The sequence below is a fragment of the Mus caroli genome, unplaced genomic scaffold (genome assembly GCF_978045245.1).
Source record: "Mus caroli unplaced genomic scaffold, Mus_caroli_1 scaffold_7, whole genome shotgun sequence".
Classification (NCBI taxonomy): Eukaryota; Metazoa; Chordata; class Mammalia; order Rodentia; family Muridae; genus Mus; species Mus caroli.
In genome coordinates, this window is record NW_028227262.1 from 106,712,818 (window position 1) to 106,783,839 (window position 71,022).

General features: G+C 40.0%; 1 protein-coding gene across 4 annotated transcripts; it reads left to right on the forward strand.

Moving 5' to 3' along the window:
• Positions 1 to 11,617: 11,617 nt before the first annotated feature.
• Positions 11,618 to 56,399, forward strand: LOC110296288 (TRPM8 channel-associated factor 1). Of its 4 annotated transcripts, XM_029478648.2 has the most exons (10): positions 11,696 to 11,753; positions 12,070 to 12,178; positions 37,294 to 37,927; positions 44,374 to 45,368; positions 45,631 to 45,728; positions 46,252 to 46,465; positions 46,766 to 47,005; positions 48,852 to 49,189; positions 50,597 to 50,856; positions 53,946 to 56,399. In XM_029478648.2, exons 3-10 carry the CDS (start codon positions 37,308 to 37,310, stop codon positions 53,953 to 53,955), a joined length of 2,775 nt encoding a protein of 924 aa, XP_029334508.1. In that variant the 5' UTR covers positions 11,696 to 11,753; positions 12,070 to 12,178; positions 37,294 to 37,307; the 3' UTR covers positions 53,956 to 56,399. The 4 variants fall into 4 exon arrangements, with proteins under 4 accessions (XP_021020569.1, XP_021020571.1, XP_029334508.1 ...); XM_021164910.3 differs by lacking the exon at positions 12,070 to 12,178 and having other exon boundaries at positions 11,618 to 11,753; positions 53,946 to 56,398; XM_021164912.3 differs by lacking the exon at positions 12,070 to 12,178 and having other exon boundaries at positions 11,652 to 11,753; positions 50,597 to 50,882; positions 53,946 to 56,398.
• Positions 56,400 to 71,022: the final 14,623 nt, after the last annotated feature.

A 71,022-nucleotide genomic window follows, 5' to 3' on the forward strand; every position in this document is an offset into this window, starting at 1 on the left:
TGTAATTGAGGAAAATATGTAATAAAAAAAAAATTCACTGCCAAACAGCTGGCTCTAATAGCCAATAGTAGAATGAGCTAGTCAACAGCAAGAAAGCACATCTTATTTTCAAATGTAATAGAACAATCACCCAGATAGATTATCCCATGCTAGTCAGTTTTAATTATCAGTTTAGCTTGATATGAATCAGCTAGAACACTGAGACATACCACAAAGAGTATCTATGAGGGCATTTCCACAGAGCACTGGTTGAGAGTCAACAACCCACCCTGAGCTTGGACACGTTTCTCTTTTTTTTTTCCTTTTTTTTTTTTTTACAATAGGAAAATTAATAGATTATGTATATGTGTACAGGTAGTTAAATTTTGGCAACTAGTTTTTTTTTTCTGGAGGGATTTGTATTTCTTTTTCTTTTTTTATTGGATATTTTATTTATTTACATTTCAAATGTTATCTCCTTTCTTGGTCTCCTCTCTGGAAACCCCCTATCCCATGAACCCTCCCTTGTCTCTAGGAGGATGCTCCTCTACCCACCCACTCCCACCTTCCCACCCTGGCATTCCCCTATAATGGGGTATCGAACCTACTCAGGCCCAAGGGTCACTTCTCCCACTGATGTCCAACAAGGCAATCCTCTGCCACATATGTGGCTGGCATCATGGGTCTCTGCAGGTGTACTCTTCGGTTGGTGGTCCAGTCCCTCAGAACTCTGTGGGGTCTGGCCAGTTGACACTGTTGCTCCACCCATGGGGCTGCAAACCCCCTCAGCTCCTTCAGTCCCTTCTCCAACTCTTACATTGGGGACCCTTGTGCAGTCCAATGGTTGGCTGTGAAAATCCACCTTTGCATTTGTCAGGCTCTGGCAGAGCCTCTTAGGAGACAGCCAAATCAGGCTTCCATCAGCAAGTACTTCCTGACATCCACAATAGAGTCAGGGTTTGGCAACTGTATATATGGGGTGGATCCCCAGGTGGGGCAGTCTCTGGATGGCCTTTTCTTCAGTCTCTGCTCCACATGTTGTCTACATATTTCCTCCTGTATTTTGTTCCCCATTCTAAGAAGGACTGAAGCATGGGTTTGGGTACCTTGATGCCTTGAACTGGAGACTATTTATAAGAAAATCCCTCCACCTCAGCTCAGTAATGGACCAACTGCTGTGGCCTCCCTGTCTTCTCTGCTCTCATCTCCAATGGACCATGCAGATCTGCTCCTCCAACCTTCCTTCCCCTCACAGATCCCCTTATCCCAGGCCCCATCTACAGCAGGATTCCCTAGGAACCCATCGGCCACTCTGGCCAGGGAAGCAAGTAGGCTAACTGCATCTGCACCTCTCCCTTATCTCCTTCAAATCCAATACCCCATTCCTGCCCTGAGCTCTGTAGCAGACCAGCTGCTGTTGCCTCACCTTTCTCTCTAGAAGATTACACAGATCTTCTCTTCCAACCTCCCTTTCCACCCATCTCCAACTCCAGCAGGCATTCCCTGGGAACTCTCTGGCCAAACCTGTCCTAGAAGCAAATAGGTGAGCAAAATTTAAGATCTTTGCTTTCCTATTAAAAAAAAAAAGTCATTATGAATTTTCTAGGCAAATGAATTGAACTTGAGAATATCATCCTGAGTGAGGTAACCTGGTCCCAAATGGATAGTGGATATTAGCCATAAAATATACTTAACATGTTACATTCCACAGACCCAAAGAAGCTAAACAAGAAGGAAGGCCCAAGCAAGGAAGCCTGAGTTTCACTTTCGAAGGGGGAATAAACTAGTCATAAGAGATAGATGGAGGGAGGGAACTGAGAGGGAAGAGGGATGGGGAGGGAAATGGCAGGGTTCAGTATCAGGTGTGGTAAAGGACAAGAGAGATGACTAGGTTGCCATGAAAGTGAATTGAAATCTGCAACTGATGGGGATGAGAAGGTAGGGAGCATCTCCAAAATGAAACAGAGACCCAAGAATCAATGGGGATGAACTTAGCTATGACTCACTACATTGGGGATATAGAACCTGAAGAGACCACCTCCTTTAGCCAAACAGGAACACTAGTGGAGTGATAGAGATACCAACCTACCCACAAAACCTTCAACCCAAAATGTATCCTGTCTACAAGAAATGTAGGCTCTGGGGATAGAACAGAGACTGAAGGAATGGCCAATCAATAACTGGTCAAACTTGAGATCCATTCCATGGGCAAGGACCAATCCCTACCACTATCAATGATACTCTATTATGCTGAAGAGAGGAGCACGTTGTCCTCTGAGTGGTTCCTCCTACCACCTGACTCAGATAGAAATACCCACAGCCAAACATTGGATGCAGCTTGGTGATGAATGGAAAAACAGGAGAAAGGATTGCAGGCACCAAAGGGTATAGGAACTCCACAGGAAGGCCAACAGAGTCAACTAACTTAGACCCTTGTGGCTTTCAGAGTCTGAACCAGCAAGCAAAAAACATACAGGCTAGACCTAAGCCTCCCCATACATATGTAGCAGATGTTCAGCTTAGTCTTCATGTGGGTCATGAACTGGAAAAGGAGCTATACCAAAAAATGTTGCCTGTGTGTGTGATATATTCTGCTTTGTCTGGCCTCAGTGGGAGAGGAAGTGCCTAGTCTCACAGAGAGTTAAATTGCCAGGGTGGCAGGATCCCCACCTGCACAGAGGAGAAGGGGAAGATAGGAGAAGGATTGTGGGAAAGGGTGACAGTGAGGAGGACAGTGAGCAGGATGTAAAGTGAATAAGTTTAAAAAAAATAATTGATTTATAAAGAGGATATTTGCTTTCACTTCTTTCCTCCCAGTCCAATGTCCCAATCTCATCCTCAGCTCTGCAGCAGACAATATGTTGTGACCTCTTGAAGTAGAAGTTTCTGGATCTGTAATGAGATGTTGAGTCACATGGTGTTATGCCAAGACAAACTCATGTGCTGTTTTCCTGAGGCCAAGACCCACAGGAGGACACATGATATTTGGAGAAAGTATAAATAGGACTTATTGGATAGTGACTTTACACTTGCATATCTAGCTTTGAAATGCATTGTTGGTCTCTCGAGTCTTTGTCTTTGATGATATTCACTTTGTTGAGAGAGGCAGGGCAGAGAACTTCTCTTGTCCCTGCTGGTTCTGGTCCCTCCTGCTGACTCATGCTGATTCAGTGGAGGCCTGGCTATTTCTACAAGATCATGCCACCACTGCTGATTCATGTTTGATATTCTGACACTACTGAACTCAACTGCTGTTATCCTGACAAACGGTGATTGGAATAGCACCAAGGAACTACTTCTAAACATGTCCACAACCGTTTGTCTTATTTACCATCTTTGTTCCCCTACTGTTGAATGGTGGGCTGGCAGACGGCGGGGGGGGGGGGGGATTTCAGAACCCTCATTAAAGGTAGGTTTTTAAAAATTGAAGCCTATAGTCTCTCCCTTATCTGCCTCCATTCCCAGTGAACTAACCAAGTACTCATGGAACACTCTGCTTTCCTTTCTCCCCTGAACCTCCTCAACTACCTCTTATTCTAGTACATCCATATTCCTAAGTATCAACTTGTAACACCTAGAAGAAGATTGTACCCAAGACCTCAAATGACCACACCAAGCAGGTTCTTTAAAATGTTTCCTCTGAGATATCTCACAGCCCCTCAATTCTCTTGAGATCCAGTATGGGCAACAGAAACTGAGGAACAAAACACTCACCCAATAAAGACAAGAGCAGATATCAGCATATAGAGTTACAATATCCCCAAACTCAGATGCCTAGACACTAGTATAAAAACACAGTCACTAATAGTCAGAACAATATGTCTTGTAGAGGTGCACAGGCTCATCTAGTCTTTGTCAGATTTTTATGTCAGAATTTGTCTTGGAGATACACAGGAGCAAAAGTTCAGAATGAAATTTGCTTAGATTGGCACCAGAGGTAGCAGACAGTTCAGTTTCCAGATTCAGTAGATATTCTAGATCTGAATGTAACCAGGGAGGCAGGGGGGCTTCATTACATTATGAATTTCAAACCCAGAGTACTACAATGATGGCTCCACAGAATCAATAGTCCCAAAACAGTTTTGAAGGTTTATCAATCAACTCAGAGACTAATTCTCAGAGACTAGATAGGCTTCTCAGTACCTCTAAGAAATGTATTTTCTGCTCAGATTAGCCCATGTTTGCTTCTGTGGCTCATCACCAGGGATAATAAAGGATAATGATGAGTGACAGAAACATGGAGCATAAACCAGTGAGATTTTCCTTTAAATTTTTTTATGTTGAACTATCATAATAAAAGTTAAAAAGGAGAACTTTTGTTTTATTTATCTTTCATTTGTTCATCTGAACTGTATTTAACAGTGTGGCCCAAGCTATAACCACAAGGAAAAGGCCTTCAAATGATGATTTCAGAACAGCCCTTGAACACAGGCCTCAGGATGAGCATTTTGCTGATGCAGCTGCTGGTTTCCATCAGCCTTGCCCTAGAGATGATGACTCAGCCCAGATAAGGTGCACAAGGCCTCCCAGGCTGTCATCAGTGGCCTCTCTGGACAGCTTTCCAAGTCAGTCTTCTATCCCTAATCTAAGCACTCAGCATCCATTTAGATTTCATTTATGGTTGCCTGTTTTCTTTGGGAAACCCTTAGTACCACCCTATCTTTATAAATTTCCTCACCTTTTCCCCTTTGCTTCCATAGGGAAGTTTCCTTGTTTTGTAAAATTATATAATTCCTTAAAACACTAAAACACATGTTCAATTCCTTCCCAACCTAAAGGCTGGTGTGGTTTCTCTCTCTCTCTCTCTCTCTCTCTCTCTCTCTCTCTCTCTCTCTCTCTCTCTCTCTCTCTTTTTCTTTCTTTTTAATCACAAACTCTTAGATCTTGACAATAGAGGATGGAAGAAGGATTTGTAGAAGACCATCCAAGACCAGTGGGAACTGGAATAGCTGCTGGAGACTCTGCTGAGGCTGTTTTAAATACACAATGCCTTCTTGAGTCCTGTGGTAGAAAATTTTCTTTTCAGGCTCAAGACCTAGGTTTCAATCTCTGGTACCTATAAAACATAAAATCAAAATGAATGACAGCAACAAAAAAAAAAACATACTCTAATGAAAATCACTGTCATCCTTGGTTATCTATTGATAACTAGTTCCCAGACTAGATTACTAAACATGAGCAGGACAGCATAGCATAGATCACATGATCTATGTCTACTCATCCTCCATCATGAGCTTTGTGTCATCTCTAGAGTGCTTATAAGATGCAATGCCCATGCTAAGTAAGTTCAGGGAGCGATGGCAAGGAAGAAAGTCTGAAAATGTTTGTACAGATGTATTTTTTCCCAAATATTTTCAAGCCTCATGGGCTGAGATGTATGTTTGTAGAAGCTAATGGATACAGGAGGATGGCTCACAGCAAAGGACCAGAAGACAGCTCCTGAGCCACTGTGGAGAATGGCTCGATTATCTTTCATAATGTTGAATGATTAGGCTAATAAGCAAACAGGAAAAAATGCTATGTTAGCTTTACCTAACAAATCTAAAAAGAAAGATCCAAAATGATGGAAGTAATTCCCAGGAAATTAACTGCAAGCCAGAGCAAAGCTCACAGCAATGTAATGGATATCAAAAATATGCAGCACTGAAATCAATAAAAATCACAGTAACATGGGGCAGGATAATATGACCAATTTTATAGGGGAAAATAAAGAAGAAAATAACGAAGGTCTTAGAACTTACAGAATATCAGTACAGGTTTTGCCATAACCTACAAGACAAGAATTATTTTTTAAAGCATAACTTTGTTTAGCTTGTGTCCTGGAAAGTCACCACAAATTACTGTGCAGACATTAAAAGTAACATTTAAAAAGAGCTGGTAGTATCCTGGACATAGAATATTTTTGCTGTAATGTTTATAAAATTATGAAATTGAATATATAGTTTCTTTGTTTTATAGCCCCAATTAAACAATTTAATCACTATAAACCTTTATTCATAAAAATGCAAACAATAATATCTCCCTTATCTGACTATGAGAAAAAGTGGCACCTGTGTGAGTGCTCAATTCTTTGCAAGCTTTGTAAAAACTACTTGTTCCTATGATGCTCATCATGGAACATATACTATCCACATTTTAAAGGATTCATTTTTTAACTACTTAGAATGGGGACTTAGTCACTAATGTACGTCTAGTACCCAGAACAGTGTCTGGCATACAATGTTCAGACATTGTATTTATAGGGGTGTGTGTACTATAAGGAAATTCTCAAAGGACTCTTGTGATGGACCATTTCTAATGCACACAACCTTACTCACATAATACAATGACATAAAATGATACAGGTATGTGTACAGAGGAGCACACTCAAAAGCGGGGAAGCTCCAATCAGCTCTGCAAAGTATACTTACTCTGCTTCTTATTTGCAATATATGAGGCTACAGCCAGCATGGCTCTTTTGACAACTTCCTCTGAATCTCTATTTCAAAATTAAAAATCATGAATGTTTTTATATTACATCTTACTTGCTGTGTGTGCACACACATGTGCCACAGTGTCCATTCGAAGGTCAGAGGTCTTCTCCTTTCACCACATCCATCCCTGGAATTGAATCTGGTTGTCAGACTGTAGGCAAGCACCATTACCCTCTGAGCCATTTTGCCAACTCTAAAAGTCTTGAAAACTTTAAATTAAGGCACAGCTTATAGCTGTTTTTTTATTTTTTTAGAAAAAAATTAAAAATAAATATTTAACAATGTTGAGTAGCTTTCTTTTACAATGAAGATTTATTCTATTTTCATTTTAAATTCTTAGTGGAAAAAAAATGTAAGGAGTTCTGATTTTTATTTGTTCTTCAGTTTTTCTTTAACTTTTCAGCCAATCTTCTCAACAGGAAGAACACTGAGATAACCCTTGACCTTTAAAGGCATCCACTCTCCCCAGCTCCAGCTCCTGAAGTCAAACTCCTAATTTTCACTAAGGTCAGAGTAATTGCGCAGCATACCAAACCTCATGGATTGTTAGGAAAACAGCCTTGAAATTTTCTGATATAAATATCCTCTCTAAAAAACACTGCTCATCTTCCTTCTGCCTTTCCCACAATCTGTTTGCCCAAAATTTGAACCTCGTTGTAAGATCATATTTGCTTATTCCTGCCTACTTAGCCAAAAGGAAAGTTTTCTCCTTACTCCACCCATCTGAAGCTGAAGACAATGGTCTCTGTCACTCGATCTTAATATCCTTGCAACATCAGGTTTCATGATTAATAGTTCATATTCAAAGAAAGCAGCTCTTCTTTTGACACTGTGTTTATTTATTTTAGTGGGCAGTCTTGTGGATTACCCTGGTGCTGATTGTATTTTGATGCTAATTCTGCTTCCCCAAGAGGGGCTGCCTGGGACAAAGAGTGAATCACTTACTCATCACTTCATGTGACCCTTCTAATGAATACAGAAATCAATCTCTGGGAGAGTAGGCAGGACTTCCGGGTCAGTCAGAGAGGGACATCAGAAGAGGAGAGAAAGACAGTGCATGGAGGTGAAAATGTAGAGAGCAAAGGTCCCCAATTGAGGTGGTGGATCCATTTGGATCTGCTACTGGAGGATTTAACTTAGAATGGCTTATAAATTAGAATGTTAGTCGTTGTGCCCAGTGATTGTGTTGCTTTTTGATTCTAAACTAAGATTGTGTGGTGTTTTCCTTCACAACACTCGGCTGAGTTCCAGAGAAAATAAATGTGCGATGGCAGAGTACCCCAGCCAGCCACGGGAATTTGGAAATGTGGGGGTGGAAATGTGCAGGGACCCGCCATGGGAACTTAGTAAACTGGATGAAAAGATTTCAGAGCTCTGGGTCAGAGACTCTCCACGAGATAAGAACAAGGCCTGCTGGTTCCTTGCCAGAGATAGCGTGGATTGCATTTTTTAATATTTCACGCTATAGGCAGTATCCTGCTTTTCCTTTTCTGTGTGTACTTTATCTAATATTCACTTGTTGATCATTTTTGACAGACAGACAGACATAGAAGCTTCTAAACATGCATTAAAAAGTGTTTCCAGGGCTGGAGAGATGGCTCAGTGGTTAAGAGAACCGACTGCTCTTCCAAAAGTCCTAAGTTCAATTCCCAGCAACCACATGGTGGCTCACAACCATCTGTAAAGGGATCTGATGCCCTCTTCTGGTGTGTCTGGAGACAGCTACAGTGTACTCATAAATAAAATAAATCCTTAAAAAAAAAAAAGTGTTTCCAAGAGGAATCTTTGTCAGATTCAGTACCTCAGACAGAACTTAATATTTTGAAAAGGAATAATTTAAGGAAGCCAATAGAATGCTAAGCACTTTTATTAAAACAAACAAACAAACAAAAACACAGCACTGCTATGTGAATTCCCTTTACATTAAAAGTCCTGTAAACTTCCTGTAATCAGAAACACATCCACCCAGAGTAGCAATCTCTCCCACCTACCCCATCATGTCTCTGAAGATGCATCTCATCATATAACTCCTGTTCTGACAATGAAGAGGAAGCCTCACTTCTAGAATAATAAGTAATGATCCTTCACTGTGGATATGTAGAATCTTCAAAAATGTCAAGGCTATCAAAGCCAAGAAAAGACTGAAGACTGAAGATACAAGATCTTCAAATGTCTCATGCCCTTCAGTCATAAATGCCATTTTGGGGACAACTGGCCAACCTCAAATTGGATCTGAAAATTTGATATTGGTAATATAACAGTGGTAGGCATTTTGTTGGTCTGTATTACTTATGAAAAGGAATTTCCTTAATACTCAGAGGGGATTGGAACACCATTTAAACAAATCGATCTCAAATGCTTAGGTGCAAGTATTCTCTGCTCTTTTAACTGAGCTACAATTTGAATGATTTTTAACAGCAATGGTGGCTTCTATCAGGAACCGTTTCACATAATCCTTTGTCCTCTCTAATAAAATAGAGTTGATTTTCTCTGCATTCAAAAACATCTATTACTAGACTGAATCTCATAATCAATGCTTCACGAAGCAACGGCAGGCCATTGATTCTGTGTCTCCCTGGAACAGTCTGTCTTCTAGGTACATCACATTGTCATGTAATGGGGAGCAAGGGTCACTGTTCCTGCTCTTATGTGAGATTAGGGAGAAAGGCTGGCCTTTATTATCTTGTCTTTCTGGTTGAATTATTCACAAAGACAATAACATAGATGTCTTAGTCAGAGTTTCTATTCCTGCACAAACATCATGACCAAGAAGCAGTTGGGGAGCAAAGGGTTTACACTCTCATGCTGCTGTTCATCACCAAAGGAAGTCAGGATTGGAGATGTTCCATGGAGGGATGTTCTTTACTGGCTTGCCTCTCCTGGCTTGCTCAGCCTGCTCTCTTATAGAACCCAAGACTACCAGCCCAGAGATGGTCCCACCTACAAGGGGCCTTTCCTCCTTGATCACTAATTGAGAAAATGCCTTACAGTTGGATCTCATGGAGGCATTTCCCCAACTGAAGCTCCTTTCTCTGTGATAACTCCAGCTGTGTCAAGTTGACACAAAACTAGCCAGTACAATAGACAAGTCTTTTTTTTTTTTTTATTAAAATCCAATTTGGAAGCTTAAATATCCCAAAATTCCTAGAAAAGTTGCTCTTAAAGTTGATTTTAAATAACAGTTTTAATTGAAATATATATTCAATTTTCAAATTAATAGAAGTTCAAAAGAATTTGGTAGCTATGATTTCAAAGGAGAATCCTAAAATGAGGATGGAGGAGTCTTTCAGATTTTCATAGTTATACAATATAGAGTCACATATGTAGTCATGTGTGTATAGGTCCTGTGTGTGTGCATGTGTGTGTGCACACGCTTTTCCTTTGGAGACCTTCCAAGGGTTTTGCAATTCTGTGTCCCTTTCTCGACTCAAGTTACCACATTCCTGGGATTGCCCTTTACCCACAGAGGGGTGTATCATGCAGTGAAACAATGGAGATGGGATTACAAACCCAAATGCCTTCAAAGGTCAGACACTAATTTATATGGCCACCACAGTGAGAGCTGCAGGGGTCTAGTGTGTCTGTGGTTCAGAACTGAGTGAGAGGAGCTGTGGAGATAGGTGTTTGCAGGTTACCAACTGTTTTCCGTAGACCAGGGCCCCTTGCCACTGAGCTGGTGCTCACCTGCCAAGACAGTTGCATTGCTCTCTTGCCAAAGCCTCCTTCTCTCAAAGGAGACAACCAGCAGAATGCATGCCTGTAGGCCTCTCCGCCCATACACAGGTTACAACTGAAGCACACTGTGACAATATGTGAGAAAGGTCTCCTCAAATTCTCAGAGGCTGTCAGAAATATGCTGGGAGCCTGGTACTGGCTCCCCTCTTTTCTCTTTTGCTCCAGAACCCAGCACTGCTTGGCAAAGAACATGTAAGTAACATGTAAGTCGGAAGAAGGCTGAGCACACGGGCTAGAAGTCGATGGAGCTGTGCAAAGACCCCCAGAGAATGATTTGATGTTGAGTTAGGTACCAGTGAGCTGAGCTGAAGGTCAGTGATGAAGGGACCCACATTATGAAGAGGATATCCTAGTTACAACAGAGTGAAGTCAATCAATGTGACAGTACGATGCAATCACCCATGTCTGGAATTACCTGCCCCCTTTGCACGATCTTTGTCACATGTAGTCGTAGAGTCCTATTTTAACCCTGATAGAGACAGGTATCACAGAACAGGGCAAAACATCCTAACATACCTTCGGGAAAAGACACACGACCCCATAGAAACCATATATCATTCTAGAGCTTGTTAGGATGCAATGTTACAGGACCAAGAAGTTGTGATCCGGATGGAATTAGGCTTGCTAGTTACCTGACCCTGAGCTGAGAAGTCATTTGGATAGAACCACTGGAATGGATACCAGGCTCCCCTAAGGAACTGAGGGCATCAGAAAGCTGAGAAGATGCCATAGCAGAAGTATAGGCTGGAGTGATGAGGCCACTGCCTCTGCAGACAGGGCAAGTCCCTGAGCAGGCAAAGTCGGATCATTTGAGGCCTTCTCTGGAAGCAGGAGAAGGGAGGAAAGCAAATCCTCCCATTGATTTTCCTTACCATTCCTTCTAGTGGTAGCTTTACCCAGTGGAACCTGTGCCAGGCTTCTGATGTACAGAACTGTAAGCTGTCGGAAGGGTGTGGCTTAATTCACCTCCTTGTCTGGCAATTTGTTGTAGCAGCCACTATTCACTCATACTTCCTAGTTTATGAAACTAGGAAGATGCAGCAGCTTCAAACTCCAGATGTCTGGGATATAACAAAGTGTAGTCACACTCTCTTCTACCAACACTTGACTTTTTCATTAAATTTAATATAGGACCCATAGCTTTAATTCTTCTCTTAATATAATTGTGTATAATTTCTGATAAAGCTCTCTTGTTTTATCAATGCCTTATTTGTTCACAGTGTTAAGCTGTATGTATGTAGTATGTATGTATGTATGTATGTATGTATGTATGTATTTTAGAAATTGGCCAGCTGCACATCCAAGCCTTAGAGCAGAAATTGACATAAAGGAGAGCCTCTAAGGTCTGGGGGCAGAGAGCGAAGCACCGCCCACATCCCGTGTAGCCAATCAGTTCTCAGGACGGCCCATTGCTTGCTCCCCCCTTCTCTACCAGTGACTTTCCACGTCCCCCAGCCACTGGTCCACCGCCTATTCACTTGCAGGCCCGAAGCTTCTTCCCCTTGGGAAGCTTCCTCCGTTGCTGTTGTGCCTCCGAATCAGCACTTCAGGGAACAGCGACGCAGAGTGAGTCTGGCTCCGTGATAGGGTCTGCACCAGGAGAGGCCTGCGATGACAAAGGCCACTGCCAGAAGGGTGGGGTACTTCGCGGGAAAGGGGGCAGGAGGTGGCGAGTGCCTGGGGCTGCGTGGGGGGCTGGTGTGGGCAACACGGGCGTGCGGAGGTGGCTGATGCATTCCACATTGAGACCTTCCTCTCTGTCTCTTTCTGAGCTTTCCGCTGCTTTAGATATCTCCTTCAGTCTTCCTGCATTGTTATCCCTTCGCCAGCCAGGAACCCCCTCCCAGCCGTTCCCCATTTCCTTGTGGTTTGTGTTCAGCAGGGAGCCTTTGGGATTTGATCAAAGGAACCTCAGAGGTTGCGGAAGGAGACTCCACACAGAATTCTTTAAGGGCCACAGTCCCTGCTTAGCCTCCTTTACCCGCCCCCAGGTAAAAGTCCTCTCCATGTCCTTTAAGCACCCAAGGGCCTGGAGTATATTTGCTCTGAGAGGTGGGTGGGAGGATGTGGGCAGGGTGCTGCTGAAATGGGTGTGGGGCTTCTTGGAAGACGCAGGTCTGGACCGCCTTCGGCCTGCAGCAGCAGGGGCTTAGATTATCCAGTTGGCAGATACACAACCCCCCAGCAGGCCTCCTGGGTTGGCCCAACCTGAAATGAAGGGCAAAAATGGAAGAGGGGAAAAAAGGATCTTGTCAATTAGACAATCGTGGAAACGTGGAGGAAGAATCCCTTAAAGAGATGAACCAATGTCTCTTGTCTATGGGCTGACCCGCTAACCATTTGTCCATTCTCCAAAGGATTTGCGAAGTGATTGCGTTTCAGCTAGCTCTTCACTCTGTTTTGCGTTGCTTTAAAGACTTAAGAATAAAAAGAATGCGTATCATTCCAAAGTGGTCTAATCTACAAGATAGTGAAATAAACGCTTGACTGTCTTGTGGGTAAAAAAATAAGGCTTGAATACCATAATGGAGGATCTCATTTCTGCCCTTCCCTGCCTGAGACTTGGCATCCTTCGCGATTTTCCTTTCAACTACGCCGTTTTCATAGTTCTACTCTTATGTGTAAGACATACATGGGTTGCTTTATGATTTTGTCATGATATCATTCATGAATATTATCCCGTATATTCTTATAGCTCTAGGATTAATCCTTGCTTATACTTCTTTCATTTTTATTTCTAATTGGTTTAATACCCTATAGTTATTCTACCATTGACCATTTAGGTTTCTCACTTGGGGGAATGTATTCTTTTTTTTTAATGTGACAAGCTATCCCAACACATAACAGTATAAGATCAATAATAAACAACTACAAAGCCACTTCTAATATTTCTTTGCCACCTGCCAGTTTCTGTGGATCTAGACTGGAGTCTGGAGGTTCTCACGCTGTAGTAAAGGGGTATTGGCTCAGCCTGACTCAAGGCTCATTGGAGCTAACACAGGGCTGTTGTAAACTTGGGATCTCCCTGATTTGGGCCAGGCATGTCTTTCTCTGTAGTGGGGGCCTCATTACAAAGGCTTGCTGTGACATAATTTTTTGTTCCCTCTACCCCAACCCTAGAGTGAGGGTTTGCCAAAAGAGAGACAAGAACCAGAATACCTTTTTCTTCTCTAATCTCAAAAATGGCATCTATTTTTGTCACTTCTGTTCTTTAGAAGTGATTGACCCTCCCACCCCACCCTATATATATATACCCAAGGGATGGATTTCACATGAGAATGGACACCTGCAGACAAACATTAAAATGACTACCTACCATTGGCAACCACATAATGTCCTTTTAACACCCATGACTATGTGTGCAAGTGCTTTTTTAGAGTGTGCTTCCAAGAGTAGAAAAAATAGGTCATAGGATTCATATATATTCAGCTTTAATAGGTTATTTCCAAGTTCTTCCTCAAGTGCCAAACTATTTGGCACTCCCTCCAGCAAAGGGTCAGAAATCTTGATGTTCCACAGACCTGTCATAACAAATTCAGTTGTTTTTCTGTACCTAATTGACTCGTTGGAGTCTTTTCTTTGTACAATCCATGTTTCAGTCAATATCTAAGTCATTGTATGTGCTACAAATGTCTGCTTCCAGACTGCTCAGTGAAATTTTTACGTTTAAGTTACTGGAACTTTCTTTTATCATTTGTTCAGAATTGTATCTTCAAGAGAGAAAGGGGAGAAAAAAGAATTGTATATTCAAGGAGTGGGAGAGATGGCTCAGTGGATAAAGGCCCTTGCTGTGTAAATGGAAAGATCAAAGCTGGACTACCAAGCTCCCATAGAAAAGGTGGGAAAGTGTGGTAGCCACAAATAATACTAATATAAAGAGGAAGGGATTTCACCTCTCGCCCCACCCTCAAAGCAAGCTTATTAGCTAAATTATCAGATTCTCAACTTTAAGTCCAGAGAGAGACCCTGCCTCCGTAAATAAAATGAAAATAATTTCACTAATTGTTTCAGTGGCTATTGAAAGCATTGTGTAATTCATTGGGCTGAAATGGCTCAGCTTTTCATGGCAATACTCCCCTTGCTGAAAATTGGCAATTCAGCATTGAAAGGTAACACACAACTCCCTGTAACCGCCTGGCAACCACCTCTGGCCTCCACAAGTGGGAGCACACATACAAGACACATACACACACACACACACACACACACACACACCAAGGCACATACAGAGCACACAGTTGCATCCTTGGGATTCTAAAGTAACTTATTGTACTGGGTTCCAATGGTTTCCAATGGTTTTGCATTTGCCATTCAGGCTTAGTCCACATGAAAACGGATTACTTTGCTGTTTATTCCATGAAGATCATCACTTGTCCCCACATCACTGGTCTGCATGAATCAAGTTTTCCATATGTGTATAAATTTATTTAAAGCTCCCTACTCTCATTACTATACTTATCTTTATATATTAATTTCTGGTCAATCAAATTTGATATAATTAAAGAGCCATTTTATTTACCAGTAACTGCTTTCAAATTTGCCACATGAGCAATAATATCATCTAAAAATCATGACAACATGAACAATTATATCATCTAAAAATCATGACAACTTTGTTTCTTTCTTTATCTGCAAATCTTTAATCTTTTAATTTCTTTTTCCTTCCTTCCTGCTTTGGCAAGGCCCATCTGTACACTGCTTAGAAAGGTTTTATTATGTAGACTTTAAAAATAGCTTCTATCATGGTTATCAGGTAAATTCTTTATTTGGTGAGTAAGTTTGTCATAAGTGAATGTTTCATCAATTGTTTCTGTGGCTGTTGGAAGCATGATGTAATCCAAGGGGCTCAGAGAAGGCTCAAAAATTGAGAGTATATATACTCCTCCTTATCTAGGATTGGAGGTAGCTCACTACAGGCTGTAACTCCAGATCCAGGGGAGCCCACACCTTTCACCTCTGTGGAATTCTGCACTCACACGCATGCACGCAAACACATATACACAAAACAAAATAAAACAACCCTTTTAAAAACAAAAGGTTTCATGTAACTCTTTCTCTTCAAATATATTTTGGTGGCAAGCATAGAATTTAACTTCTAACAGTAAGCTAGCTGAAGTCTCTAGAATATCAGTGTATCTCTAGTGTGTATGTCATGGCATTTATTAATAGCACACTGAGACAAGCATTATTTACATTTATGTAAGCTAGTATTGGTCTATACTTATCGCTTTCTGTACTGTTCTGATCTGCCATTGGTATCATCTCAAAATAGCATGGGTAATGTTTTTTCTTTGGCTCTGTTAAAGAAAATCTGCACAATATTGCAATTATCTAATCCTTGAATAGTAAAACCTTCTGGAGTTGAAGTTCAGGGGATTTTAGGCTTGTTGGTTCAATTACTTAGTGAATGCTTTTCTTAAACTAGCTGTATGCTTTTGTTTGTAAATTAACCAAAATAAAGCAACTTCATTATTTAAAAATACAATTACAGGATTATTTAGGATCCATTATTTCTTATGGATCCAATTTTGATAAATTGTGCATATGTATTCAGTATTACTAAAATAAAATAAAACTCAGTATTACTAAAAACATTACCAAAATTCATTATTGGTTTAAATCTTTCCTTTTTGTACAACATAATCTTAATATTTTCAACTGTTAATATTCAACAAACAGAATTTTTAAGATATATTTTGTTGTTATGTCTCCCTTTTCATTTCTGATTTTGTTAATTAGGATACTGTCTCTGTGCCCTCTGGTTGGTTAGTCTGGCTAAGGGTTTATCTATCTTGTTGATTTTCTCAAAGAACCAGCTCCTAGTTTTATTGAGTCTTTGTATAGTTCCTTTTGTCTCTATTTTGTTGATTTCAGCCCTGAGATATTTCCTGCCATCTACCCTCTTGGGTATATTTGCTTCGTTTTGTTCTAGAACTTTCAGGTGTGTTGTCAAGCTGCTAGTGTAGCTCTCTCCAGTTCTTTTTGGATGCACTTAGAGCTATGAGTTTTCCTCATACCACTGCATTCATTATGTCCCATAAATTTTGGTATGATGTGTCTTCATTTTCAATAAATTCTAAAAACCCTTTAATTTCTTTATTTCTTCCTTGACCAAGTTATCATTGTTCAGCTTCCAAGTGTATGTGTGCTTTCTGTTGTTTTTGTTGGTATTTAAGACCAGTCTTAGTCCGTGATGATATGATAGTGTGCGTGGGATTATTTCAATCTTCTTGTATCTGATGAGGCCTGTTTTGTGACCAATTATATGGCCAGTTTTGGAGACAGTACCGTGAGGCGCTGAGAAGAAGGTATGTTCTTTTGTTTTAGGAGGAAATGTTCTATAGATATCTGTTAGATCCATTTGGTTCATAACTTCTGTTAGTTTCACTGTGTCTCTGTCTAGTTTCTGTTTCCATGAACTGTCCATTGCTGAGAATGCTGTGTTGAAGTCTTCCACTATTACTGTGTGAGGTGCAATGTGTGATTCGAGTTCTAGTAAAGTTTCTTTTATGAATGTGGGTGGCCTTGCATTTGGAGCATAGATGTTCAGAATTGAAAGTTCATCTTGATAGATTTTTCCTTTGGCCTGTAGGAAGTGTCCTTCCTTATCTTTCTTTTATAACTTTAGTGAAAAGTTGATTTTATTTGATATGAGAATGGCTACTCCAGCTTGTTTCTTGGGACCATTTGCTTAGAAAATTGTTTTCCAACTTCTTACTCTGAGGTAGTTTCTGTCTTTGTCACTGAGGTGCGTTTCCTGTATGCATCAAAAGGCTGGTTCCTGTTTAGGTAGCCAGTCTGTTAGACTATGTCTTTTTGGGGAAATTGAGTCCATTGATGTGAAGAGATATTAAGGAAAACTGATTGTTACTCCCTGTTATTTTTGTTGTTGAGTTGGAATTCTGTTCATGTGGCTATCTTCTTTTGGGTTTGTTGATAGATTACTTTCTTGCTTTTTCTAGGGTGTAGTTTCCCTCCTTGTGTTGGTGTTTTCCATCTGTTATCCATTGTAGGGCTGAATTTATGGAAAGATATTGTGTAAATTTTGTTTTGTTATGGAATATCTTGGTTTCTCCATCTATGGTAATTGAGAGTATTGCTGGGTATAGTAGCCTGGCCTGGTATTTATGTTCTCTTAGAGTCTATATGACATCTTCCCAGGATCTTCTAGCTTTCATAGTCTCTGATGAGAGGTCTGGTGTAATTCTATTAGATCTGCCTTTATATGTTACATGATCTTTTTCCTTTTTCTTTAATAAGACATTTTTTATTTACATTTCAAATGTTAGCCCCTTTCCTAGTTTCCTCTCAAAAAATCCCCTATACCCTCCCCCCTCCCGCTGTCCCCCAACCCACCCACTCCTGTTTCCTGGCCCTGGCATTCCCCTATACTGGGGCATAGAACCTTCTCAGGATCAAGGGCCTCTCCTCCCATTGATAACCAACTAGGCCATCCTCTGCTACATATACAGCTAGAGCCACAAGTTCCACCATGTGTTTTGTTTTTTTGTTTTTTTTTTTATTGGTGGTTTAGTTCCAAGGAGCTCTGAGGGTACGGGTTTTGTTCAGTTCCTTTGCCTGTTTGGCTATTTTTTCCTGTAATTCTTTAAGGCATTTTTATGTTTCCTCTTTAAGGACTTCTACCTGTTTACCTGTGTTCTACTGTATTTCTTTAAGGGAGTTATTTATGCCCTTCTTAAAGTCCTCTATGACTATCATGAGAAGTGATTTTAGATACGAATCTTCCTTTCCTGGTGTGATGGTATATATAGGACTTGCTATGGTGGGAGAACTGGGTTCTGATGGTGCCAAGTAGCCTTGGTTTCGGTTGCTTATGTTCTTAATGCTAGCCTCTTGCTCTCTGATTATCTCTAGTGCTACCTGCCCTCACTATATCTGACTGGAGGCTGTCCTTGCTGTGATCCTGGTTGTGTCAGAACCCCTCAGAGTTCAGCTGTTTCTGTGATCCTGTGATTCTGGGATCCTGTGATCCTGGGTGTGTCAGAGCTCCTGGGAGTCAAGCTGCCTCTGGGACCCTGAGTTCCTGGTATGACCAAGCTCCTGTGATCTTGTGGTCCTGGGCGTGTTAGGGCACCTAGGAATGGAGCTTCTTCTGGATGTTATGGGACTGGAAGTGGAGTTTGAGCCCAAAGTCTGCTCAGGGCAATAGCCCATACCAGAAGGAACCTGTGCCACTGGTAGGGTGGAGATGCTGGGTGCCTGGGTCCCACTGGTCCCAGTTACTCCCAGTGTTGGGGCAGATGTTGTGTCCTCCTTACCTCTGATCCTATGATCCTCAGTTTAAATCTTTCTATGTTCTATTGCGATGACCTTTTCTTTAGTAAAGTATTCCCACTTTCTTTTTCCTATAATTTTGCATACTTTATTGCCTCTTACACACACACACACACACACACACACACTTTTAATCTCATTAGTTTTTACTTATGTTAAAGCCCTAATTTTGTGTACTTATCTCATTAATTCTGAACTTTTCTCTCTAGGCTTTTAAAGTTTTAAGTTTCTGTTGCCACATTTTTAGCTATATCCCATAACCATTTTTGTAAGCAGTTCTTTAGAAATGTGTCTTGTGTGTGTGCATGCCATGTGTGCATGTTTATGTGAAAAAAAGTGCACATATATACATGCAGAAGTCAGAGGTCAACTCTTAGGCATCGCTTTACAATATCTGTTTGTCTTGGGTTTTGTGACAAGGCCACTCATTGGGACTTGCAACTCACCATTTGGGCTATTTTGGTTGGTCAGTCAGCTGCAGATACAAACCTGCCATTGTTTCCCAGGTCCTGGAATTAACAACACATGCTGCTATGTCCAGCTTTTTATCTTGATGATGTGATTCAAACTCAGGGCTTTATGCTTTCGTGGAAGAACTTTATCAACCGAGCCATCTCCTTAGTTCAGAAATGCATTTTTCAATTTCCAACTGATCATAAAAAAGCATCTTTTATCATCATGTAGTAAATGCAGCCCAACTCACAGTAGATTCTAGTAGGATACCAATTCCTTTGAGTTATTAAAATTAGGATTGAAACCAAATTTTCTTTGAGCTAGGAAGGAATGTATAGTGTTTAATTATGTGATGCCATATGTATACCTTTAAAATGTTTTATGTTCTAATCCTATGCATCCTCATCAAAATTTTATCTGTAAGAATTATTGCATACAGTACCTTATGCTAAAATTTCCCCTTATAAGGTAAATTTGCCATTTCTTATTGTAGGACAACAAAAATTTGCTTTGTATAAGATATTTTATTAGTTAATTTTGGTGAATTGGATGCAGGAATCCTGGAGAGCTATCAATCTTACTTTAAAAATCAAAATTTAAGCTGGGTGTGGTGTCACAGGTGGCAAAGGAAAGTCACTTTCTATGAATTCAAGGCTGGTTTGGTCTACATAGACAAGTTAAGACTACGTACAAAACAAAACAAAAAGCAATCAAGATCAAATCAAGGATCTTGTGCCTGATGCTTGCCTTATTTATTTGTCTTCTAAAGACAGATTTGTTTATTTCTAATAAAAAATTAGGTATAAATTACCTATGATAGAAGTTTACCTGGGTCAGCTGTACAGCTTAACAAATTTTATCTTTCTACATTAAAATTTCTTTTCAAAATTTCATACATGTATACTATGTACTTTGATCGTAACTAAAGCATTCCCCTCCCTCCAACTTCTTCTGCATGTTCTCTTTCCAACTTCATGTGTATGTTTATAAGTACACACACACATATATGTGTGCATATATGCATAAACATATGTACGCATATGTTGATGGACTTTTTCTTTTGTTTTTTTTTTTCTGTCCATCTCAAAGGAAACAGTTATGAATCTATCTTTTTAATAGACATAAATCCTCATTACTCTTAAACATACGTCTAATTCTTCCAAGTAGATAGTGACAAACAGTTTTTGCAGAATGACTATAGCTGTCTAGTGTCATAAGAAATGTGTGTAAGTCCCACCAATTGCAGATCTTTCTCACCAGTAGATATTGTACCACTGTCATGGTTAGCCTTCAAGGACTGATAGAAGTATCTATTGAAGGTTTAACATGTACTAAATGATGACTCATTACATTAAACAGTATTTTTTTTCATGGCCTTTTAGATTTCCTATTTTATAAAGTCTTCAGGTGTTTTGTTCTTTTGAGGGTAAGACATGGTTTTGTTGTATTTTGGATATACATATGAATTTTTCATTGTATTAATGAATTTGAAATATCTTCTTCCTTTTGCTTGCCTTTTACTTTGATAAACTTCTAATAAAAATAACTGTTTTACTTTACTTAATTTTAATTATATTTTTAAAAATTAACATACTTTGAGACAAAGTCTCACTTTGTAGCCCAGGTTGGCCCCAGATTCACAGCAAGGTTGCTTCTTCAGTCTTCCAGGTACTGGCCTTATTGGTGTGAGCCATAGCACCCAGCTAATAACCTTTAACTTTTATAGTTAAAGCTAAGCCCTTGGAATTAGTGCTGGAGTCCTGGTTAAGAAAACTCTAGTTCCATAAATCTGTCCTATGCTTAGTTGCTTCCTTACTGTATCGCACTGTATGTTCATCCATCTATGAGAGGGAACTTTAGTCTCTTTTTCTTCCTGCAAGAAAACTAACCACAGGTATTCAACATTGGTGGCGTTATCTAAACTTTGCCATTATTATCTAAACTATGCCATTATCTAAACTTACGTTGCCACCCAAAGTCTCTATGTCCTTGTCACTTTGAGTATCAGCAAGTGAGCTTTGGAGGGAAACAAACAGATCCCTAACAATGGGATTGGAGTCTACTTAATTGAGCCCTGTTTTCTCTTTGTGCTTGTGTTTATTTTTTGCTTCCACTGGAATCAAGTATTTTATAGTGTTTTTCCTCTATATTACTTGTATAGATGTGAATTGTGTGCTTTGTGGGTACATCACACATGAGTTAGGGGAGCACACTTACTGTATCACTCTCCGTCTTATTCCCTGAGGAGACAGTAACTCACTGAATGCAGGACTTGCTATTTCTGCTACGCTGCCTGCACTGGGGTTACAGATATGTGTTCTGCCAATCCCCCCCACCCCAGATATTTAAGTGAGTACTAGGGATTGAATTCAGTTCCTCATCATTGGAGAGCAAGTACTCTCACTGACTCAGCCATCTCCCAGTCCCTACATTATTTTTGAATAACATAATTTTACCAGTTTTAATGGTAATTATACATATTGCAGCTTGCCACAGTCTTTGTCATTGCAAATTATTACTTTTTCCTATTTTAAAACAAAGATCATAATCCAGTTCATTTCCATGAATCTAGTCATTCAGATGTGTTAGTCGTATATTTGATTTTGCTTTATACCTTACCACAAGATGTGATATTTGTTTATTTTTTTAAAAAGCCAATACTTGTGTACATCTTACATAGTTTCCTCCTTACAGTATGCTGTTTCTTCCCACAGTGTGCTTTGTCTTTCTAGGATAGTTCTGCTTAATCCTGAAGAGCTCCTTTGAGTAGCTCTTGTACTGTATTCTGCTGTTCCCAGTTTTGCCCAGACTATAGTTATCCAGAAATGTCTTTATTTTGCCTTTATGCATAGAATTGTAGGCTGGCAGATTTTATTGTTTCTTTTGTTCAACTCTATTATGCGATTCTGTTCTTGCTTCCATCATTTCTTTTGAAAGCCAGCTGTGTTTTTGTTTCTTGGAGAAGAAAGTGTCTTTACCTCTGGCTTGTCTTCAGATCTGTTCTGTAAATTTGGATTTCAGCAGCTGACTGTGAAGAGTGTGGATTTATTCCTCTCTGTTTATTCTGCTCAGGGAATATAGAGCTCTTTGTGTCTTAATGTTTTTCATCTGTCTTGGGTACTTCTCAGATATTAATTATGAACATATTGCTTCTCCTTCTTTCCTTTCCCATAGAACACCAATTGTATATATTTGTAGCTTCTTGCCATGTCTCACTTTCAGCTCTTGTTTTAGATTTGTTTTTAATGGATTGCCTGTATGTTTGCACATGTGGGTGTGGTGCATGCAGAAACCAGAGAAAGAGGTCAAATCCCCTGAAGCCATGTGGCAGTGAACAGCCTTGCTGGGACTGAACTCCTGCCCTCTGTAATAGTAGTACCAGCTCTTAATTGTTGAGTCATCCCCTACCTACTAGAAGGTAGGTTTTTTTATTTTTTTGTTTGTTTATTTGTTTGTTTGTTTGGTTGGTTGTTTGTTTGGTTGTTTGGTTGGTTTTGGTTTTAGTTATTTGTTTTATTTTGTTTTGGTTTTGTTTTTGTTTTTTATCTAGGCAGCATTTTCTACTTCTTAGCTTCTTTCAACTTTTTACTGAGTTTAAGACATTGTTGATGAAAAATTCTAGATTCTAGCTGATGTTTTTGCCATCCAAGAATATTGGAGATAGAGGTACAAAAATATTTGAGAACAACAATTCTCAACTTGTGGATCTCAACCCCTTTGGGCTTCAAATGACCCTTTCATTTCACATAAGACCATCAGAAAACACAGTTGATAACAGTAGCAAAATTACAGTTATGAAGTAGCAACAAAAATAATTTTATGGTTGGAAGGGGTCACTAGAACATAAGGAACTATAATCACGGGTCACAGCATTAGGAAGGTTGAAAAGCATTGCTCTAGAAAGAAACTATCAAACTTATTTTTTGTTATTACTGGCTCACTTCAGGTGTAACTTTGCAGTGAAAACATAATCTTTGTGGTTAAAGTGTTATCCTTACAGATAAATTATGACTTTTCTTCTGTGTGGAGTGAAAGCACAACATGTGTACAAAAGCCATTTTGTTGTAGCTTGATGTCCACTACCATCTTTCAGCTACAGAAATGAATGACTTTTGGGCAAGATTTATTGGAGTCTTTGCCTGCAAGTGTCATAGGAAATCTGCGTGTAAGAGTTTTTATTTATTCTCTGAAGTTCTGTTTCTGAGGCCTCTCTTTGAACTCCATTTTGTTTGTTAATCTTGAACTAATGGGACTGATAGAAGCCTGGGTTATTTAGCACTGTGGGTGGAAAAAATGTTCAAGTGGGCAGAGTTAGAGGAAAGGTGAGTCCTGTGTTTCCTGTCTCTGGAGGATTTGTCTCTGGAATCCTTCATCAAGGGCCTTGAGTTGTTTATTCTTTGGAATAGGCTTTCTATGGTTCCTGTTTTTGTTGTTGTTTGTTTGTTTGTCTGTTTTTGCTGTCTTCAGTGGGTCTTACCCCAAAGATAGCATTCTTAAAACTAGAACAGCTGATCTCTCAGCATTATGTATTACATCTTGGTTTGTTTATCTCTCATATCATCGTCTTGTCTTCCTTTCTTAAGATTCATTCTTTAGAATTTCCTTTAATCAGATCTCATAAATTCTCAATATTTGTTGGCCTGAAAAAATGTTTAAAATATAGTTTGCTGGCTGTATATTCCAGATTACCCAATGTGGTGATATGAAAAGAAATGCCCCCATATACTCATAAGGAGTGCCATTATTGGAGGTGTGGTCTAGTTGGACGAAATGTGTCACTGAGAGTGGGCTTCGAAGTTTCAGAAGCTCAAGCAAGGCCCAGTGTCCTTCTCTCTTCCTGCTGCCTACCAATTGTAAAACTCTCAGTTTCCTCTCCAGAACCATGTCTGTCTGTTTCCCACCATGACGATAATGAACTAAACCTCTGAACGATAAGCCAGCCCCAGTAAAATATTTTCCTTTATAAGAGTTGGGGTGGTCATTGAGTCTCTTCACAGCAATAGAAACCATACTTACTACACCTGGTTTTTTGTTTTCTTTTGTTTATGTTGAAATATCACTGTATTGTCTTCTTGTTTCTGAGAAAGTTGTGTGAAGTCTAGCTATCAGCTATGTCTCAATAATCCCAACTCTTTTTACCCACTGGAATTTCTCTTATTCACCCATCAGCACACTGATTGGTTCTTTATGCCTTTGGGTTCACTATGGTATACATTTGTAAAAACAAAACAAAAACAAAAAAACAAAAACAAAAAACAAACAAACAAAAAACCATCTACCCTCTTTGAATGTGTTAGGCTTCATAGATCTGAGAACTGGGTTTTTTTTCATGAACTCTAGAAAAGTAATGTTAAGCACTTCTGGCAAAAGTAACTTTGTTTTTTTGTTTGTTTGTTTTGTTTTTGTTTTTTGTTTTTTTTAATTAGGTATTTTCTTCATTTATATTTCCAATGCTATCCCAAAAGTCCCCAATACCCTCCCCCCCTACTCTCCCCCTCTCTCACAAAAGTAACTTTGGTATAATTTTCTCTAATATTTATTTAGAGGTCAGACCAAGTACATATTAAATTTTTTCCTGTGCCTTCCATATCTTTTATTCCTTTTTGTGTTTTCCATATTCCTTTGCTTTACTCTACTCTAAATCCAGTTTAATAATTTTTACTTAATTTTCCTCTGTACTGGATTTAATGCAATAATTTACATTTAATTTTGTTTATTCTTCCATTTTATGTATTCAACGTTTTTATTTAGAATTTTATTTTAACTATGCCGTTCCTTCATTTCTGATTCTGTTTGATATCTTATAAGTATAGCTTTTTAATGCTCATATTTGTTTTGATGTCTCCGTTCTTTTCTGTCTGTTAAATGTGATTATTTTATGTTCTCTATGTAACAAGTCTCCAAGTTCTAACTGTTTCTGATACCCTACTTTTTATGATTCCTTTTATGGTCCTTTGCTTCCTAGAAAGTCTATTGACTTTATACAACTATTATTGTGAATGCCCCTTTTGTGTGGAATCTTATTCTCTGTAGCAATTCTTTATATACATTGAAGTTCACTTTCTCCAGAAATTGTTGACTTTCTCCAGAATTATTAGTTTCTACATAATTCAAATATTTCCAGCTAGATTATTCAAAGTTATTTTATTCTCTTAGAGTTTTAGTAAAAGTAGCCAACATTCAGATTCCAAATCCAAATGAGTAACTGATGCAAGGTTAATATGAGTCTCAAAGGTTTTTCCCTCTCCTCCGGGAAAACTAAGATAGGCAAATTGCAGTAGTTTCTTCTAGGAATAGTCTTCTAGTGAGTGAGCCTTCAATTACACCATTTACAAATTGCTCATACCATCCTAGCCTGGCTATACTAAAATCTTCTCTTCATTCATTATCCAAGGTTTTTCAAACACATGTGAAAGCTCTTCCACTTGCTTTTTACAGTGTTCCCTAGTTTTACTTTATTTTGGCTTTGTATATTCCTTACTTTCATATCATAATGACACATTTATATGTTGTATTTATAATCTTTTATTATTGGTTTAACATGGGGTATCTAATCAAATATAATTCCAGAACTAAAATAAAAATAGACCCCTTAACCTACTGTTAGCATAATACTTGCTATACAGATGTATACATCTGTGAAATGTGGATGTCTATGTAGCTTTATGAATTTTTGCAAACTTAACACATCCTTGGTTCAGCAATTAAATGTTTAAAAATAACAAGTGAAACAATATAAAAAAAATTAAGAGTAAGCCACAGTACATATTGGGCCATTCGCTATCTTATCTAAAAGTGAACATTATTCTAAACTTTATTCTTAAAGTTGACTTTCCTTTTTTAAATTTATTAGACTTTTTAAAAATGTCTTAGACTTGTCTCTGTGACAAATACTAGCTAGAGAGCAACAATTAAAAAGAGGAATGGCTTGTTTAAGCTGGTGAATTTCGAGGTTTCAGTCCATGGTAGACTTACTCCTTTGCTATAGGCTGAGCCAAGAATGAGAGACCATAGTGATAAAGCATACTGGGGCAAACTTACTAATGACATCTTAACCAGGAAGCAAAGAAGAATAAAAAGAAAAGCTCTGACACAAGGTATGTCTGACCACATAGGTCCTCATTCAGTGACCCACTTCTTCTAACTAAGCCCTGTTTCTTAATAGCCCATTCAATTTAGAGTCCGAAGTGAGCACCTTTATGATTTAAGCCCAGTCATCCACGAACTGGGAACCAAGCCTTCAACTAATGACCCTTTTGGGGTGGGCACTTCATATGTAAACCACTGTACTGTAAATATACTCCTGTATCTATTGCTGGGAAGAGACATCATGACCAAGACAACTTAGAAAAAAAGCTGTTTCCAGTGACACACTTCTTCCAGCAAGACCATTATTTACACCAACACATTCACTCCTTCTAATCCTTCTCAAACAGTTCCATTCCCTGGTTACCAAGCACTCAAATATATGAGCCTATACGGTCATTCTCATTCAAACCACCACATTTCTGCAGCATGTAATCTGTTACTGCACTTGGTGACATTCATCCATATTGGACTCATTGCTGCAGCACAATATTTATTACAAATATACAATAATTTATATGAACACTATTGTTGATAGTATTCAGGTAACAGCTGGATGCCACAGTGCATGAGAAGGCAGGGAAAGAAGAACTGAGTATCTTTCAGTTTTACAGTATTATAGATTCTGCTTAGTGTATGGTTTTTATATAAATGTATGTATGCAGTTCTTTGGGGTAGAGACCTAAGCGTGATTAGCAAGTAATAGCATTTTTCCATGTCAAAGTAGGAGCATAAAATTTTCAATGAAAAAAAATTGAGAGAATTCATCAGTGTAAGAGTTGAGCTAATACCTTTAAAGAATATTTTGTAGTTTGGATTGTTTATTTACTCACATATGGCAGAGCACATAGACTTAATGTCTCAAGAGTTATGTCAGCACTTTCAGAATTTTGTGGCATTGTCCCTAACTCAGAGCTACGGAGGGCAAAAAACCTTAAGCAAAACAAGGGAACTCAGGATATAAGAAAGGGTATATAAAACTTAAAATTGATTTAGTAGCATAGACTCTGTGACAGAGGAAGAGAAAAGAACCTGCTTGTGTGTTAAAGAAGGCACAGAGATGCCAGAAAGACTGTTCAATGGTTTAAAGTGCTTGCTTACTCTTCCAGAGGTCCTCTGATTAGTTCTCAGCATCCACAATGAACAGCTGACAACCACCTCTAACTCCTGCTCTGGGGGTTCCTCTTCTGGCTTCCACGGGCACTCAAATATGTACAGGCATGCACTTGCAAACCCACTCAATATTAAAATAAAATGAAAAAAGTTTTAGAAGGTGTTTAGAGATATATGTAGGAGGAAAATCAAATGAAAATGAACTTGTAGTAACTTCTACATCTGACAACTGTTGGTATTACTCAGAAATGATTCTGTATACTTCTTTCCTCACCTACAGCCATTTATCCTTTCTATCAATCCAGTGGACACCATGTGCATTAGCTGCTTTTCTGTTGCTATTATAAAATACACTGACAATAGTAACTTAAGGAAAGTTTTGTTTTGTTTCATTTGTGTGTGTGTGTGTGTGTGTGTGTACAGTTTGAGATTACTTATGTTGGGGAAGTCACAGTAGCAGTTTGTTATGTTGTCCTAGCAATCAGCAAGCAGAAAATGGTGAGGATTTGTGCTCATCTCACTTTCTACTTTTTATATAGTGCAGGATGCTGGACTAGGGAATGGAGCCTCCCATTGTGGGAGAGCCTTCCCACCCTAGTTAACCTAATCAAGATAATCCTACACAGGGATGCCTGGAGGCCTATCTGTCAGGCGATTCTACAGGTGATTCTACTTCTCATCAAGCTGAGAGTTGATACCAACTATCTCACTGTGGAACACCAGTATATGACCTGGATAAAATGAGAAACTAAAAGGCAAACAAAGCACAGTGGTTAACTTATACTTCCTCCAGATTGGGGAATTGTTATGAAGTCTTAAATAATGCAATCTGATACTTTTGTACCCTTTAACCATTGAATCTGCTGTCCTATAAAGATTCAATCTGGGAACTGCTTCTTCTACCTGGTACCAAGGAAATAAAGACAGAGATGTTGAAGGGTGGGAGGCTGGAGAATGTGTAGGAGCAGCACAGACCTCCTTCAGCTTTTGGTGCATAAGTGGCTTCCCCCGAGGGTTCTGCCCTTGCAACCACATGCTGCATACACAGACAAGGTTCAAGCAGGGCATAGCACAAAGCCCAGTCATGGCTATAAGGTTGGGTGTTGGATCCCATCCTCAATTTTAAAAGAGTTAGAACTAGAAACAAAATTCAAAAAACCATGATACAGGCTTCATAAAATCAGCACCAGCAGTTTTGCCAGGAATTTTTAATCTAGTTTTTAATTGATTAGGTTTATTTGATTTTATTTTAAAATAATATAATTATTAAAATGTTAATGAAGTGCATGAAAAATAAGTATTGAAAATAAGAATTACACAGTTATACCAGACATGGTGATACATGACTGTAATCCCAGTAGTTTGGAGGCTGAGGTGGGAGGTTCAAGAGTTGGACGCCAGCCAAGGCTTTTTAGCAATACTAATTGGGAGGAGGGGGCAAAACTTATAAGTAATTCACTTTCTTGTCTGAAGTAACTAATTCTAATACTTTGATACAAAGTTTCTATATAATTTTCATGCTTCTAGTATAATTAAAACTATTTAACTATATTAGATGATTAGATGTTTTTTTAAAATAAATTTAATGATGTGTGTGATTATATGCATATAATAACATGATCTTGAAAGGGAGAGAAAGGGAGAAAAGGGAGACAAGAAAAGGAATAAAAGAAAGAGAGAAGAAAAAAGGATGAGAGAAAAGAGGGAAGGCAGAAACACAGGTTGGAAGAGAAACCAGTGTACTCCAGAACACTCTTAAGAGTGTCAATATATAGAGATACAATTCATCCTTGGAAACAGTTGTGTATTGTTTAACATAAAGACTTATTACACTGGACAAGGAGGGAGGTATAGTCTAACTTCAACTCTAGGAGGGCAGAAGCAAGTCAAAGCTAGCCTCCTCTACATAGTGACAGTTAATCTTTAAAATCAGTCTTTCCTGCTGCACTCCTAGGATAAGCTCCTAGCCTGGGGTCTTAACTAGAATCAGAAACTGGCACTAAGAAGGAAGGCCCTGAGCAAACCAGAGTGACTGGTGGAGCTCCGCCATCATCCCGAAGTGGCCAGTTGGCTCCCGGGACCAGCCCTTCCACCTCCAACCAACCACCCACTGATTTATTAGGCTATCTGCTCTACTTCCTTGTCACACACCTCTGCTGGATAGCTGCCCTTCCATTGGGATGGGGCTAGTGGCCTGGGGGAGGGAACTGCTGGACCCATGAAGAATGTTTCTAAAACGATGTTTCTAGAACCATAGTATGGCAGGGCACAGGATCTGGGTTAAGTAAGGGCTTCTTGGGTCTGCTGTAGCCTGGGTGGAAGACTGAAGTTGACTAAGTCCCTGCCTGGGAGCCTGGAATGCTAACACAGCTAGGAGCTCTGGCCTGAGGGCTTGCTGGGCCCAGGAAGCTGGTTTCTGTCAAAAGAGAAGTCTGTGGTTTCTGCCTCTCCCACTTTTGTTCAATGTGTTGATTTATTTTTTCCCCTCTCAAACTTAATTAACAAAAGTCTGATAATTTCTGCCATTAGACATTTTTCATTATGAAATATTTCATAGTGACATGATGAAAAGGTAATTTTTCAGATGCTGACATTTTGTCACCTTCATATTCCTCACCAAACCCCCATGACCCTTTTCTGAAACCTAGCCTCATAGCCCCATCCTTGGAGTCAAATTGGCGTGTGTTCTTCCCATATAATTTTTACCTTTTATATTTATTTTTACATACACAGCAAGCATTTTAATTCTGACCTTTGTCTTGCCGATTGCACCCCCCCAGCTCCCACCCCCCAAACTCATTAAGAGGTTTTATCCTGACATCTCAGATCAGGATGGGACTTAATAATGAACATGTCAACAGCTTCCTCCTTTAGGAGCTAGGAAGCCTGGGACCTGGACAAAAAAAGGGATTATACTTCCTGCCTCTTGAATGGCCTTTACCTGGTAGGACCTGGACTCTGCTTATTTGATTTTTTTCTAGCTGATCCGTTTACTAAACTGGGCCACTGAGCTCATCTGCCTAAGGCTCTTTGTGTGGCATTCATAGTATTTATTTTGGAAGAAAATCTATTAAAAGGAGATGAGGAAAGGAAGTGTAGATCACAACCCTACTTGGATTCAAAGGCACACACACACACACCACTGAATCTTGGGCTGTCTGATTTATTTATTTATTTATTTATTTATGTCTGGTACTCACTTAAAAACAAGAATCAGCCCATCTGTTTAAACTTTCTATCTGTGCTATAGGTGTTTATGACCCCCCATCTCCCAGAAAATAAAAGAGGCATAGATTGAGTGTCTTAAAACCACACAGCTGGAAAAGTGCAGCACTTTTGATTTGAATCAGCCCCACTGATGATATTCTCCTCTGCATTTTAGTTGCTAGACCTGGCACCATCAGCAGTTGGAGTCATCACACAGATAGGACCAGAAAACTCAAGGAGAAGTCAGCTGATTGTCGGGGAGGAAAAACTTCCCGGAATAATGTACTTCAGCTGTATAGTATTCTTTTGAAATGTTGCTTTGAATTTACCAGTCACACACAGTGAGATCAGTAAAGTTATATACAGTGCCTTCCCAGATTAAACAATATGGATAGTTAGAAAGGTCTCTTTCCTTTCTCATCTCCCCTCCAAAAAGCGAAAGCGAATTCAACAATCCCTGCAAATTCGTGTGTTTCCCTGAGCAATATACCAAGGTCCATCTATCCTAAACTTTACAGGAATGTAGGTTCTGTGTAACCATAGAATGTAATAAGTCACAGAATGAACATGCCTTGTGTTTTTTCATCCTTTACCTTATTTGTAAATAGAAAAGTTTTAATAAAAATAACCATCCACACTGCTGGGATGAAACCTCCTCTAGGGGTGTCCCTAATCCACCTCAATGCCTTGTTGCTTGAGCCAGCTACACAAAGAAGCGCTGTCTCTTGCCAAGCACCGCCCCTCGGGCTCCTACTCCAGCCCGGAGGAAGTGGGGAGGAGACTGACTGGGAACCCCTCCTCTCCTCTGGCTCGGTTCTCCTCCCCGTTAAGCTCCAGGCTTTCGGCGGCTGCTCGGAGGCGCCTTGGTGCTCCGCCGAGAATCCCCTGTTCAGCCCTCCTGGTGCGGTCCTAGAAGGGCCAACACAGCTGCCTGGTGGAATCGCAGGGTGAGTGGCCCGCAGGAACAGTCCGTGGGCAAAGGAGCCTGTGACCAGGACTGGATTCCGGGTTGGAGGCAAGTGGGGCGGGAAGCCAGTGCTACTCCAGGGACGCTAGAGACCTGTGAGGGACCTGGGCGCTGCGGGCCTGGGTGTGTCCAGATCTGGGCAGAGGTGTCCTAGGGCTTCCTGCCTACCTTCTCTTGGTGAATTTGCTCTGCTCTGTGGTGGCTGAGCATCCTACTCACACCCCCGACCTAGCGTTCTTACTGCTGCTGGCCTTGGTTTGACAGTGACGTTTGTGTGCTACCGCTTTGTGTGGGCGAGTTCCAGACAGGCCCCACCAGCAGTGGTCGCATCTAATCTAAAGAGCGGCTTCAGAGGAGGGGGCAGGGCGTGCTTGTCACACAGGTAGCTGGTGATAGAGCACCATTCCACCCCAATGTTTATTCAACCTGACAAACAGGATCATTAGGACCCAGATCGCTAGCCCACTGGGCATTGTTCACAGGGACCTGAGGTGTGGGTGTGTTTAGAGAGGGCAGTCCTAGTCCAGAGGCCTGAGAATCCGCAGCCGAGATTTTCCACTTGGCTGCCCTCCTCCTCTGTTAGCCGAACCTCCCTCCTCCTGCGCCCCCACCTCCTGACGTCACCCACATGCTCTAAAGACTGGCCATTAGAGGAAAAGGAAGGAGGAGAGAGGGCCTTCGCCAGGCTCCTGCGTAGTTGTGACTGCCCCCGGTGGTGTGGAAAGACCTTTATCACCCACTGTATTTGATAGAACCCCTCGGGGGCAAGCTGATGGACTCACAGCTAGGTGGATGAAGGCAGCACCTGAGCTTCTGACGGCAAAGGGCAGGTCTCCTCACTCCTGGGTCAGAATCCTCAGTTCCCTTGTTTTTAGTTACCCAGTGGGGAAAGTGAACTAATGTGGGAGCAAACAAAAGAAAAGAAAAATGAAGAAGCTAGAGGGAACCAGACCCATGAGAGCCAGCCCTGGACTGTAGGAACGAGTGTGGTGAGACTGGAATATGGAACAGTAAAAGCCAAGTTTTTATCTTACTCCTATAAGATAAAGAGGAGGGTGGAAAGGAGGGATTCAAGGTGGAGGCTTGGGAGATACTTTCTTGGGAGTGTTGATGTTGTGAGTCTCATATGGAAGTTTAACTTTTTAACGGTGATTTTATCGTTTTATTGTCTATTCTTCCATGTGCATTAAGCATTCTTTCATACGTGTGAATGAAACTGTTTCTTAAGTTCAAATTAATAAGGATGTAGTGGAAAATGTCCCACGATGGAGTGCAAAAGAAAAAACTGAGTCCATTTGAATTCTGGTTTAGTAGAATGTGATGGACATTGTGAGAAATAAAAAGCCAATGTATAAGGAAAAAGAAAGGTTTCTTAGTGGAAAAAGATATGGAAAAGAGAAGACACAGAGAATTGTGTTTCTGATGTTAAGGCAAGGTCAGGCTAGGCTAGCTGTTACTGAGAAGTATCCCCTGATATACCCATACCCTCACACAGTCTTTCAGTCATACATCCATGGAATACATCAAGGGAATGAAATGCATTCTCCGATCTCATATATGTAAGTCTGTGTTTTAAGGCCTGGAATGCAAGCTGTGAGAAATCCCTTCTCCCAAGATGGCCCCACCTCCCCTTCCATAATTCCTTCACAGGAAAAACCATGTTTAAGTCTACAGGACTGCTTTGTGGATTAGAATTAGGATTAGAATGTCTGCTTTCTCCCCATTTTCCAGACTGTGCCTGGAATACCTTTTCTGCTGAAAGAGAACGTGGCAAGTTCAAAGTGGGCTACAGTTAGCACCAACAAAAGAGGAGAGCAACCATGGGGGAACAATTTTAAAGGATGAAAATTCATATGAAGACAAACCATTTACCTCTTCCTTTCCTAAGGCGATGAGGCTGCTGTGTTTAACTGTGGCTTCCACAGAGCTTTTATGAATAGAACAAACAAACAAAAAGTCGTGGAACTTAGCAAATACTAACATATTTGACATATACCCAAGGACCGTACTCTTGGGTAGAGTGATGGCTCAGTGGTTAAGAGTATTTTGGTTTGGTTCCCAGCACACACACAGTGACTCACAGCCACCTCTAACTCCAGTTCTGGAGAGAGTAACTCCTTCAACCTCTGTTAGTTCCTGCAGGCCCGTGGTCAACATACATACTAATCAGATACATGTTGCCATAGTTACGGTTACTATTGCTATGATGAAGCATCATGACCGAAAGCAAGTTGGGGAGGAAAGGGTTTATTTGGCTTATACTTTCACCTCATAGACCATCACTGAAGGAAACCATGACGGGGACTCAAGCAGGGCTGGAACTTAAAGGCAGAAGCTGATGCAGAGGCCATGGAAAGGTGCTGTTTACTGGCTTGCTCATCTTGTTTTCTTATAGAACCAAGACAACTATGCTGGAGATGGCACCACCCACAACAGCTGGGCCTTCCCCTATTAATGATTAATTAAGAAAATGCCCTGACAGCTGCATCTTATGGAGGCATTTTCTCAATTGAGGTTCCCTCCATTCGGATGAGACTAGCTTGTGTCAAGCTGACATAAAACTGGCTAGCACACATATACATGCATGTAAAATAAATAAACATTTTTAAAAAGACTCCTCTTCAGTTCTGCATTTCCTGTATTGCCATCCTAGAGTCACCACTTATCTATCTATGAGATATTAAGCAAGGGACAAATTCCCTGACCACTGAAAAGATCTGGGTTTTTCTCCTCCAGAAAATTATACAGTGGGGATTTTGATGATATATACCCTATAAGTTTGTCAGAATTTAATAAATAATAATGTGTTACAATATGGGAAACTTGATAAGAAGTGTGTTGCTATGACTGTCATTACTACAGTTGCTACACTGTCATCATTGCCTTAACCACAGAAAATATATTCAGAACTTACACAGGGGCTTGAAATTCTCACTGAAAGTATTATCTAGATCATTCTAAGACACCAAATAGGTTTATCTCATGCACACACAGACTAGCTAAGAAAACAACCAATGAGGCAGATGTATGAATATGAATAATCTGACTTCATGATTATCCACAACATGGAAAGCATTGACCAATATACAGGAGTCTGATGGGCAGCTCTTGAGGGAATGTGTATTAGTGTCAGGAGATGTGCAACAAGATGTCATTTGGTGTACAATGGAGTATCTAGGGAGATTATGGGGGAAAAGTGCGTGATTGAATTTCAGATCCTGAACTCTCATACATAGCTATGATCCTAGGAAATTCCCTTGTCTTTGATCTATGTCCACTCTTGTGTTTCACTTACCAGTGTCCGTTTGTAGTTTTGTAGGATGTTCAGCATCCGTAAACATATATCTTTAATTCTGCCTATCTTATTACAAAAAAGTATGGGTGGGTCAATTAATTATCTTCATGTTCTCCTTCATCTTCCCCATCATCTCTCCTCTGTCTCCTCTTTTTCTTAGTTCATCCTTTGATGATATTAATTATATTTCCTATTGCTTGACTCATGGCACTGATTAATTTTTCATAGAAAATGTCTCAAATTTTCTCCTCTATGTACATCTTAACCTAGAACAGTTGTTTCCATAGACAGAAAAGTAGTGGTGGGGATGTGAGAGAAAGACAGAAAAGGAGTTGGAAATAGAAGCAGAGTCTGCCCTGAGTAGTAGTTTCAGGGAAGATGGAAGGAGATGGAAATCAGCTGTAAACTTGCTGTAGCTGACATCCTGCCATGGGGAAGGTCAGACTGGGAGAAAGGAGTCAGGTTTTCTCCAGTGGATACAGGTGAAGCTCTGTGGATTTCTCTTTAAGGACAAAATATTATTAGAGTTCTTTCAGAATAATAAAGCTGGAGAGAGTTGGACACCAGATTCCTTCAGTCTAGACACGAATTACTAAAGAACCAAACTGGGTTCCTCGAAGTGTGCTGGTCAGTGAGGACATTGACAGGACTTGTGATGGAAATGAGATGACGAGGAAGCGTGGACATTACTGTGGCTGTGCACAGTGTGCTATCCTGGTTATTTGTGGACATCACAAAGGGTGAGGATGAGATAAGTTTCTCACTAACTAGCTATTGGGTGGTTGGTTGTATTCTCTAGCTATTCTCTGAGGTGGGTAAAAAAGTTAGCTCTGGTTTTTAACAGCTGAAAGCATCTAGTTTGTGTAATTTTACTTAGAAAAGCTTCTTCTCCCCTTGAGGGAAGATTTTTCTTTTTTTTTTTTTTCTGAGGCAGCATCTCATGTAGCCAAAACTGGCCTTGAATTCTTGACAGACCGGCCACTGTATCAGGTCTCAGAGGCAGCCACATTACATGACAACACTTAAGGTGGTTAACATAATAGGATTTTATTTCTTCCCAGTTTGCCTCTATCTGAGGCAACGTGCTGAGGTTTCAGAAGTGTGCCACCATACACACCTGTAATTTTAAGGCTTCTGTAAGTTAATGACATGCTAAAGGCAGTCGCTGCTCTGTTTCAACAGGGACTTGAGTTTATTAACTACATGGAACAAAGTTCTTTCCATCTATGGCTGTGGAAGTTGTAGCCCACAGGCCAAGGACTTTCAGGAGTCCAGAGAGATATGTAAAAATAAATGCCACAGCCATTAAAATTGGTCTTAGCATTAGTATTAATATTAGCTGCAAAATAGGAAAACTATGAAACCACAGCCAGTAAACACGCAACCTGGTGGTTGTCATAACCGGCAACAGGTTAGACTACTTTGTCTACTTTGTGAGTATTCCATATTACTCGCAAATATAAAGTAAAGGATTTACTCTTAACCAAACACATATATGTGCAAATGTATGGTATGTGCATATGACTGAACCCTGCTGGAAGACTGGAGAACAGCATGGAGGGGATACTCCCAGGGAAGAATCAGAGGACATTTAAGAGCTGATGCACACAGGTACAGCTTCCTCAGCTGTGTCTCAGGTGCCTGGAAGAATCTGCCATAACTTCATTAGCTTGCTGCTTTCTGCTTCTTGTTGTCTGGGATATGGTTTTCAGCCACGGAGAGCTTTCACGTTCCTCTTATTCAGTTTGTGACTGACCTAAGCAAGGGATCCCTGAATATTCAGCCTGAGATTCTAATGCTCCAAACTGAGGTTAATATGACTAGAGATGAAGCCAAGGTGGATGAGAGTGGTGTGGGAGGAGAGCAGTCTACACCACTGTAACATTCTCAAGGCATCCATAGCAAATGATCACAATTACAGTGGTTCAAAATGATGATGCCATTTTTTCCCTCCAAGTTCTAGATTCTCAACCTGTGGGTTATAACCCCTTTGGGAATATATCAACTTTTTCTCGGGGGTCACATATCATATATCCTTCATGACAGATATTTATATTATGATTCATAACAATAGCAAAATTGCAGTTATGAGGTAGCAATGAAGTAGCACTGAATTGAAAGATTGTAGCATCAGGAATGTTGAGAACAGCTGTTCTAGAGGGTTGGAATTTTAGTACTCAGACTTGAGCAGTGCTGATTTCTTCTAGAATTTCAGAGGTAGAGTTTTTCCACATCTCTATTACAGCTTCTGAGTTTCGCCAGCAATCCCTGGTGTTCCTCAGTCTGCAGACACATCACCGCATTCCTGGTCTTCATCTTCTGATGGCATTCTAACCTATGTTTCAATCTCTCAGTTTCCAAATTCAGCATGATGTCCTGTTAACTCTGTAACATCTCCCTTCAGAAACACTATATCCAAACTGTCCTGTTTATAGATAGCAGGTTAGGAATTCAAACTTTGCCTATGGGAGACACAATTCTATCATTATTTCTCCTTTCTGTGTTGCTTTCTTCTGTGGTGGTATGGAATTCTAGACTCTCTAATGATGGCAATGGACTAAAGGGGGTGGATACCGAGTCTTATCACACAGTGATGCCATTGCCATACCTGATGGAATAAATACCTTGGTCAGTTTTTTATTGTTTAACCATTCTTTGCTAAATGGAGTCTTTTTTTTTTTCCTCTGCAGAAACGAACAGAACCATGGCAACTCCCTCTGCTGCCTTTGAGGCCCTTATGAATGGAGTAACGAGTTGGGATATCCCCGAGGATTCTGTTCCATGTGAACTGCTTCTTATTGGAGAGGCTTCATTTCCTATAATGGTGAATGACGTGGGCCAGGTCCTCGTTGCTGCCTCTTCCTATGGCAGAGGTCGCATGGTGGTAGCATCTCATGAGGACTTCTTGCTGGAAAGCCAGCTCTTTGTCTTTCTTGTCAATGCTGTTGGGTGGCTTCGTTCCTCCCCTAACTCAGCCATTGGTGTGCACTCATCTTTAGCACCATTGGTGAAAATCCTCGAGAGCTGTGGAATAGAGTCAAAGATTGAGCCAGAAGTCAATGACTCCCTGGGGGTTTACTGCATTGATGCCTACAATGAAACCATGACAGATAAGCTAGTCCAGTTTGTGAAACGTGGAGGGGGCTTGCTCATAGGAGGTGAAGCCTGGGATTGGGAGACCCAGGGTGATGATGATAGAGTTCTGTTCGCATTTCCTGGGAATCTGGTGACCAGTGTGGCTGGTGTGTACTTCACTGACAACAAAGCAGACACAAGTTTCTTTAAAGTCTCCAAGAAGATGCCTAAGATACCCATCTTAGTTCGGTGAGTATCTTAGCAGAGTGGAAAGTTGGCCTCATAATAAAACCTGACATGATTCTGTCTTCAGGTTGCTTCCAAGCTAACAGAAAAGAATTCGAAATTCAGTCACGTGTTTGCCACAGTCAATTAGATGTTTTAATACTCTGAGGCTCAGGAGTGACACTACCTCCTAAGATCTGTTTAGCTCTTTGAGACGGAGAAGAATTTTGACTATGATATTCCTCAGAACTTAGCTTAAGAGTACTGTTGACCCCAAGAATTGGCCTGCTTTGTGTAGGAAGGTTCACAGGAAGTTTCTTTGCCATGTAAAGGAAACTCTTAGGGAAAGAAAAACATAGAAAAGCCCTCTGGGCCAAAGTCAGGAGAGCTGTGAGAAGCATTTTGAAATCTTTACTTGAAGTTAGAATAGAAACAGGAAGCTGTGCATTCGGAAGTTGAGCTAGAAAAGAGACATTACAATTCTATACACTAATGCTGGTCATTAGAAGAAGATGGTTGCCCCTGCAGTCAAAGGATCTTCTGAGAATGGGGGAAACAGACCATGGGTACCAGGGCAAGATTCACTGGAGATCAGTGGAGACTTTTACCAAATCTGTTTTTTTTTTCCACACACAGTGTTGTATATGAAACAATTATAAGCATTCAATGAGTATTCCTTAGCTGTATAGGTAGACTGACAATGAGAGTGTTTGAAGCTATGTTCTTCTCAGGAGCAGAATAGGTGCACTAGGTACTTCCTATTATATATAACAATGCTTAGCTTTCTTGGAAGAAATAACACTGTTATTTCTGACTGGTAAAACCAAAGGAGTCAGATTGGGTGAGGAAGATACAGTGAGACCTTTAGATAGATGATGAATAAGCTGAATTAATAAGTATGCATGACAAATTAACCCAGCAACCTGTGTACCCTATATTTTTGGTAAGAAGGAATCTTGTTTGATTTTTAACTCAGGTTTGGGGCTTCTACAAGGAGTTCAATCTCTTTTTGTTCATTTATCCATTAGTTATTCCAGAGTTTATTGAATATATTCTGTGTCAGATATTATGTCTTAAGATAAATTTCAGATTTACCTATTAAGATGAGTTACAAAAAAAAATCTGAACATAAAGTGCACAGAAATATCTCTAATGACAATATCTAGAAGCCATTTTTAAAAACCGAGTAACTGTGTAGCAAGATGCTGTACATTATAGTGCAGAAGACTCTGGAAACCAGGATCTAAGGCCAGTAACTCTACAGTGTGTCCCTAGAATGTCCTTCTACCTCCTTCTGTCCAGAGGAGGAGTGCTGGAGTAGAACCTCTGGGTTCCTCTGTATGGCACCAATCCCTTTCAGGCTCTGGATCTTCTGGTTAGCAAGATCCTTGAGTTTTCCCAAGGTCATCAGGCATTTGCGGAAATGGAAATGGATGAACATGTTCTGAATACCCAAGTGCTCTAAATAAATCCTTTTGCTTAAATACCACAGTGAAACCTGAATTAGCCAGCTCTTATGTTATGTGTGCCTTTTCCAGCCTGAATATTAGTGAAATGATATTGGCAACTGAAAAATCTTTTGACTTTCAGATTACTAAAGAGACTTCACAATTTTAAAAGTTGAAGATAAGCATTAGCTTATCTCCAAAAGTGGCTTGGGAAATGTCAGGGCAGGTGTAGATAAGTATGTGTAATAGGGATCTGCAAATCCTTAGAGGTTGTTGCTAGTTATGTGTCGACAATATGTAGAATAGAGTAAATCAGGAAAACCAATAGTTGCTTAATGGAAAAAAAATTCAATAAAGTGATAAGCCACTGGATAATCTGGTCATGACAACAAGAGACAATTAAGAATTTCAAGAATGGAAGGAGGGTCATTAATGTGAGTTTATAGACATTAAAGAGTAATAAGATAGTTGATACAACTTACGCCACCGAATTCATTAACTTAAATGAATTGGACAGCCTTCTTCATAAATACAAATATAAAACTAAACATAAGAAAAAAGACAATATAATAAAATGAATTGAATTGTAATAAAACCCCCCAATATTATATGAAAGGTGGTTTACTGGTTTAAATTCTAGAAATCATTCAACAGAAAAGCAAGTGAATTTTATGGAGAGTTTTTCAAGCATGGTGGCTCATGCTTTTAATCCCATCACTCAGAAGGCAGATGTAGGCAAATCTCTACATAATGAGTTCCAGACCAGCCTGACCTATATAATAAGTTATTGGCCAGTCAAAACTGCATAGTTAGCCTTTGTCTCAATAATAATAATAATAACTGTTATAGTAATAATGATGACAATAACAAAAATTTAGACATTTTTATTCATTAACAGAGCTCAGCATAAAGTCCAGGCTAGCCTTAGACTAGTGAACTCTCTACCTCAACATTCTAAGTGGGCTGATAGGCACTTGCCACATGTCTAGCTAAGTACTTTAGTAGCTAGTACTTAACCTGTGCTAAGGTCTTAGTTCTGCCAAGTATAACTCAGCTGTTTAACACTTTTTCAGTAGTTATGTCAAAGATATGGAGAAACTCTCTGTATTATACAACTTCCCTATTGTTTTGAACACACACATACACTCTCTCTAGAGTGTGTGTGTGTGTGTGTGTGTGTGTGTGCATGTGAGTGTATGTGTGTGTATATATGTATATACATATATATGTGTATATGTGTATGTATATATATATATATATATATATATATATATATATATCAAACAGCACCCCAGTCCCCAATAGACTTACTGATGAATTTTATGAAACTTTTAAGAAGCAAATAATGAGAACCCTACACAGATACTCTTCCAGAAAATAGGAGGAAAGTATCCCAAAAGTTATTGCTTCCCCAGCATTTCTGTTGTACTGAAATTAAAGAAAGGGCTGGTGAGATGGTTTAAGTAGGTAAAATGGCTGTGATGCAAGCATGATGAAGACCTGAGTTGGATTCCCTAAATTCCATGGTGGGGGGGAGAGGAGTCATCCAGGGTAACATACCTATTATCTGAACACTGAGTAAGAAGAACAGGAGGATAGCCTGGGCTTGCTGGCCAAGTGGTCCAGCTCAGTTGATGAGCCTGGATACACAAAAAGACATAAGGCAGAAAATAAGGCAGAAAGTGATTGATTGAGGAAAGTACCTAACATGATACCAACCTCTGGCATTTGCATATGCATGTGCGCACACACACACACACACACACACACACACACACGCATGCACGCACAAGCACAGGCACACAAATAAATAAATAAGGTGAAAAAAGGCCTTTTAAGGAAAAGAAACCTATAGAACAATACAGGATGCAATGTTCTTGATTAAATATTAGTAAGTACAATAGTTTTGCATACATACACACACATAGATAGATAGATAGATAGATAGATAGATAGATAGATAGATAGATAGATAGATATAGATAGATATAGATATAGATATGTATATATATAATAGCAAAATTCAGTTATTCTGGGTATGAACTACTGGTTTAGCTATCAGAAGCCAAGTTAATTTAGCATGACAGCATTAAAAGTGAGAACATCATGCAATTCGATAGATGCACACAAAACGCTTAACAAGATTCCATAATCAATCATGATAACATATCAACATACTCCATATAAAAAGGAATGTCTTCCATCTGAGGAGAGGCATGCAACTAGAAACCTCCTCACTTTGTCTTGTTAATTTTATTTTGTTTCATTGGTTTTTTTGAGGAAGGGTCTCAAATAGTACAAGCTGGTCTTGATGAAGTACAGTGCAGCCAAATCTGACCTTGAACTCCATAAATCCTGCTGCCTCCACACACCCTGGTCCCCAAGTTGTATGATTACAGGTGTGTGCCTTTGTATATATCCAACTATAGAAACATTATATAGGGATAAAATGGTGACTGCTTTTATCTTAGAAATGAGAACATGGCAACAGTAACACTTGTGGTCCTACTTTCTCTAAGGGATTGTATTGAAAGCACTCCACCAATGGTATAAGACAAAAAAAAAAAAAAAAGGCACGGATATTAAAAATTAGAAAATGGACTTTTCTATACATACCTAAATATACTAAGGTTTAATTTATGAATTAAGGACATTATTAGTATAACAATGGATACTAATAAAAATCTAACAATTGTATATAATATAGCCTAACAAAAGGATCATTAATGTGGTCTCTTACAAACTATCTTTTGTAAATTTATTATTATTATTGTGTATATGAGAGAGATGTGTAGGATGGAAGGGCATGTGCAAGCACACGTGTGGAGGTCAGAAGAAAACAGAATCAGTTCTGTCCTTTGTCCTCTACATGGATTTTAGGAATTTGACTCATGTCTCTAGGATTGTACAGAAAATACCTTCATCTACTGAGCCATCTCACCTGCTCTCAGAAAACCTCTCCCTGCACTATATGCACCCATCTGGTGAATGGATAATCCAACGCCTGTGTAAAAAAAGATGTGAAATGAACAATGAGATGGAAACATTGTGATACTGCCACAAGGGTAGACAAATTCGACACTGAAACAGACCACATTGTCTAGAGAGATTTGCTCAGTGAGGAAAAGCATTGTTTTCAACATACGGCGGCTCAGGATCAACTAAATACATTTATGGGAAACATGAACTTTGATCCTCAACCTGTTTCACACAAAATACTCAAAAAACAGGTCCAGACCCAAGTCCCAAGTACAAAAGAAAAGTTGAAAAACTTCTAAATTACAGCACAGAAAAAAAAAAATCACTTGCAATCCTGCATTAGGCAAAGATTGCTTGGGAAGGCAGGCCTGCAAAATGGAAAGATTGGTAGTATTTCAGCCCTCTCCTTCCTAAGTAAAACCCAAGGAAAATTAAATAGTGTCCTCACCAAAACTTCACATAATAAGCTATCCTCTCACCAGCATGTACGCTGAGATTATCTTCTTTATCTTGGCTATTGTGTAAATGCTTCAAGGAACATGAGAGAGTTTGGAAGGCACTGATCTTATTTGCTTTGGATACACACCCAATGGAGAGTTACCTGGGTCATGTGGTAGCTCTATTTTAGGCTTTCAAGGACTTTTCAACCCATTTTCTATATAGGTACTACTAGTTTAAATTCCTTCCAACTGTATGCAAGAATTTCCTGTTCTTCATGTCTTCATCAGACTTGGTATCTTTTGATAATACTCATTCTAGTAGATGGGCGCCCATACCTCGCTGTGAATTTTATTTCTATTTCCATGGTGAGTAATAGTGGCAAGCACCTTTTTGTAGGCCTGTTGAGCATCTATACGCTGTGATATGTAGTGATTCTTGTCCATTGTAAGGTGCATGAGAATTCTGGGCTGATCTTTACTGGCTCACAAAAAAAAAAAAAAAAAAAAAAATCATTCTGGTTCTTTTGTTCCTTCACCTTCTCTTACTCACATGCATCCCACACTCTTCTGTTCCTGGAGGCTTCTGGTTCATCTGATTCCATCTACGTAGTGTTCAGTATAAATAGCCACCTCTCCCACTTCCCTGATTATGCTCTGCTATACTGCAAGTTTATCTTCATGTTCTATCTCATCACAGGAGAGTATGAAAGGGAAGTAAAATCAGAGCCAGAAAAATGATTTTCATGGTTGTTGCCTCAAGGAAGGAGAAAGCCAGTCTGCTGCAACGCCCCAGTTTCTCATCACTTAGTCAGAACTCTGAACAGCACTGGCACTAAAACTCCATTCTCCTGACACATGACTGCCATGGCGTGATCCCTAACACAAGTAACAGATTCAATTCTGGAATTCCAAGTGTGTGGAGGTTATCCTAGGCATCAAGGAATCACTCTCCCTTTGGCTTAAGGTCCTCAACAGGGAAGGAGGTATATTATGCATAGGAAATACACCAGTGCTGAGCAAAACTCCACAGCACTCCAGCACTCCTGTTGGGCAAGCAACAGCCAGGTGAAGTTATATATGTAGGCAGTGGTACTCCTCCCACTAAGGGACCACGGGTCTCATGAGAGTTAAGGCTAATGACTGACCCCAACCCCATCTTCTAAGATACTGACTCTTTGCTGACACCATGAACTCTGTTTTCCATAGACTTTTCCTTTATCACATTAATGGGGTGAAATGTATCAGTAAGAATCAGAACATAATTCCTCACCGAATTCTTTGCATTCTGAAATACATGGTTGGAATAAACATGAGCCTATGTCTAGAAGGTGGTGTCTAAAGTTTAGTGTCAGAGAAACACAGCAAGATTTTCCATAGAATTTCCTTTGAAGAAATGGTGATTTGAAAATGAGCATAACAGAATTAATTGAGATCTTGTGTCTCCTTCCCAGAATTTTTCACCCACTCTGTTCTCCTAAATTTTCTACAATAACTGAAAACAGATTTAGTTAAAGCAATAGTAAAATACCCTTGTATAGCAGGCAGTGTTCAAGGAACTAAAAGGAGAGTAGTCCTTCTAATCAGGAATGTGTGTCTTTTGCAGTTGTGATGACGACCTCTCAGATGACAGAGATGAGCTTCTGCGTGGCATAATAGACCTGGACATCACCAACTCGGACTGCTTCCCATCCCAGCTACTAGTGCATGGGTCTTTGGCTTTTCCTTTGGGGCTAGATACCTACCATGGCTGTGTGATAGCTGCTGCTCGCTATGGCCGGGGTCGGGTAGTTGTAACTGGTCATAAGGTATTATTCACTGTGGGTAAACTCGGCCCCTTTTTGCTCAATGCTGTCCGCTGGCTGGATGGTGGCCGCAAAGGCAAGATTGTGGTGCAGACAGAGCTGAGAACACTAAGTGGTCTGCTCGCAGTAGGGGGTATAGACACCAGCATTGAGCCCCACCTGACCAGTGACGCAAGTGTCTATTGCTTTGAACCCACAAGCGATGTGGGGGTTAAGGAACTACAGGAGTTTGTAGCCGAGGGTGGTGGGCTGTTTGTTGGAACTCAAGCTTGGTGGTGGGCTTTTAAGAACCCAGGAGTGTCCCCTCTGGCTCGATTCCCAGGAAACCTGCTCCTCAATGCTTTTGGTATCAGCATCACAAGCCAGAGTCTCAATCCAGGACCTTTCCGTACCCCTAAAATAGGAACAAGGACCTATCACTTCCGCTCTACCCTAGCAGAGTTCCAGGTGATAATGGGCAGGAAGAGAGGGAATGTGGAGAAGGGCTGGCTAGCCAAGCTAGGCCCAGATGGGGCAACTTTCCTGCAGATTCCTGCAGAAGAGATCCCTGCTTACATGTCTGTGCACAGACTCCTGCGGAAGCTGCTGAGCCGCTATCGGCTTCCAGTGGCAACCAGAGAGAACCCGGTCATCAATGACTGTTGTAGGGGAGCCATGCTTTCCCTGGCCACAGGTCTGGCCCACTCTGGAAGTGACCTCTCACTGCTGATCCCAGAAATTGAAGACGTGTACAGCAGCCGCTACCTGCGCCCCTCAGCATCTCCCATCACCGTGAATGTCAATTGCACCAATCCAGGTACAGCAGAAGGATGGGAGCTTGGTTTTATGGGCATCTGCAAAGCAGAGGCATGAGAGTGCTGCAGTGTTGCAGACCTGTAGAGGGTCATCACTACCCTTCATTGCCTTCCTCTTCAAGATGATAGATAGGGTTTGGGTATTGGTCAGTATTTGAAAGGGTCACAGCAACATGGTAGGGAAAGGAGCAGCTGAAGTCATGAAGGGTCCGTGCAGCACTATACAGAGCAGGGATGAAGCCTGCCCTTCCTGTGTTTTGGCAGGCACTCGATATTGCTGGATGAGCACTGGACTCTACATACCTGGAAGGCAAGTCATAGATGTCTCCTTGCCTGAGGGTGCTGCCTCTGCTGATCTGAAGGTAAGGCCACCCCCCCCTCACCAAATAATGCAAAATTCAAACAGTCTTGCTATCCCAATTGGCATTGTAGGTGGTCTGTGTAAAATGCTGCTGGCGGTTTAGGTCAGTTTTAAACCCCTTTTCCTTCTTAATGATGAAAAAAACCTGTTTTGATATATAACAAAATATATCAAAATGGTACATTGTAGAACCCAGGACTCTATACCATTTTGCCTCAGAATAGCAATCTCTACTCTTAAAATTTGTTCTTTTAATTTACATCATACAATAAAGATTAAGAAAGGCCTCACATGGAAGGTTCCCTGACAGTTTATAGATATTCAGCTGGTGAATAGTACTTTACTTTCTATCACATAACTTAGTTCATATGAACTCCAGAAATGCTACAATTTCAGTACTATTATACATGGCATCGTCAGTGGTACATGGGGTCATAACCTAATGGCCCTTCTGTGTCTACTTCCTATGCTCTCTTGTGCTACCCACATACTCCATATGACTGAGGGTTATTTCTCTGCTCCAGATACAAATTGGCTGTCATACTGATGATCTGACCAGGGCTAGCAAGCTGTTCCGAGGCCCCCTTGTGATTAACCGGTGTTGCTTGGACAAACCCACGAAATCAATCACCTGCCTCTGGGGTGGTCTCCTCTATATCATTGTGCCTCAGAATAGCAAACTGGGTTCTGTGCCCCTTACAGTGAAGGGGGCTGTTCGTGCTCCATTCTACAAGCTAGGTAAGTAAACACTATAAGGTTCACACTGAGAGGTGGGAGAAGCTAAAAATGAAGAGGTTTCTGGGGCTACTCAGTACAGGAGGTGGGGGTAGACGAGTGGAGGGAGGTGATTGGTGTCTTTAAGTTCTGCTTTGGTGCCAAGAAAAATAAATAAATCATACCCACGGGGACTTCCAAAAGAGATGTGGTGGTTTCTTATCTTGTGGTTCTCATCTGGAGTGAAAGTTGTATATATGTTTTATCATAAGGGATCTGGAGAAAGGTATTTCAAGGCAATATTTCAATTGCCTCTCTTTATAGGGGAGACATCCAAGGAAGAATGGAAGAGGCGTCTCCTGGAATATCCAGGTCCATGGGGAGAATTGGCCACTAATAACATCATCCTGACTGTGCCCACTGCAAATCTTCGAACCCTGGAGAATCCTGAGCCACTGCTCCGCCTCTGGGATGAGATGATGCAGGCTGTGGCTAAGCTGGGAGGCGAGACCTTCCCTTTGCATCTGCCACAGAGGATAGTGGCTGATGTTCAGATCTCAGTAGGTGGGTGCTCCGGAAGCTCTGTGTGTCTGCCCCCAAGTACCCTCTCTCCACAGCCGTGTAGCTAGAAGGCTGTTTTGCTAACAAGACATGTAGATATATTCCTTGCTGTTTAAATGGAAAAGGGAGGAATCGCATATGAAATAAATAGTAGCTTATGTCAGCATTTGAAGAAGTGTCAAAGACATCAAGAGATGTGACCTGTGGTGCCGCTCAAGGAATTTTAAGAATTAGGAAAATATAGTAGAGGGCCTTGACCTGGTTGAGAGTCCTGGAAGACTCTGAACAAAGCTATTTGAAAAGGAACCAAGAAGCCAAAACAAAGGTTATGGGTACAACACAGAAGCACCATCAAAATTTCCCTAGATCCTGTGGTTTTTGTCTTTGAGTTTGTTTATATACTGGATTACGTTGATGGATTTCCGTATATTGAACCATCCCTGCATCCCTGGGATGAAACCTACTTGGTCAGGATGGATGATTTTTTTGATGTGTTCTTGGATTCGGTTAGCAAGAACTTTATTGAGGATTTTTGCATCAATATTCATAAGGGATATTGGTCTGAAATTTTCTATCTTTGTTGGGTCTTTTTGTGGTTTAGGTATCAGAGTAATTGTGGCTTCATAGAATGAGTTGGGTAGAATACCTTCTGTTTCTATTTTGTGGAATAGTTTGTGAAGAACTGGGATTAGATCTTCTTTGAAGGTCTGATAGAACTCTGCACTAAACCCATCTGGTCCTGGGCTTTTTTTAGTTGGGAGACTATTAATGACTGCTTCTATTTCTTTGGGGGATATAGGGCTGTTTAGATAATTAACCTGATCTTGATTCAACTTTGGTACCTGGTATCTGTCTAGGAACTTCTCCATTTCATCCAGGTTCTCCAGTTTTGTTGAGTATAGCCTTTGGTAGAAGGATCTGATGGTGTTTTGGATGTCTTCAGGATCTGTTGTTATGTCTCCTTTTTCATTTCTGATTTTGTTAATTAGAATGCTTTCCCTGTGCCCTCTAGTGAGTCTGGCTAAGGGTTTATCTATCTTGTTGATTTTCTCAAAGAGCCAGCTCCTTGATTGGTTGATTCTTTAAATAGTTCTTCTTGTTTCCACTTGATTGATTTCGCCCCTGAGTTTGATTATTTCCTGCCGTCTACTCCTCTTGGGTGAATTTGCTTCCTTTTGTTCTAGTGCTTTTAGGTGTGTTGTCAAGCTGCTAATGTGTGCTTTTTCTAGTTTCTTTTTGGAGGCACTCAGAGCTATGAGTTTTCCTCTTAGAAATGCTTTCATTGCGTCCCATAAGTTTGGGTTAGGGTTATATTTAGTGATGAGGTGGAAGGGTTCTTTTGTTTGTTTTTAAATTATTTTTTTATCCTCTCTCATATATTACATCCTGACCAGCTTCTCCCACCCCTGCCTCTACCCCCTATCCCCTATCTCTCTTCCCTTCCTTCTCTATCCCCCAGTTCCACCCCACTCCACCTCCCCTCAAACAAGAGCAGGCCTCCCAGGAATATCAACCGAACACAGCATAATGAGCTACATAGCAGGCACATGCCATCACATCAAGGCTGGACTAGGCAAACTTGTGGGGGCAAAAGGGTCCTACAAGTGGACAAAGGAGTCAGGAACAGCCCCCATTCCCACTGTTAGGATTTCCACACCAAAAAAAAAAAAAAATGCCAAGTTACTTACCCATCATGTGTATGCTGGGGATCTATGATCTGCAAGTTCCCAAGTCCCAGTCACTCGATTCAATTGTTCTCATGATATGTACCTGACCCCTCCGATTTCTCTGATCCTTCCTCAAGCTGGGAGGAGGATGCTGACCTGCTCTCTTTCTTCTGTGTCCCCAGGCTGGATGCACGCAGGGTACCCCATCATGTGCCATCTGGAGTCAGTGCAGGAGCTCATCAATGAGAAACTCATCCGGACCAAGGGGCTCTGGGGCCCTGTGCATGAGCTGGGCCGCAATCAGCAGAGGCAGGAGTGGGAGTTCCCCCCACACACTACGGAAGCCACGTGCAACCTGTGGTGTGTTTATGTGCATGAAACGGTCTTGGGCATACCTCGAAGCCGTGCCAATATTGCGCTATGGCCTCCAGTTCGGGAGAAGAGAGTTCGAATCTACTTGAGCAAGGGACCCAGTGTGAAACACTGGAACGCCTGGACTGCTTTGGAAACGTACCTACAGGTACTGGGAAAGACTGGAGGGAGATGGGACAAATGTGACTACCCAGGCCCCATGATGAGATGATAAGTTAGTGGCCCCAGAGTCCACCGCTGCATCTGCCTCCCACATCCAGCTACTTGAGAACTAGAGAATCTGGGGATAACAGCATGTAATGATGCTTCTTGGTACAGTATTCTGTATGACACTATGAAGTGCACAACCCTGAACTGACTTAATAATGTCAGCTGTACTCCCATCGAGAGGCACAAGAGCATAGCACTAAAGAAAAAAAATCTTAAACCTGGTTGAGGCAGAAAGAGTACTACAAATACACTTCTTTCTCCGTAGCTTTAAAGCCAGGCATACCCATGACTGAAGCCAACCTTTCCTACTGAGTAGCTATCAGACAACAGTCATCACATATTCTATAATGGGCTATGATCCAATTTTTCCATAGATGTGTGTGTACTCTCCTTGCTATGGCTTTGCTTTGCCACAGATTCCACCATATGTAGGCAACCCAGAATTGGTCTCTGCCTTGGGTTTGGAGATTCACCTTGCCTTGGAACTGTCATTCAGAGCCCTCATTTTCAGCCGCAGTGCCTGGGATCAGTCCCTACATCACTGTGGGGAGTGACATCATGGTTAGATTCAAGCCAGGCATGATTTATTCTGATTCTTCCACCTGTTCAAATCCTTCTCTGTCCATTGCTACTTTCTCCTGATGTGAGTTACTTTGCTCATCTGGGAAATGAAGACATGTTTGTTCTGGTAACTTCCATGTGGCCCCTTAACGGCAAAGCCTGTGACCCTGGCTAGCCTGGGCTCTTTCCAATAGTCTCATGAAAGTTACTGTTAAAGAAGCCATGTGACTCTTTCCAGTGGCATCTTCTAACACTCTTTTTTGTTGTTGTTCTAGAGCTCATATTTTGTTCTAATTAACTAGGCTGTCTAGAGACTTCTACTTGATTCCCTTTCTTTTCCAAAGGCCGTTTTTAGTGGCCTTGTGAATTAGTGTGAGGGTGACTGAGGATTGGGGGAATTTCCAAGCTATTAGAATTTAACTGTACAACTGGGCAAAGTAATGAGGATTGGTCCACCCGAGCAGGTTTTAAATCCCTGTGTGTAAATCTCATTACTCCATTCATGATCTCATGATCGGGTGAATGATGACCGTGGTGGGAAACACTGACCACTGGAGCTGCTTCCCTACCCACCCCTCACTGAGGGTTCTGCAAGCACTGCCCTAGCCTCAACATTTTTCTTACGATTACTAAATGAGAGTAGGGCATGAAGCCAGCACACAAAATGCTCGGTGATGGATGCAAAGCTGAAGTTTAGCAGGCTGAACTCATTAAGTTCGCTTGTGTATTTGACCTTCCTTTTGTAGATTGGATGTCTCACCTACTTCCAACTTTCCCTTTCTAGCTCCAAGAGGCCTTTGGTTGGGAGCCATTTATTCGTCTCTTCACCGAGTACAGAAACCAGACAACATCAAGCTCGCCGCCCTCAGACAATGTCGACAAAATGAATCTATGGGTCAAGATGTTCTCCCAGCAAGTGCAGAGGAATCTGGCTCCATTCTTTGAGGCCTGGGGCTGGCCTATCCAGAAGGAAGTGGCTACAAGCTTAGCCTATCTGCCCGAATGGAAAGAAAATATAATGAAATTGTACCTCCTCACACAGATGTAAGGAGTGCCCATCGAGGTGGCAGGTAGAGAGGCTTGGGGAGGTAGGCAGAGGTGGGGGTTTATTCCTCTACCTCTGTCTTCTAAAGTTCTGGCTTTCTCCTTTTAATTCATTGCTCCTGTGTCTTATTACCGACTTCTGTCTCTAGGAAGTAGGTTAAAAACACAGCACATAATGAAGCCAGAATTTCTTAGGAACAAGGTTTGTGCTTATGAGCCGGACCCCTCTGCTTCTCAGTTGTCAGGTACCCTGCTGAGCCTGTATTGGCCTAGTGCTGGGAGCTTGGGAATTTGTTTCTATCCAGCCTTCTTGATGAGCCATAGAGGGCAATCCTTCCCTTGGCTTCCTTGGCTTCGGGATAGATATAAAAGTCTCTGCTTCTTGTGGTGGACATGGAGAGTCTGGCTGATGGCTTTAAAGAAGCTTGTGGACTTTATGGTGTATGCCAACTGAAGGGTTCTTCCACTTCATGCTGGATTATTAACTCCCACAGCTCAGTAGTTCACATCAGCCTTTCTCTTAGACTCCTTCTGCCCAAATTCTAGGTCTTTAATTGACCATTTATATGTTACCAGCAAGAACCTTGCCTTCTCCATGACACTATGGCCTCATTCTATACATTGGGATCTATTTCATATGGGTTTTTGGAGTTGTACAATGCCTCTAAAAGTGATTACAGAGGTTAGTGGGTATTGAAAAAACATCATTTGTCATTTTTGGTATTTAATCCAACAACATTCTAGAGCTAAACTTTTATTTTAGATGCTATAAACAGATAGTCATAAACTTTTAATATTTTCAACTGATAAATATAAAGCCCACATCTATTAGCAAGATACCATTCAATATGGATATATATTTTTAATACTTGAATTAGGCAAAGCATATCTGTCTCCTCTAATATCTATCATTTCTTCAGACCAAGCAAATTCACAATCATTTGTTTTTGGTTTTGTTTTTGTTTTGTTTTTGTTTTGTTTTATTGACATACATAGTACGTAACTATTATGGAGTGTTAGAGAGAGGGCTCAGTGTGTAAAGACACTTGCTAACAAGACCTCAAACCTGAGTTCAATCCTCAGAACTCGAAAAGTGGAAAAAGAGACCTAACTCTTGCATGTTGTCCTCTGACCTCCACAAGTGGTCTGTGATCCATGCACAAACACACTAAATCAACTTAAAAGAAAGAACTGCTATCTGCCTTACCCTATCCTGTACTATACTTTTCACCCTCTAAAGTAATTCTGGTACTTGTTTTATGAATCTAAAGGAAGGATTCTAAACTTACATTGGAGTATTTTGCTGGCTGCTTGAGACAGTGCCTCTCTGTGATAGGTAGGGTTTTTTTATTTCAAAAGCAATGCTCTTTCATTCTTGCCATTAAGTGCTGTGTTACAGGTGTGCACAGCCACACCTGAGTTCACAATGTAGGCCTTTTCCTTTTCTCTTTTACAGCTACTTACATTTGGCCTCTTTATCTAGTTCTTTCAGCTTAAATTCCCCACTTTGATAAAATCCAGAGAAGAGATTTTCTTTTTTTTTTTATAATTTATTTTTTAATTAGGTATTTTCCTCGTTTACATTTTCAATTTTCACAAAAACTAGAACAATCCTAAGATAGTGTTTAACCATCAGTAGACATTGTTTAGAAAACAATAGACACCCAGCTTTTAAATGGTATTTATATTCCCATAGTGAGAGATCTAAGACATAATTGCTGTGGGGGTTTATTGACATATATATTTCTATATATATATATATATAGAAAACTTCAGTTTGGGACAAGAAGTTCCACATAGCTAACACAACTTTTATTTAATTACTACACATTCAAAGATCTCTTGGTTTTCCCCATTTCATTTCAAGTTTCTTTTATGATTTTTAATTAATGTTATATCTAAGATGGGTGTTGTACACAACCAGTTTTCTGATTTCTTTTTTTAATTTATTTTAGTATAATCTGTTCTATTTACATAGCTTGTAAGTGGGTGAATGCAGACATTTGTGTGTGTGTGTTTGTGTATGTGTGTGTGTGTGTTTAATGTACAAATTCTTAATCCTAGATTTATTTTATATATATCTATCATATAGGGATTTTAAATACCTTTAAAATAATTATTATCAGTTATCACGTATTGATAATATGTGTATGTGACAGGCATTATATTGGTCCCTATATATAGGCTATGCTATTTAATTGTCCCAATAGTCTTATGAAGTAGAAATTATTATTAGTCTTATTTTAGGATAAAAGAGCTGAATTTTATGGAGATTAAGTAAATTATGTATGACTCTACTGCTAATAATGATAGGTCTATGATTATGAAGCCATGCATTATGATTGCAGAATGGGTATTAATAATTATGGTGCTTCAAATAACCAAATAAAAAAAACAAATCAACAACACAGAACATTTATACTCCTGCTTGCCAGAGTCTGGGCTCTTTATACTTAGCCTCTATCTAACCTTAGCAGGACAAAAAGTCTCTCTGTTTCTCCCAAACATCAGTAGACAGGAAGAATTTAAATCAGGCTCCTAAAGTGCTTCCAATACAAAAGAGTGAGCCATTAGCATCAGGCGACTCTTCTAGGTTCTGATCATTTAGATTGTCATTCTCCCTTGGGTACCATAAAAGCAATTTTTGGTTTATTAGATTTTAAATAATGTAGCTTATTATTGAAGTCCCTGACTTCCCAAGGTCCTAGATGCTTCATTTTCTCAGAAAGACAATAAGATCTTTAATCTTTTTTTCTCTCTTTATTTTTTATTAGATATTCTCTTCATTTACATTTCAAATGCTATCCCCAAAGCCCCCTATAAACCCCCCCTTGCCCTGCTCCCCAGCCCTCCCACTCCTGCTTCCTGGCCCTGGCATTCCCCTATACTGGAGCATATGAAGATCTTTAATCGTTTAGAGTAACTCTTCTCCATTCCCACTCTTGCCCCTTTCATCTACTTTCAGCAGTCAAGCCTGAGATCTTTACAATAACGTTACCTATACTCTTTCCCTGTCAAATGTTTCCAGTGGTACTCCAGATTTGAGATGATGGACTAAACATGTAAGTTTGCCTTCCCTCCTTTCCCAGGCCCCACTGAAACTGAAGTCCAGGAATACAAAAGAAAACTGAGACCTCTCAGCAAAGGAAACTAAAAGCATTTGGTTGGAGAAGATCTCAACAAATTTCAGGAAGAGAGAAAGTAAATGAAGAGAAATAATGAACGGGAAACATGGCGGTCCATTTCAGACAGAATATACTGATCCGAACACTGGAACCCCAAAGAGACTTGAGCACTAGAAAACTCTAGCTACTAAATAATTATACCAGTTGTAAATTGACCCCCATTCTACTCAGCCCCGACCCTTGTACATAGAAAACAGAAAACCTACCACTGAAACTAGTGAAATTGTTATTGTTACTGTTGTTTGAATAAAGAAATCAAATAAACCACCTGAGGAGAGGTAAAGAATTAGTGCTCCAAAGGATATTCTTTCCATGGAAATAAGTGCCCCACTAGCCTGTCAGATAATTTTCTTCTCAGTGTTGACACCTTTACTCACATGCCCACAGCTTCTAGGTATAGCAGAGATTTGCTGGAGAAACAGGACTCATTTAACGAGCTGATAGTTAACAAAGATTCTCAGTGTGGATTTCCTGATAGAACTTTTCATACATCGAAGGGCCCAAGGAAGAAGCATAAAGAAAATAACCACTTAGACATAAAAAGCTTGAGGAATTATAAACTAATGGAAGCATAATTTATAAGAAAAAATCTGTAAGATTCTGACCATTTCTCCAGAGAGACTTGAGGTGCATTACAAATATACTAAGAGAAAATCCTGAACATTTTAAAAGCAAAACTAGATGGCCATAAATTTTCATCAGATAGACTGGAAAACAAGATAGAATGAATCTTTCCAGACATACATCAAAATGAAATAACACACAATTGAAAAGAAGGGAAGGGAAACAGACAATCACTGTGTAACTCTTAGGAGTTTCCAGAAGACAGAACTGAAAGCCTAGACAGTGAAAGAATAAGAAAGACTTGAGGAATACCAGAGGGACAGTACCCAGTACCAACCACATCTAGGCACGGTCCTTAAAAAAGTGGAAACAGTAGGACTAGAAGGAACATGTTGAAAGTGACCAGGGAAGGGAAAAAAGCTGAACCAAACCTGAGAATTCTAGCAGTGCTGAATGCTAAAAGTCAAGGAACCAATGGTTGACTTTTGAAAACTCTTGTTCCCAGAACTCCATATAGTACAGACTGTCAAGAGTAATGTAAAAAGAAAAACATTTTTAGCAGGGGAGTCTTTAGAAACTCTCCCTCCCTCCTTTGTACCCTTATTAAGGACGTTTTCTATTTAAAAGAAAACTTTCTTTCCATATATATGTGGAAGAAAGTCCAAAAGAGAATAGGAAAGAAGATCTGGAGACAGTGGCCCTCACCCAGGTGTCTCTGTCTAGAGTGGTAGATATCAGAAGAGAGCACTTCCCCTGGGCTCTATGAAGAATGTGCCAGAGTAGCACTGAGGAAATGGGACATTTGGAGATATGAAAAGCATGCAATCTTTAGTCACAAAAATTAAACAGAATGTCAAGAAATTTGGGCTGAACCATGAAGGAAAATAGAGTGGGATAGGATTTCAAAGTCTTGTGAAGTATGAGAAGAGACTGATTGGGCACTGGCAGTAGGTATGTTTCCTTTCCCTTGATATGGGTATCATGGCATTGGGAGTGTAGAGAAAATAAGTTTCTTCCACTTGGCTTGGTAAAAGTATTTTAATAGCCCAACTAATGTATAGATGCCACTTATAGATCTTCAATGTTTTGATCAGCCTATCATCAAAGTCTGAAAGTCTTAATGTTACACTTATAACAGAGATGGAAAGGGATATTGATCAGTTGATGCACAAAACTACAGCTGAGTTAGTTGAGAGAAGGGAAGTAAAAGGAAAAAATGGGGCTACTTAAATATTCAAAGTGTGGATGAAAAGATGCTGTGTTCGGATAATAGAACACAGTTGTATGGTTAGTGTGCTGGTTAATGCTATAAATTAGACCCTCAAAAGAATATCTAGCAAGCATTTGGAGAAGGGTAGGCAGGTGAAAGGTGGAGGTGGTGTATGTTAAATCCTTATCTTTTGTAATGGTGAAAGATTAAAGATCGTCTAATGTTAATAAGTCAAGAGATTATTGTTCAAACATGTTATTTAAAGGTAGGAAGTTAGCCACCAGAAGATCCAAAAATAGATATTAAAAGCATCTAAGAAATGAGACTATAGAAGGAGGGTGGGGTGGGAACCATGTTTTTATTTCATGTTCCGCTGTACTATTTAATTTTTTTACCTTGTGCATGTATTATTTGGAAAACTTTATAATAAACTCAAATAAAACATCCTTCAGAGGCTTCCCATTCAGTAAGATGTGGCTGAACCACACACACTGAGCAGCAGACAAGGCCAGCAAGTACTGGGTTTCATCTGATATGCCAGGCTAAGCAGTCCCAACCCTCCATGACTACAGTTGTAGCCACTCCATCTGCCAAGGCTCAAGCACACTTCATCTTCTCTTACTTCTATGGATATTCTACAAAAACCAACCAACCAAACCAAACCAAACCAAACCAACAAAACAACAACAAAAACAAAGCCTGCTGTTCTTGCCATCTTTTGTGATTGAGTTTCCTGTCTAGCAAGTTTGCAATAGTTTTGGAATGTAGGAATCTCCAAAAGGGCATTTGTGTTAGATTGTTAGCTTCTATTCCTTCCCAAGGCTGTAGTGTATAAAACACTTCATGAAGATGCAAATAGACATTAAGATGTTCAATTCTGTTCATTTACTAACTCTAACAAGTTTTACTCTTAAATTGGGCCAGTTAGTATAAGAAGACTCCTACCCATTTCTCAGTGCCTTTGGTATGTTTTTTGCCACTGTCTGTATGTCATGATCTAAGTTTTCAACTATTTGACCCCTGACTTTAGTGAGACTATCAGATAGAAATTTTCATGCTACCACAGATTTTTAAATTTCTACTCTTTTAGTAGCTATTTCTTCTTTGTCCTCATTAACATCACAAACCAAAGACAAATATTTACATTAAAGCCATTTCTTGCCTGAGTTCACCTCTTCCTACTTGGCACAAGCCTGCTAGATATCCAGGACTGAGACAAGAAGAGGCATTTAATGAGGGAAGAATGGAGAAACCACTGAGGGACTGCAGATGGCATTATCAAAGCCCTTTACCAGAGTCCACAGTAACACACTGAGACTGGCACAAGCTGGATTTATTATTTATGTAGTGCAGGAAAGTATACACAGTGGGAGGTATGGGCATTTCCATCAAAGAATACCAGAAGGAAGCTACGATGTGACCTGAGCTTCAGTTTGAATACTTGAGGAGAGGGTGGGAAGAAACGAAGACTTTCCTGTGGATTGGATGCTGCCCAGGAACACTGCCAGCTCTTGAGACAGAATTCCAATAAAACCCTTAGGAGGATGTAAAGCTGTTTCTGGTTCTGAAACAGTTGCAGGTATTCATGTTAGAAGAAACAGAAGGCTGTCAGTATTTTGTGGGTTGCTCAGACAACTTGTATTTTTTTTTCCTTTTAGGTGTCACAATAGCCTAGTCTAATAGTGTGTTAGGAAACTGGTTATCTACAATAGGAAAATATGGTCTGGCTGAGTGTGCAACAAAAGTTCCTGAGCACTGAAGGCTTTCAGAGGAGAAGCCTTTGTTCCTCAGACAGTGGTTCCAATATGCATTCCTTTTAACTAAGTACAAAGAAAAACAATTTTAAATGAGTATCAGGTACACAAGAGGTACTCTGGGCAATGACTGCTTGGTAGAAAGGTTTGGTAAACCGAAATGAAAACTAAAATGGTGTCAGGTTTTCGGAGTCACTTGTTGGATGGTTGCAAGCATCCTCACTTCCTAACTACAGATTTTCTGAGCGTTTCCTGGGAAGAACAGGAAGCAAACTGGGGTAATAGTAATTAGGTCATTAGGGCCCACAAACCCTCCAGCCAGTGACCCACTTCACAAATATTCGTAAACTTCACTTGCAAACTGCTATAAGTGGACCACATGGAAAGAACTGAAAGTCAAAATGAACCTGAATATTTTTTTCGCTTGAATATATATATATATATATATATATATAATTAGTATATATTATATTAGTATATTAGTACTATATATATTCTAATATATTAGTATATTTCTACATATATATTTATATATGTATGTATATATATTAGTAGAAAACATTTTCTTCAGTACCCAAATTATCTCACTAAATTTACAACCTGTGTATGACAGGAAATTAAGCTGGTAATAGTTTTGGCTTCATTTGACTTTCAGCTTCTTTGAAAAATTAAATAAAATCACATAAGTAATTGCCTCCCCATGTTAAACCAAAACTACTTCATGGGGAGGGGGCGGTGCAGAAGGATGTGTTAGAAGTGAAGAGTACTCGCTACTCTTCCAGAGGACCAAAGTTTGATTCCTAGCACCGACTTGAGAGTGCACAACCATCTGTATCTTTACTTCAAAGGGATCTGGTGCCTTCTTCAAGCATCTTCAGGGAACCATGCTCACATTTGGTACACATAATTACTATTAGACAAATTACCCATACATAATTTAAAAGAATTTATTAAAAAATCTATAAATAGCATCATAACAAATTTGTGGCTTTTGTGTTATAGCTACTCTAACATTTGGGTACCCTATTTTAGTCTAGCAAGTAGATTTATCCATAAATATTTATTTACATTAACCTAATTGTTCTGTGGTCTGGAAATATAATTATAAATAAACAATACCTTGTTATTATAGCTTTCTTTCAGCTGCTGTCATAAAACACTCTAATCAAAAGCAGCTTGGGTGGGAAAGGATTTATTTGGCTTACAATTCCAAATCATACTCCATCATTGAGGAAAGTCAGTACAAAAACTCAAGCAAGAACTTGAAGCAGAACCCATGGAGGAACTCTAATTGGTTGCTGTCTCACTGGCACAAGCTTAGCTAGCCTACTTATACAGACCAGGATCACCTACCTACCCAGGAAATGAATGGTACTCTCCACAGTGGGCTGGGTCCTTTGCATCAAATAAAGGCCACTCTGATACAGGCAATCCCTCAGTGAGACAGCCTTCTCAGGTGACTCTACGTTGTGTACAGTTTAAGTAAAATTAACTAGGACACTGGCTGTCAGGATGCTGTGTTCTAATTTAAACATTTAAAACAAGAAGTATATTGGATATGGTGTATGAAGTATTGTGAAGGAAAGTAGTGAAGATAAATTTGGGAAAGTGGATTTCTGGGTGCAGTCCCATAAATGGGCACACTTGCTGTTTTATGTAATGTGGTCTGGGGAAGCCTCTGAAAGTGGTATTTAAGAAGATTCTCAAAAAGAATGATGGGGCAACCATGCAATTAACTCTAAACAAAGGGTAGTAAACTTATATGAAGCACATGAAAGAAACACCAAGACAGACATTTTCGAATGTTGTTCTTAAGTAGCTCCTTTCCCAAATGTAAATCTTTTTTTCCTGCTATTTATTTTTAACTATGTGCATGTGTATGCATCTGTGAATGTGTGTTTATGTCATGTATGTACAGATGCCCAAGGAGGCCAGAAAGAGACATCAATCAGGTCCCTGAATTACAGCTACATGTGAGTATCTCAAAATGGGTCTGGTTCCTCCTTGAGAGCAGCAAGCACTCTTTACCCTTGAGCCATCCCTCTATCCCCAACAAGATGAAAGTCTTGATCACAGATGTCTGATATAACCATTAGCAGGACTCACTGACTGTTATAGTTTGAAGTATAAATGCCCTCCCACCACACTGAACCCTCTTCTCCCAAAAAAACACTCCTCTGCACTGGCTTAGACTCCAGAGGTGGTTGAATCCTTAAGAGGCAGGACCTAATAGAAATGTAATCATTTGGAATATAGCTTTGAAAAAGGTATTGGAACTCTGGCTCCTACCTCTGTTTCCCCAGTGCCGTGAGGAAAGCAAGAACACTACAGTACACATCCCTGCCATGATGTTCTCATCAAAAAGCAACAGGAGATGGACCACAGGTAGAAATGTCTTAAACTTTAATTCTTGAAAAAAAATTTTCAAGTTTATCATCTCAGGTATCTTGTCACAACAATGCATAACTGACCAATACATAGACATAATGGAAATTTACAGTTTTTGAGTTGCAGCCATGAAACTTCTAAATGAACTTATATTATGCAGTAAAATTTTTGGTCTCTCCATTCTGAAATTACTGTCTCATAAGAAGCAAAGTGGATTCGTTTTAATGGTTGCTATGTCTTCTATCATGGGTAATGAATGAAAACACAACTCTATACCTTAATATACTAATATATGGGGTGATGATCAATGGTCTGATGCATTCAGGCTAAATGGAATTTTGAACCAAGTTCACATGAAGAAGACTGATTTTAAAATATTGAGTCAGTTTGCTCAGCAATGAAAGTTTAGTCTTACTTATTGGGGCTCATATGGACAAAAGATAAGCCTACTAAGCAACTCAAGCTCCGTTACTCTAGATTCTCATTTCATAGTCACCTTTCAGCCTAGACCAGAATAATGTCTATTTGGCTTCGGTTGAAATTAAAGATAGCCATGATCAGAAATGTCAATATAGTGGGAGACCTTGAGAAGGATTGGCTTTAATATCATAAAAAAGTTGGGAAGATAAATCAATAATTGTTTATATTTTTTCAAAAAAAGCAATGAAAGTACTTGTTTTGTAGGCACAGAGAGGTTAGCTTACTCACTCTCTGCATTAGGAACCTTTATTTTGTGGTGGTTGGATAGAACCAAGAGGCTTGAATGTGATTAAGTAAGCAGTCTATCCCTAAGCTATCTTTCCGATCCTTCTCGTGGGAACCTTGATCATTAATGAGTTACAGATTCCACACTGTAACCACTTTGGCATCTCAGTATCTTCAGCATGCATAAGATTGTGCAAGAAACTGTGAATGAAGTTACAGAAGTCACGTTGGCCTTGTGATTAAAATGATTTGTTTATCATGCATTTGCCTAGCAGATCTGACATATCAGATTCTGAGAAACTAAGTTAGTTCAAGATTAACTAACTTAATTTTGCTGAATTCCTGACAGTTCAAGCCTGCAATACAGTAATAAACTTTATATATGATCTAGAGTTAGTGGAGTTTACAAATATAAGACCATCGTTGCCTCTCACTAGACAGGGAAATGTAAACATCACTACATCTGCAGCAGTCATGTACTCTAAAATACTTCTGTCCTAGGATATTAGTGGCTCCACCACAGATGCTCCACACACCTCTAATACAGGCAGAGAAGAAATGTACATTCCAGATAATTTCACAAATCTACAGAAGGAGAATATGGAAGCTTTTCTGAATGTAACTTAGAAGTGACTATCTGTCAAAAGAAACAAAGTCCAGGTTTATTACTTTTGATGAAGCATATCAGAAGACAGATTGAAGACAGACAAAGAAATTATTTGAATAAAAGTTATCGCAAATGTAACAAAAAATGAAATATGGACTAGTGAGTCTTCCACAAATATGCTCAACTTAATAATTTCCCCTTGTTATTAGAAGACAACTTCAATAAATATGCTTGAGAGTTAGACTGTGTGGCGCTATAATGGTGCTTTTGCTCTCCTGTCTCCATCAAGAGGAAGAAGTGAAGATATGATACAGTGTGTTAGACATTTATTAAGAGGATGTGACTGTTAGATGATGTGAAGAGGGAATCAGAGGGGGCTGAAAGTGGTACTGCAGTGCAGGAGAAAGAAGAAAGCAAAGGCTGACCTTACATGCAGGTCTTGGAAATTTTCTTCAAGGCCACTGTGGAGTTCTTGAGCCAAAATTATCATCATCAGCATCTCATGTCTTGTAGGAGTGTTGAAGCCTGCCTTTCAATCCCTGTTATATCCAATCACTGGCTGGGAGAAGCCCTTGAGCAGAATTGCCCTGGCACCAAGGGTCTCAGGACACACCAGCTGTGACCAATTGGCACTTGCATGTCGTGCCTTTGGAAATCTGAGAACAGCACTTTCACAGCCAGCACATTATTCATGCTGTGGGCACCTGTTTTGGAACATCTCTGTGGCTTAGTGAAACTCTCAGTGACTCGTCCCAATAAATGCACATAGGTGGTTTCAGCCATCTCTTTTCCTAAATTAGATCAGAGCTAATCTTTCCCAGATTCTTAAGAACATCATAGGAAAGAATATACAAGACCGCATTAAGTTAAACTCATGCCTAAAAATAATTGAAGAAGACCAAGGACCACAATTAGAAAGCATGTGTATGAAGCTATCCCTCCATGTAGCTTACTAATAAACTGGAATCACTACAGAAATTCTAGTTGATAAACCTGGACCAATATCCCACATGTAACAATAATTATTTAAATTTTCTCTTGTATGGTACACAAGTAAGTCTATTTATTATATGTATATTTATTACATTTTTGTAATGATAAAACAACATGACCAAAGGCAACTGGAGGAGGAAAGGGTTTCTTTCATCTTACAGCTTACAGTTTGCCACTGAAGAAAAAAATCAAGGCATGTACCTGGAGACAGAAACTGAAACAGTGGCTATGGAGAAATACTGCTTACTGGATTATTCTCTGTGACTTATTCAGCATACTTTCTTATACACCCCAAGAACATATGCCCAGAGGTAGCAACACCCCATGATAGGCTGGGTCCATGCACATCCATCATTAATCAAGAAAATGTATTATGGAGCTCCCTATAATCAATCAGATAGAATATTCTCAACTGAGGTTGCTTTCCCCAGATAACTCTGGCTTTTATCAAGCTGACACAAACTCTAACCAGAACAATTGACCCCTTATCATCTTGACACACCAGTACATTACTACTAAACCCTAACCACTCCTTTCTTGTTCATTCCTAAGATCTCACATTAGTATCAATATCACAGTATAAAACATGAATGACTTAGGAAACTCCCACAGCCTTGAAAATGGCCAACACTCAAAGTTCAGTCTTTTATCTATCCATCACCTCTTTCAAAGTTCAAAGCTTCTCTCAAATACTCAAGTATCTCTAAAAGTCTCTTAACTGTATCTGCCTATAAAGTCTAAACACAAGGTAAATGTTTTCTTATTCCAAAGGAATTACCAGGGCATATTTATATTCAAACCAAAACAAAGCCTATGTCCAACAGTGAAAAACAATGATCTTCTAGGTCCCAAGGGACTTGTATGCTCTGCCCTCCAAAGCATACAAGGCTTGTCTCCTAGGCTCAGTCCAGCTCCACCCCACAACTGCTACTGCCCTCTACTGTGGAATGTAGAATATAGCCTTAACTCCTTATCAGAGCAGAAAAAGACCCTCAAAACCCAGCACAAAAGTCTCTGTGGAACTTCTTACATACAAGGCCTACTGACAAGTTTACATGAGGATGGACGTACTGTCTTTCTCAAATGAAGTTTTTACCATTCATATATCTTTGCTTTTGGGTATACCACTGTTTCATACTCTAGCATTCTTCATTACACTTTTTCTCATGAACATTATGAGAAAATGTTGTTGTTGTTGTTGTTGTTGTTGTTGTTGTTGTTGTTTTGTCTCCAAGGTCTTCTCTGATCCCTTGAACAGCAATAACAACTTCTTCCCTTTCTTCTCTAATTTGAAGCCAAATTTTGGCCCTTAGAAGAAACTTTAGCTCCAACATTATATTTTTCATGTTATCTGTACTCTATTATTAACTTAAATATTTTCCTATAGACTTATCAACCCTAGTATCATATCTATCTGACTGAGTGTCCTCAGAGGGGACATATAGAGAAGGAACAGTTCAACTTTCACAAAACTGTTTCTGTTTAAGCCTAGCTAGAGGGACGTTCTGGAATCCATATCTTTGCATGAGCAATGCCCCTTAAGCTCACTTCCATGCTTTTCATCAGCTCTTATTTACTAATTGTTAATCATCTATGTGATGTTTCCGTACTATTTTAGTTCCATTCTTCAGGAAAGATAACATTTTGAATGGCAGGTATATTGGCAATGGCAGCCCTGCTTCTGCACTCTGACCCACAGAAAGCCATTTTATTTTTTCTTTTGGAGCTGGAGAAGTGGCTCAGAAGCTAAGGTCTAAGGCTTATAATCTGTGTGGTTTGAACAAGAATTGCCCTCATGGGCATATATAGTTACCAGGGAGTGGCTCTACTTGAGAAAGATTAGAAGGTGTGGTCTTCTTTAAGCCTTGTTGGAGGAAATTTTAAAAGCCAAAGCCAAGCTTAGTGGCTCTCTCTTCCTTGTGTCTGTGGATCTGGATGTAGAACTCTTAGCTACTTCTTCAGCATTATGCCTACCCCTGTGCTACCATGCTCTCTGCCACGACAATCAACTAAACCTTTGAAGCTGTAAGCAAGCCCCTGTAAGCTTGGATTTTTTAAAAACCTACTTTTAATAATGTTTCTTAAATGCTGTAAACTCCCTTCTAGCCCACCACTCACCAGAGATAGTGGGAAATAGAGGTTACTAAGATACAGGGAAAGTGGACCTTTTTTAGTTTTGTTTTTTTTTGTTGTTTGTTTGTTTGTTTTGTTTTGTGCATTATCAGGAAATCAGCAGTTCTGTTTACAGAAATAAATAGCAGCTCGATTCACTCACAAACACTTCACAAATTTACCAGCAATTAGTTCAGTAATGTCAGGATAGCAAACACATATCAGCAGCAGTGGTATGACCTAGCAGCCTCCACTAAATCAGCAGGAACGAGTGATCAGGACCAGCAGGGACACCAGGAGCAGTTCTCTGCCATACCTCTCTCAATGAAGTGAAGATCAATGACGACAAAGATGTGAGACCAAGAAGCTTGCTATGCCAGCTCTGTCACTGTCCACTGGATCTTATATCTCGCCAAATATCACATGTCCTCTCATTATTCTTGCCTCACCATGTGAGTCTGTCTTAGCAAAACTCCATGTGCGTCTGTATCAGCTGACATCACTCTAGCAATTGGCCTGAGTCTGCAGAATTGACAAGAAGCTACCAAAGCACCCACTAGAAGGTTTGTTGTTGTTGTTGTTGTTGTTGTTGTTGTTGTTGTTTTGGTGCATTTTTCTCTATGGAGTCGTGACAAATGGAGCTCAGTGAGGGGATGTAAGGCAAACCAATACATGCATGTTCTTAGCAAAGAATCCTTCATCACACTTCCTTTCATGTTCATGCTTTAACAAAACATCCATCCTTTCACCTGTGTCTGCTTCAGCAAAACATCAGTTGACATAAGTGACTTTCCAAAGAAACCAGAACTATCCATGTCAAGCTCCAATTAAATACTTTCTTTTATAAGAGTTGCTGTGGTCACTATGTCTCTTCACAGCAGTAGACCAGCCACTGAGACAACTAAAAGGAAAAGAAACTAACATATTTAGTTTATAGAACGCTTAGGTCCTTTTCTTGTCAAAGAGATACACACCTAGAATCCCAGAACTTATGAGAGCTGCTGTGGGAGGATTACTAAATAAAGGTCTATACATCTATATGAGTGACTTTTTAAAACTGTGATTTTTAGGCCATGCAGAACATGTGTGCACTTGTACATGCACATGCACACACACACACACACTTTAATACACATCCTTAGATTTTCTTATTCTTATCACTAATATTGTTTGTTCATTTAAATTGTATTGGTTCTTCTTGACAACAAATGAAAGGAGGACATGATTTGGTTGCAAAAGAGAACCTGGCAAATGTATTTTTACCTTAAAACCTTAAAGTTAGTAACTGGGCATAATTTTATACACGTACATGTATGTGTGTACACACATGGGGATCAGATGTGTCATGTGTGCACGTGCAAGTGGAGGCCAAAGGACAACAAGTAACATCCTCAGAGATGTTCATCTCCTTTTGAAACAGGCTTCCTCATTGGCCTGAAGTTTTCCAATTAGGCTGGCCAGCCTGGCCAGGGAGCCTCAGGGATCCTCATCTTTCTGTCTCCCAGTGCTATGATTACAACAGTGAACCACCACATGGAACATTTTTATGCAAATTCTGGGACAGAATCTCTAAATGTTTGAGATGCAAACACTTTACCAACTGCTCCCCACCCCCACTTGCAAGCTCAGGCAGCAATACAAAAGCACTTATTTGATTTTCCTAAGAAATACATCTTTAATATTCTGTAACTTGCTTAAAAGAAGGGAAGGGTGTGTGTATTACTTAAGTAGGACAGCCATAACCTGACACAGACAGGCTGGCTTGAACAAAGGCACTCCCAGCAACTCTGGAGCCTTGGAGTCTGAGTTCAGGGGCCATTCAGAGTCTGCTCTTTTCCAAAGCTTTTCCCCTTGGTTTAGAAGTGGGTGACCACCCTTTTCCCTGTCATCTCCTAGGATTTCTTCTGCTTTCCCGTCTCCTTTTCTTCACATAAGAGTACCAGTTATTTGGCTGGAAGCCCCACTTTCATAGTCTCTTTAAAGATTTCCCCTGAAAATAGTTATTTTTATGAGATACTGAACATTGCATCATCATTTGACAATTTGGGGTTGGAGGCAAAAAAAAAAAAAAAAGAAAATATTAACGATTATGATACACAGTCTCAAAGTAGGGAGGATGCCCTAGACAGAATTTAGCTTAACTGAAAATGTATTTGATAAAGTTCCAAACACAAACACAGTCAATAATCGCCAGCTGTGGGTTGAAGTAAAAAAGGGATGGCAACTACCCACTGGTGACCTGGGAAGGACATGAAGCGCCAGAAGCAAAAGCTATTTTGCAATGTTGACCCTTCTCCTTGACACAGTAGAAGGTGGATTGAAGCAACAGACATCCTGTGTCTACCTGTGAATACATAAAATCATGGAGCAGAGTTTAGCCAAGTAAACTGTCAGGGAACACAAAATAAAAATGCAAAATGGTGAGCAATTTGTCAGCAAGGTCCTGGGGAAGATTCTATTCATTTATAAAGGGAATAGGCAAGAGATCTGGCTTGACAAGACAGAAATTACTGCAAAAATTCAATGTGGTGTCTATGAGAATAACCACTGCTCTTAAATAATGCAAATAAAAAAGCAAGCACATAGCAATTTAAAATAAAATTAACACATAATATTATAAACCTTGGTGATTAAATGTATGGCTAGTGTAAATGTAGCCCCAAAGAATCTAAATTCTCTTTGTAAATATTTTTATTTATTTTGTTGTCTCTTTCATTCCCCTCAAGAAACCAAACCAAACATCTCATAGAAGTAAAAAGAACTTGATTGTATACCACCTTTATTTTGTGTGTGTATGTACTTTTATCCCTACTCTCTCCAAGACTTGTATCATAAAGAGGTGTTGGATTTTGTCAAATGTTGTTTTTGACAGCTATTGAGATGATCATGTATTTTGTTTTTTGGTTTTTTTTTTTTGTCTTTTCGTTTGTTTATAGAGTGGATTATGTTGCTGGAGTTTTGTACATTGAACCAGCCCTGCATCCCTGGGGTGAACCCTCCCTGGTCATGGTGGATGATGTCTTGGATGTGGTTTTGGATTAGGTTGGTGAATATTGTATTGAATGTTTTTACATCAGTGTTCACAAGGGAAATTGACACGAAATTCTCTTTCTTTGTTAAGTCTTTGTGTGGGTTAGGTGTCAGGGTGACTGTGACCTTATAGAATGAGTTTGTCAGCATTCCTTCTGTTTCTATTTTGTGGAATAGCTTGAATGGAGAGAAACACTAAAATCAGGGACAAGACAAGGCTGCCCACACTCCACCTATCTCTTTAGAGTAGTACTTGAAGTTCTACCTAGAGCAATGAGACAACTAAAGAAGATCAAGGAGATACAAATTGGAAAGGAAGAAATCAAAGAATTGCTATTCACAGAAGAAATGTTAGTATTCGTAACTGATCCCAAACATTCTACCACAGAACTTCTACAGCTGATAAAATGTGGTTCATTTACATAATGGAATACCAATCAGTCATTAAAAACAAGGGTATCGTGAATTTTACAGGCAAATGGATGGAACTAGAAAACATTCTCCTGAGTGAGGTAGCTCAGACCCAAAAGAGCATGTACTCACTTATAAGTGGATATTAGTCATAAATTACAGAATAACCAGGCTCTAGTCATCAGTCCCAAAGAGCCAAATAACAAGGAAGACCCAAGAAAGGATGGTTGAACCTTCTTAAAAGGGAAAACAAAATAGATATTGGAGGTCAATGGAAAGGGGGTACTGGGTAGAATAGGGGATGGGGAGGTCAGCAGGAGGAGAGAGGAGGAGATCATATGTAGGAATAGCAGGTGAGAAGGGAGATGGGCAGTGGTTTGGCACAATTTCTAGGCTATTCCAGAGGCCTAGGATTGGGAGTGGGGGGCCCACAGAGTCTATGGGGACTGAGATTTCTAGCAGTGGGGGAGGTGGATCCTGAAGTAGCCATTCCCTGTAGCCAGGCAGGACTTCCAGGAGGGATAAGGACAGCAACCCATCCAGAAAATCTTCGACCCAAAGTATATCCTGGCTATGAGATGTGCAGGGTCAAAATAGAGCAGATACTAAGAGAATGGCCAGCCAATGACTGGCTATAATTGAGACCCATCCCATGGGCAAGAATTAATCCCTTGCACTATTAATGATTGTAATTGTTTGAATACGCTTGGTCCAGGGAGTGACACTGTTTGGAGGTGTGGCCTTGTTGGAGTAGGTGTGTCACAGAGGGAGTGGGCTTTAATACCCTGGAAGTTAGTGTTCTGCTAGCAGCCTTCAGATGAAGATGTAGAACTCTCAGCTCCTCCTGCATCATGTCTACCTAGATGCTGCCATGTCCCCACCTTGATAATAATAGACTGAACTTATGAGCCTGTAAGCCAGCCACAATTAAATGTCACACTTATAAGAGTTGTCTTATATATACCACATTTTCTGTATCCATTCCTTGGTTGAGGGGCATCTGGGTTCTTTCCAGCTTCTGGTTATTATAAATAGGGCTGCTATGAACATAGTGGAGCATGTGTCCTTCTTACCAGTTGGAACATCTTCTGGGTATATGCCCAGGAGAGGTATTGCTGGATCTACTGGTAGTACTATGTCCAGTTTTCGAAGGAACTGGCAGACTGATTTCCAGAGTGATTGTACAAGCTTGCAATCCCACCAGCAATGGAAGAGTGCTCCTCTTTCTCCACATCCTTGACAGCATCTGCTGTCACCTGAATTTTTGATCCTAGCCATTCTAACTGGTGTGAGGTGGAATCTCAAGGTTGTTTTGATTTGCATTTCCCTGATGATTAAGGATGTTGAATATTTTTTCAACTGCTTCTCAGCCCTTCGGTATTCCTCGGTTGAGAATTCTTTGTTTAGCTCTGTACCCATTTTTTAATGGGGTTATTTGGATTTCTGGAGTTCAGCTTCTTGAGCTCTTTGTATATATTGGATATTAATCCCCTATCAGATTTAGGATTGGTAAAAATTCTTTCCCAATCTGTTGGTGACCTTTTTGTATTATTGACAGTATCTTTTGCCCTACAGAAGCTTTGCAATTTTATGAGGTCCCAATTGTTGATTCTTGATCTTACAGTACAGGCCATTGCTGTTCTGTTTAGGAATTTTCCCCCTGTGCCCATATCTTCGAGGCTTTTCCCCACTTTCTCCTCTATAAATTTCAGTGTCTCTGGTTTTATGTGGAGTTCTTTAATCCACTTAGACTTGAGCTTTGTACAAGGAGATAAGAATGGATCAATTCACATTCTTCTACATGATAACCACCAATTGTGCCAGCACCATTTGTTGAAAATGCTGTCTTTTTTTCCCTACGGATTGTTTTAGTTCCCTTGTCAAAGATCAGGTGACCATAGGTGTGTGGGTTCATTTCTGGGTCTTCAATTCTATTCCTCTCCTCTACCTGTCTGTCCATCATGACCACTTAGGCTTCATTCCAGGGACACAGGGATGGTTTAATATACAGAAATCCATCAACGTAATCCACTATATAAACAAACTCAAAGACAAAAATAACATGATCATCTCGTTGGATGCGGAGAAAGCATTTGACAAAATCCAACACCCGTTCATGATAAAAGTCATGGAAATATCAGGAATTCAAGTCCCATGCCTAAACATAATAAAAGCAATATACAGCAAACCAGTAGCCAACATCAAAGTAAATGGAGAGAAGCTGGAAGCAATTCCACTAAAATCAGGGACTAGACAAGGCTGCTCACTTTCTCCCTACCTATTCAATCTAGTACTTGAAGTCCTAGCCAGAGCAATTCGACAACAAAAGGAGATCAAGGAAATACAAATTGGAAAGGAAGAAGTCAAAATTTCACTATTTGCAGATGATACGATAGTATATATAAGTGACCCTAAAAATTCCACCAGAGAACTCCTAAACCTGATAAACAGCTTCAGCACAGTAGCTGAATATAAAATTAACTCAAACAAATCAATGTCCTTTCTCTACACAAAAGATAAACAGGATGAGAAAGAAATTAGGGAAACAACACCCTTCACAATAGTCACAAATAATATAAAATACCTTGGTGTGACTCTAAGGAAATGAAAGATCTCTATGATAAGAACTTCAAGTCTCTGAAGAAAGAAATTAAAGAAGATCTCAGAAGATGGAAAGATCTCCCATGCTCATGGATTGGCAGAATTAATATAGTAAAAATGGCTATCCTGCTGAAAGCAATCTACAGATTCAATGCAATCCCCATCAAAATTCCAACTCAATTCTTCACTGAGTTAGAAAGGGCAATTTGCAAATTCATCTGGAATAGCAAAAAAAAAAAAAACCTCTGGGGGAATCACCAAGCCTGATCTCAAGCAGTACTACACAGCAATTGTGATTTCAAAACAAAACAAAACAAAACAAAACAAACAAAAATAAAACTGCATGATACAGTCATGTTTTCTGCCCAGTGAAAATGCTCCTGAAAGAGATTTCCTCTCCTCAGATTCCGACAGCTACACTGCCAGTGATGGTCACTAGGGGGCTGGCCCTGAAGCCCAAGCTTGGAGATATTAACAGAGCAAATAGGCACTGGTGTAGCACCAAGCCAGCTGTAGTCAGATTCCCGGTCTGGCAGAGCAACTGTTAGTGGATGTTCGTACATCCGGACTTCCCAGATACGGGAATAGTCCAGCTTCATAGATGGC

Coding starts and splice junctions, on each gene's coding strand:
- LOC110296288 (XM_021164910.3), top strand. CDS start 37,308: ATGGCAACTCCCTCTGCTGCCTTTGAGGCCCTTATGAATGGAGTAACG. Junction 37,928..44,373: donor AAGATACCCATCTTAGTTCG/GTGAGTATCTTA, acceptor TGTCTTTTGCAG/TTGTGATGACGACCTCTCAG. Junction 49,190..50,596: donor CTTTGGAAACGTACCTACAG/GTACTGGGAAAG, acceptor TTCCCTTTCTAG/CTCCAAGAGGCCTTTGGTTG.